The following is a 72,089-nucleotide window of genomic DNA, read 5'->3' as shown; positions in this document are numbered from 1 at the left end:
AGACTTTATTTCCTTGGGCTCCAAAATCACTGCAGATGGTGACCACAGCCGTGAAATTAAGACACTTGCTCTTTGGAAGAAAAATTATGACAAACCTAAACAGCATGTTAAAAAGCAGAGACATTACTTTGCCAACAAAAGTCCATCTAGTCAAACCTATGGTTTTTCCTGTAGTCATATATGGGTGTGAGAGTTGGACCATAAAGAAAGCTGAGCACTGAAGAATTGATGCTTTTGCACTGTGGTGTTGGAGAAGACTCTGGAGAGTCCCTTGGACTGCAGGGAAATCCAACCAGTCCATCCTAAAGGAAGTCAGTCCTTCCTGATGCAGAAGCTGAAACTCCAATACTTTGGCCACCTGATCCAAAGAACTGAATTGCTGGAAAAGACCCTGATGCTGGGAAAGACTTAAGGCAGGAGAAGAAGGGGATGACAGAGGATGAGACGGTTGGATGGCATCACTGATTCAATGGATATGAGTTTGAGCATAGTCTAGGAGATGGTGAAGGACAAGGAAGCCTGGCATGCTACAGTCTGCAGGGTCGCAAAGAGTTGGACACGACTGAGTGACTGAACAACAGCAAGCAGGGAACACCATTAATTCATATCAGTTCAGTTCAGTTCAGTCACTTTGTTGCGTCCAATTCTTTGTGACCCCATGGACTGCAGCACGCCAGACCTCCCTGTCCATCACCAACTCCAGGAGTTTACTCAGACTCATGTCTATCTAGTCAGTGATGCCATCCAATGATCTCATCCTCTGTTGTCACCTTCTCCTCCCGCCTTCAATCTTACCCAGCTTCAGGGTCTTTTCCAATGAGTCAGTTCTTTGCATCAGGTGGCCAAAGTAGTAGAGTTTCAGCTTAATACCTATCAGTCCCTCCAATGAATATTCAGGATTAATTTCCTTTAGGATGGACTGGTTGGATTTCCCTGCAGTCCAAGGGACTCTCAAGAGTCTTCTCCAACACCACAGTTCAAAATTACCAACTCTTCAATGCTCAGCTTTCTTTATAGTCCAACTCTGATATCCAAACATGACTACTGGAAAAACCATAGATAACCTTGACTAGACAGACCTTTGTTGGCAAAGTAATGTCTCTGCTTTTGAATATGCTATCTAGGTTGGTCTTAGCTCTTCTTCCAAGGAACAAGTGTCTTTCAATTTCATGGCTGCAGTCATTATCTGCAGTGATTTTGGAGCCCCCCAAAATAAAGTCTGACACTGTTTCCACTGTTTCCCCATCTATTTCCCATGAAGTGATGGGACCAGATGCCATGATCTTAGTTTTCTGAATGTTGAGCTTTAAGCCAACTTTTTCACTCTCCACTTTCAATTTCATCAAGAGGCTCTTCGTCTTCACTTTCTGCCATAAGGGTGATGTCATCTGCATATCTGAGGTTATTGATATTTCTCCCGGCAATCTTGATTCCAGCTTGTGTTTCTTCCAGCTCAGCGTTTCTCATGATGTACTCTGCATATAAGTTAAATAAGCAGGGTGATAATATACAGCCTTGACGTACTCCTTGTCCTATTTGGAACCAGTCTGTTGTTCCATGTCCAGTTCTGACTGTTGCTTCCTGACCTGCATACAGATTTCTCAAGAGGCAGGTCAGGTGGTCTGGTATTCCCAACTCTTAAAGAATTTTCCACCATTTATTGTGATCCACACAGTCAAAGGCTTTGGTGTAATCAATAAAACAGAAGTAGATGTTTTTCTGGAACTCTCTTGCCTTTTCAATGATCCAACAGATGTTGGCAATTTGATCTCTGGTTCCTCTGCCTTTTCTAAATCCAGCTTGAACATCTGGAAGTTCATGGTTCACATATTGCTGAAGCCTGGCTTGGAGAATGTTGAGCATTACTTTACTAGCATGTGAAATGAGTGCAATTGTGCAGTAGTTTGAACATTCTTTGGCATTGCCTTTCTTTGGGATTGGAATGAAAACTGACCTTTTCCAGTCCTGTGGCCACTGCTGAGTTTTCCAAATTTGCTGGCATATTGAATGCAGCACTTTCACAGCGTCATCTTTTAGGATTTGAAACAGTTCAACCAGAATTCCATCACCTCCACTAGCTTTGTTTGTAGTGATGCTTCCTAAGGCCCACTTGACTTCACATTTCAGGATGTCTGGCTCTAGGTGAGTGATCACACCATCATGATTGTCTGGGACATGAAAATCTTTTTTGTACAGTTCTTCTGAGTATTCTTGCCACCTCTTCTAAATATCTTCTGATTCTGTTAGTTTCATACCTTTTCTGTCCTTTATTGAGTCCATCTTTGCATGAAATGTTCCTTTGGTGTTTCAAACTTTCTTGAAAAGATCTCTAGTCTTTCCCATTCTATTGTTTTCCTTTATTTCTTTGCGTTGATCGCTGAGAAGGCTTTCTTATCTTTCCTTGCTATTCTTTGGAACTCTGCATTCAGATGGGTTTATCTTTCCTTTTGTCCTTTGCTGTTAGCTTCTCTGCTTTTCTCAGCTATTTGTGAGGCCTCCTCAGATAGCCATTTTGCCTTTTTTCATTTCTTTTCCTTGGGGATGGTCTTGATCACTGCCTCTTGTACAATGTCATTAATCTCCATCCACAGTTCTTCAGGGACTCTGTCTATCAGAGCCAATCCCTTGAATCTATTTGTCACTTCCACTGTATAATTGTAAGGGATTTGATGTAGGTCATACCTGAATGGTCTAGTGGTTTTCCCTAGACCTAGAGAACTATTACGGGAGTAAAAGTTACAGTACTTTGGGTTGATTGGACACGGATGTGATTGAATGGACAGGATATGAAATGAATACCAGACTTCTGGATTGGCCTGCTCAGTGGTAGGTATTAGTCAACAAGGCAAGAAGGAGCAACTACAGGGAGAAAGAAGTTTGTGAGTTTTGAACATTTGATCTTGACCTTCTGGAGCATGTATGTGGTTATGTCCAATAAACAGTAGAATGCATAGATCTGAAGCTCAACAGGAGACCTATACACTAATAGCAGTCATCAGTATATATTCCATTGTTGAAACTATGAGAATGGAATAGGTCACCTAAGAGTTACACATTCCTTTGATGGAACAAAAGGAAGAGACGATGGAACTTTAAGGAAAGGAGATATTTAAGTGATGGTGGTGGTTTATTCGCTAAGTTGTGTCTGACTCTTTGCGACCCCATGGACGGCATAGCCTGCCAGGCTTCTCTGTCCATGGGATTTCCCAGACAAGAATACTGGAGTGGGTAGCCATTGCCTTCTCCAGGGGATTTTTCCAACCCAGGGATGAAACCTGAGTCTTCAGCATTACAAGCAGATTCTTTATTGTCTGAGCCACCAAGGAAGACCATATTTAGGTGGTAGGTAGAAGAAAAGGAGACATGGAAAGAAGTTTGAGAAAAAATTTTTTAAAAAAGGCCTTTAATGAACATTCAAAAATTCACTGAAACTTACATAGCAAAAGATTCAAATATTGGCATAATAATGGATTCAAATAATTTCATCTTATTTGAAATTCACAATACCACCAAGATATAATATTTAAAGAAGATGTTACTATCAGAGTCCCTTTTTATAAGCAGCTTAGGCTAATTTAGATGACTAGCCTAAGATTTCACAGTTTTTAAATAGTAGAGCTGGAACTCTAACCCAAGTCTTTCCCAGATTGTAAGATCTTCATTCCTCCATGCTGACTTTAATTTGCTTATGATTCATAGATATACAGACTAGTGAGACCAGAAGTGGGGAAGTGACAAAGTCAGTACAATAGCGACCTCTCCCAATAGCCTCTGTTTCCATGTTTTTTATACAGTAGGTAATTAAGGCTCAGAGAAAGTTTTTTAAAAGACACTTTGGACTCAGAGGGAGAGGGAGAGGGTGGGATGATTTGGGAGAATGACATTCTAACATGTATACTATCATGTAAGAATTGAATCACCAGTCTATGTCTGATGCAGGTTGCAGCATGCTTGGGGCGGGTGCATGGGGATGACCCAGAGAGATGTTATGGGGAGGGAGGTGGGAGGGGGGTTCATGTTTGGGAATGCATGTAAGAATTAAAGATATTAAAATTTTAAAAATAAAAAAAATAAATGTAAAGTTTAATATATACTTACAAATGTCTTTTTCTCATCAATAACCCCAAATTTTTGAAAAAAATTAAAATAAATAAATAAATAAAAGACACTGTGGACTAAGGATGCTACCTGCCTTATCAGTAAACAAAGTATGTCACATTGGGACATCATGTTACAGTCTCCTCCCACCCCTACAGTGAGCCCTGAGGGAACTCTGAATAAAAACTGCAGGTACTGGCCCCTAGAAGGCTAAGGTGCATATCAAAGCAATGATTTCTTTTTCTTTTTTCTTAGTGTATGTATTTTATTGAAGCATAGTTGACATAATGTTTCAGGTACACAGCAAGGTGATTCAGTTATACATATGCACATATATTATTTTTGAGATTTTTTTCTATTATAATGTTATTTGACTATAATTTCCTGTCATGTCCAGGGAATTTTTCCCAACCCAGGAATCGAACCCAGGTTTTCCACATTGCAGGCGGATTCTTTATCATCTGAGCAACTTGGGAAGCCCTATAGTTCCCTGTGCTATAAAGTAAACTTTTGTTGCTTGTTGCATATCTATTTTTTAAAAATTAGAAATCTAGCATTCTATTCATACTAAGTCAAACAAGTGGAATCAAACTGTTATAAATTTTTTAGGTAAAACTTCATACTTTTTCTAACATATATATTACACATGCTATTTCATATATGTATACGAAAGCTTTTCTATTTAAGCTTAGTAAACAAAGCAATGTGCCCAGACTCTTGCATCTTTCTGTACATAGAAAAAATGCTAAATTCATTAACTTGAGATGTCTGGTTTTCTATAATTAACAATAATCTACCTGGCTTTTGATGCAAAAACTCCTAAACACCTTGGCTCTTCCCTGCCTCTTTGGAGAAATCCCTCAGAGCTATCTGAGAAGCTGTCTCCCAGTCTTGAAGTGTTCAGAATGCCTGATGCATAAAACATAATTCTCAACTTTCAGAGTGTATATTTTTTTAAGTTGACAACATCTTACCTTAAAACTCTACTTCTTACAAAACTGACCTAAAATCCCAATCCTTTAGCATTCACAAGCCAAAGGGCATTAATGGTTTGCTTAAATGTACTGTGCTGATCTTAGTCGTTCAGTCGTGTCTGACTCTTTGCACCCCCATGGACTGTAGCCCACCAGGCTCCTCTGTCCATGGGATTCTCCAGGCAAGAGTACTGGGGTAGGCTGCCATCCCCTCCTCCAGAGGATCTTTCCGACCCAGGAATGGAACCAAGGTCTCCTGCACTGCAGGCAGATTCTTTACCAGCTGAGCTACCAGGGAAGGCCTTGTATAAAGATACATGTGTTCAGAAGAGAAACTAACTAGCATCTTTTCTATGTTATAATCAGTTGAGTGTGAACTTTGGGACTTCTTAAGGCCTTGTTCTATCCCATATGATGTTTCAGATTTCATGCAAATATGCTGGTCATGGGAGATACCCTATGTAGTATTCACTAGCATGACATAAATGAGTGTTAGGCAATGGCACCCCACTCCAGTACTCTTGCCTGGAAAATCCCATGGGTGGAGGAGCCTGGTAGGCTGCAGTCCATGGGGTCGCTAAGAATCAGATACGCTAAGAATCACTTTCACTTTTCACTTTCATGCATTGGAGAAGGAAATGGCAACCCACTCCAGTGTTCTTGTCTGGAGAATCCCAGGGATGGGGGAGCCTGGTGGGCTGCCGTCTATGGGGTCGCGCAGAGCCGGACACGACTGAAGTGACTTAGCAGTAGCAGTAGCAGGGATAAGTAAACCATTTCCTTATAGAGGTATTAACACAGCATCATAATTGTGGGCCTGCAAAGGCTTAGAAATATTTTCACCATAAATCATCCTGTAAGTGAAATCTGTTCCCCAGAATTTGACCTGAAAGAACAGAACTTGGTCATCAAGTTTCAAATAGGTGGCAGATGGTGGGGAGGACATGGCAGCCATCTTCACTCGTGGGAGCAGGGGGGGCTTTCCAGTTAGAGGGGGAATTGACATCAGGTCGGTTCATTGGTTATCAGGGACACTAGCAGAACAGTACGCCTCCCCATCGCCCCTTTAATAAGCCATCATGGTGGTTAAAGTTAGAACAACCATTAGCTGGGGCCTGGGGCAAGCCTGTAGGAAGGTCTGCCAGGGGAAGGTTTAAGTGAAGCAGGCACTGGTCAAGCAGGGGATGTATCGAGAATAAGAGAACAGCCCATCTTGGGTGGCCTGATCCTACAGATGGAACGGTAAAACCGACGTTTTGGTACGAAAGTTGAAAAGCTTGGTTGGTATTTTCTCACTGTTGTCACTACGCTTCCTGCTACCAGTGGAAGGACCCTTAAAATTTTGACAGAGCTGTCAGGATCTGGCTGTAACACATTACAGATCTTTTAGTCATCAGATGATAACCCATCTCTACCGACAGTTTTTTGTTTGTTTGTTTTGTTAATTTATTTGACTTGAGTTGCAACACTCGAGATCTTCGCTGAGTCATGAAGGATCTTTCGTCGTGGCATACGGACTCTCTAGTTGCAGAGCACAGGCGTCAGTAGTTGAGGCACTTGGGTTTAGTTGTCCCACGGCATGTGGGATCTTAGTTCCCTGACCAGAGATGGAAACTGTGTCTCCTGCTGTGCAAGGCAGATTCTTACCACTGGACCACCAGGGAAGTCCCCTGGGAGTATTAACTGGTACAGCTTTGTCAGAATGAAACAGTAACTTTGAATGAATGATTTAGCTTCCTCCTCTTTCCCTCTCCTAAGGAAACATTAAGGCTGAGATATAAACAGATATGTACATATGCAAGAAGAGATCAGAGACATTTTAAATGTGAAACATTTGGGGTGTGGTTAAATAAATTATGAGTATCCTATGCAGCCTGATGTGAAGAGCTTACTCATTGGAAAAGACCCTGATGCTGGGAAAGACTGAAGGCAGGAGAAGGGGAAGACAGAAGATCAGAAGATGGTTGGATGGCATCACTGACTCAATGTACATGAGTTTGAGTAAACTCCGGGAGTTGGTGATGGACAGGGAGGCCTGGTGTGCTGCAGTCCATGGGGTCGCAAAGAGGCTGACACCACTGAGCGACTGAACAACATGCAGCCATGAAACGATGTAATACTATGCGGCCATATGCTTTAGGGAAACAAAGGAAAACATTCTATATGCTATCTAAAAATTGCTTATAACATGTAACGTGGTATCAATTATATTTTCCAAATATGTGTATATTCATGTTTGTGCATGCATAGAGAAACATTAGAAGACTAGAACACTCAAATATTAATAGTGACTACCTCTGAGTGGTAAGATTATAAGACAGTTTTTTTTTAGTTTTCCTTGTATTTTATAGATTATCCAAAATGTACATGTGTTACTTTCAATATTTGAAACAAATATATTTTCAAAAAGAAAAACCAAAAAGCAGTCTAGCTCTTCCTATTTTGTAGCTGATTTTGACAAAGAAGTTTTACCAAATTCCCCAAGGGCTGGAACGGAAGGCTATTTTAGTGATGCCAACTCTGCCAACTCAAAACATTACTCACAGCACTTAATCGAGAAGCAGAGAAAACAGTCACTTGCCAATCTGTCTGGGACACACTCACCAGGAGCTGCGGGGAGCATCCTCCCTACATCATTCTATGTCCTTATTTATTTATTTTTGACTCTGCTGGGGTTTTGGTGCTGGGAGTGGGCTTCTCACTGTGGTGGCTTCTCCTGTTGCAGAGCATGGGCTCTAGGGTGTGCAGGCTTAGTAGTTGTGGCTCACGGGCTTAATTGCCCAGTGGCATATGGAATCTTCCTGGACCAGGGATCAAACTTGTGTCCCCTGCACTGACAGGTGGATTCTTAACAACTGGGCCATCAGGGAAGTCTTTTCCTACATCATCTTTTGTTGGGAGTTTTTAAATTATGGTATCCCTGGGACCTCATGAGCAATGCAAAGCTCTCTGTCATCTCTTCCTGAATACTAGGTGGCCATGTGCAAATAGGATTACTGATGCCCTTCAGTCATATCTAAGATTTCCTGAGAGAGGCTGGCAAAATAGGCTGTATTTGGAGACAGACCATCATATCAGTCAGGAATTCAGACTCTGTCGTCAATGGACTTTAGTTAGGACCCTAACACTAAAATGTGCTAATTGTCTCAATTTCCTTATCTGTCACAATAATAACGTCTACCTATAATATACTCATTGGAAAAGACTCTGATGCTGGGAGGGACTGGGGGCAGGAGGAGAAGGGGACGACAGAGGATGAGAAGGCTGGATGGCATCACTGACAACTCCGGGAGTTGGTGATGGACAGGGAGGCCTGGCGTGCTGCAATTCATGGGGTGGCAATGAGTCGGACACGACTGAGCAACTGAACTGAACTGAACTGATAATATATTATCTACCTAAATAATGTTTCTATGATGATTAAAAATAATAATGCATGTTAAGTACTTAAAACAATATCTGGCCCATAGTAAATGATCAATCAAACAGGGTGTTGAGCATTAAAATAAACTGTTAGACGAGAGAACAAGGAGGCAGAGGAGCAGGTGGACATGGAATACATCTCTCTCGATGGATACATCAGGAACACACCTTCAGACAGAAGTGCGTGCAGAACACCAGCTGAGAGCGGACAGGAGGACCTGACCAGAGAAAAAGAATATATAGAGCACGCAAAACTCGGTAGGGGGAAGGAACTAGGGGGAAACAGGAGTGTTAGCAGGACTGGACCTGCCCTCGGTGGCTAGGGGAGCTGAGGCAGGCGTCCGATCCCCACATTGGGGGAATTGCATGAGTCAGAGGAGAAACGTTTAAGGATGAGAGTGAAACAGCTGATCTGTGGCAGCCTAAATGGAATGAGAATCAGGCAGTCCTTGCGGCAGCCATACATACCCCAAATGACACAGTGGCTGGGAGTTGGAGTTTAGGGATTGTGGAGCAATCCCAGGGCGAGGGCTGCTGGTGACTGTGGAGAGACGGATTGAGGGGAGGGGAGGGAGGAGATCGTGGTGGGAAATGCCTGGGAGGAAAGCCAGGCAGACATGGAAGCAAGGTGATACTGCTGAGTCATGCGTAGGGGGTGGAGCCATCATCATAGCCTCTCTCTCGCCACACACCAGAATCGGCAGCTGAACAGTAGAGAGGCTGGCCCGTCAAGCGCCTGACACACTGAACTACAGAGTAGGACCCCACCCAGGTTGATCCTTTAAGTGCCTGATGCACCGATGATCTATAGAGCAGGACCCCAGCCAGGGAGGCCCCTCTATATGCCTGATGCACCGAACAACAGAGAAGGACCCCAGGCAAGGGAGCCCTCTAAGTGCCTGAATGGATGAAGTTATGGAGAAAGATTGGCCAAAGAGGCCTTCTGATTGCCAGTTACAAGGGGCTCGAAAAAAGACTCTGATCAGGCCAGAACTCCTGCGGTGGAGGCAGTCTGTGTCCCTGCACACTTGGCGCCACCAGGGTCCCCGCAAGCCAGGCAGCTGTGCCACCTTCATGCTCAATGCTCACTGGGGCAGAGCTGCCGCAGGCAAAAAGTCTTGCGTCTATGTGCTCAGGGTAGGTTACCAAAGAAATCAAAAGGGAAATAAAAAAATTTCTAGAAACAAATGACAATGAAAACAAGACAAATCAAAGCCTATGGGACGCAGCAAAAGCAGTCCTAAGAGGGAAGTTTATAGCAATACAATCTTACAATACAAGAAACAAGAAAAACATAGTATAGACAACCTAATTTTACACCTAAAACAACTGGGAAAAAAAGAAGAACAACAACAACAAAAAAAAAACACACCAAAATTAGTAAAAGGAAAGAAATCATAAAGATCCAAGCAGAAATAAATGAAAAAGAAATGAAAGAAACAATAGTAAAGATTAATAAAACTAAAAGCTGGTTCTTTGAGAAGATAAACGAAATTGACAAACATTTAGCCAGACTCCAAGAAAAAAAGAGAGAAGAATAAAATCAACAAAATTACAAATTAAAAAGGAGAGGTTACAACAGACCATGAAGAAATACAAAGGATTATAAGAGACTATTATGAATAACTATATGGCAATACAATGGATAACCTGGAAGAAATGGACAGATTCTTAGACAAGTTCAATCTTCCATGACTCAACCAGGAAGAAACAGAAATTATGAACAACCCAATTACAAGCACTGAAATTGAAGCTATGATCAAAAATCTCCCCAAAAAACAAAAGCTCAGGACCAGATGGCTTCACAGGAGAATTCTATCACCCATTTAGAGAATAGCAAATGCCTCTCCTTCTAAAACTCTTTCAAAAAATTGCAGTGGAAAGAACACTTCCAAATTCATTCTACAAGGCCACCCTCACCCTGATACCAAAACCAGACAAAGACAACACAAAAAAAAGAAAACTACAGGCCAATATCACTGATGAACATAGATGCAAACATTCTCAGCAAACAGAATTCAACAACGCATCAAAAAGCTCATACACCATGATCAAGTTGGGTTTATTCCAGGAACGGAAGGATTCTTCAATATATGCAAATCAATTAATGTGATATACCATATAACAAATTGAAAAATAAAAACCATATGATCATCTCAATCGATGCAGAAAAAGCCTTTGACAAAATCCAGCCCCCATTTATGATGAAAACTCTTCAAAAAATGGGCATAGAAGGAACCTACCTCAACACAAGAAAGGCCATATATGATAAGCCTACAGCAAACACTATTCTTAATGGTGAAAAACTGAAAGCATTCCCCCTAAGATCAGGAATAAGACAAGGGTGTCCACTTTCACCACTATTATTCAACATAGTTCTGGAAGTCCTAGCTACAGCAATCAGAGAAGAAAAAGAAATAAAAGGAATCCAGATTGGAAACGAAGAAGTAAAGCTCTCACTGTTTGCAGATGACATGATACTGTACATGCTGCTACTGCTAAGTCGCTTCAGTCGTGTCCAACTCTGTGCGACCCTGTGGACTGCAGCCTACCAGGCTCCTCTGTCCATGGGATTTTCCAGGCAAGAGTACTGGAGTGGGGTGCCATTGCCTAAAGATAGTATCAGAAAATTACAAGAACTAATCAGTGAACTTAGCAAAGTTGCAGGATGCAAAATCAATACATAAAAATCACTTGCATTTCTATATACTAACAATGAAAAACCAGAAAGAGAAATTAAGGACTCAATCCCATTCACCATTGCAACAAAAAGAATTAAGAATCTAGGAATAAACTTACCTAAGGAGACAAAAGAACTGTACACAGAAAATTATAAGACACTGATGAAAGAAATCAAAGATGACATAAACAGATAGAGAGATAGTCCATGTTCCTGGGTAGGAAAAATCAATATTGTGAAAATAACTATACTACCAAATGCAACCTACAGATTTAATGTGATCCCTATCAAATTACCAATGGCATTTTTCACAGAGCTAGAACAAAAAATTTCACAATTCATATGGAAACACAAAAGACCCTAAATAGCCAAAGCAGTCTTGAGAAAGAAGAATGGAGCTGGAGGAATCAATTTTCCTGACTTCAGATTATACTACAAAGCTACAGTCATCAATACAGTATGGTGCTGGCACAAAAACAGAAATATAGACAAATGGAACAAGATAGAAAGCCCAGAAATAAACCCTTGCACCCATGGGTACCTTATTTTTGACAAAGGAGGTGAGAATATACAATGGGGCAAAGACAGCCTCTTCAATAAATGGTGCTGGGAAAGCTGGACAGCTACATGTAAAAGAATGAAATTAGAACACTTCCTAATACCATACACAAAGATAAACTCAAAATGGATTAAAGACCCAAAGGTAAGACCAGAAACTATAAAACTCTTAGAGGAAAACATAGGAACACTTGCTTTGACATAAATCAAAGCAAGATCCTTTTTGACACACCTCCTAGAGTAATGGAAATAAAAACAAAAGTAAACAAGTGGGACCTGATTAAACATAAAAGCTTTTGCACAGCAAAGGAAACTATAAGCAAGGTGAAAGGACAGCCCTCAGGATGGGAGAAAATAATAGCAAGTGAAACAACTGACAAAGGATTAATTTCCAAAATATACAAGCAGCTCATACAACTCAATGCCAGAAAAACAAGTCTTAGCTTATGGGTAGTAAAGACATGCTTCATCTATTTGCCACACTTTGCATTCTCAAATAACTTTTGTAAAATTACACAGATATTTGGACTTCTTTGGTGGTCTGGTGACCAAGACTCCACACTCCTGATGCAGGGGGCCCAGGTTCAATCCCTGGTCAGGAAACTAGATCCCACAGTTCTGTTCAGTTCAGTCGCTCAGTCGTGTCCGACTATTTGCGACCCCATGGAATCACAGCACGCCAGGCCTCCCTGTCCATCACCAACTCCCGGAGTTCACTCAGACTCACGTCCATCGAGTCAGTGATGCCATCCAGCCATCTCATCCTTGGTCGTCCCCTTCTCCTCCTGCCCCCAGTCTCTCCCAGCATCAGAGTCAACTCTTCACATGAGGTGGCCAAAGTACTGGAGTTTCAGCTTTAGCATCATTCCTTCCAAAGAAATCCCAGGGCTGATCTCCTTCAGAATGCACTGGTTGGATCTCCTTGCAGTCCAAGGGACTCTCAAGAGTCTTCTCCAACACCTCAGTTCAAAAGTATCAATTCTTCGGCACTCAGCCTTCTTCACAGTCCAACTCTCACATCCATACATGACCACAGGAAAAACCATAGCCTTGACTAGACGGACCTTAGTCAGCAAAGTAATGTCTCTGCTTTTGAATATACTATCTAGGTTGGTCATAACTTTTCTTCCAAGGAGTAAGCGTCTTTTAATTTCATGGCTGCAGTCACCATCTGCAGTGATTTTGGAGCCCCAAAAAATAAAGTCTGACACTGTTTCCACTGTTTCCCCATCTATGTCCCATGAAGTGATGGGACCGGATGCCATGATCTTCATTTTCTGAATGTTGAACTTTAAGCCAACTTTTTCACTCTCCTCTTTCACTTTCATCAAGAGGCTTTTTAGATCCTCTTCACTTTCTGCCATAAGGGTGGTGTCATCTGCATATCTGAGGTTATTGATATTTCTCCTGGCAATCTTGATTCCAGCTTGTGTTTCTTCCAATCCAGCGTTTCTCATGATGTACTCTGCATATAAGTTAAACAAGCAGGGTGACAATATACAGCCTTGACATACTCCTTTTCCTATTTGGAACCAGTCTGTTGTTCCATGTCCAGTTCTAACTGTTGCTTCCTGACCTGCATTCAGATTTCTCAAGAGGCAGGTCAGGTGGTCTGGTATTCCCATCTCTTGAAGAATTTTCCACAGTTTATTGTGATCCACACAGTCAAAGGCTTTGGCATAGTCAATAAAGCAGAAATAGATGTTTCTCTGGAACTCTCTTGCTTTTTCCATGATCCAGCAGATGTTGGCAATTTGATCTCTGGTTCCTCTGCCTTTTCTAAAACCAGCTTGAACATCATGGAGTTCACGGTTCATGTATTGCTGAAGCCTGGGTTAGAGAATTTTGAGCATTACTTTACTAGCGTGTGAGATGAGTACAACTGTGCGGTAGTTTGAGCATTCTTTGGCATTGCCTTTCTTTGGGATTGGAATGAAAACTGACCTTTTCCATTCCTGTGGCCACTGCTGAGATTTCCACAGCCTTTCTAACTCAGTGAAACCAAGCCATGCCTGCGGGGCAACCCAAGACCTGCGGGTCATGGTGGAGAGGTCTGACAGAACGTGGTCCACTGGAGAAGGGAATGGCAAGCCACTTCCGTATTCTTGCCTTGAGAACCCCACGAACAGTATGAAAAGGCAAAATGATAGGATACCAAAAGAGGAATTCCCCAGGTCATTAGGTGCCCAATATGCTACTGGATATCAGTGGAGAAATAACTTTGGAAAGAATGAAGGGATGAAGCCAAAGCAAAAACAACACCCAGTTGTGCATGCGACTGGTGATAGAAGCAAGGTCCGATGCTGTAAAGAGCAATATTGCATAGGAACCTGGAATGTTAGGTCCATGAATCAAGGCAAATTGGAAGTGGTTAAACAAGAGATGGCAAGGGTGAATGTTGACACTCTAGGAATCAGCGAACTAAAATGGACTGGAATGGGTGAATTGAACTCAGATGACCATTATATCTACTACTTCAGGCAGGAATCCCTCAGAAGAATTGGAGTAGCCATCATGGTCAACAAGAGAGTCCGAAATGCAGTACTTGGATGCAATCTCAAAAACGACAGAATGATCTCTGTTCATTTCCAAGGCAAACCATTCAATGTCACAGTTATCCAAGTCTATGCCACAACCAGTAATGCTGAAGAAGCTGAAGTTGAACGGTTTTATGAAGACCTTCAAGACCTTTTAGAACTAACACCCAAAAAAGATGTCCTTTTCATTATAGGGGACTGGAATGCAAAAGTAGGAAGTCAAGAAACACCTGGAGTAACAGGCAAATTTGGCCTTGGAATGCAGAATGAAGCAGGGCAAAGACTAATAGAGTTTTGCCAAGATCCCACAGGCTGCAGCTAAAGATTCTTCATATAACAATTAAAAGACCCAGCTGAATCAAAAAAATAAGTAAATAAACATTTTTTAAAAAATAGACAGAAATCTCTTTTTGCAATTCATCTGAGCATGTGTGAAAGTTCCCCCTCATGACCCTATATATTGTCTAGTTAAAACCAAGTTTTAGTGATTGGTAAGTCAAAGAATCTCCTGGGGGTTTGATGCAGGAGATAGGGTGCTCAGGGCTGGTGCACTGGGATGATCCTGAGGGATGGGATGGGGAGGGAGGTAGGAGGGGGTTTCAGGATGGGAACACATGTACAGCCATGGCTGGTTCATGTCAATGTAATATAAAGTAATTAGCTTCCCATTAAAATAAATTAATTAATTAAAAAAATTTTTTAAAGAAAAAAAATAAAGAACACAGGCCAAGCATTAAACAAAACAAAACAAAACAACCAAAGAATCTCCTGGCTAAGTGGTCTCTTGGGACAGGGGAATAAACTAGAGGTGGCAGAGTAAGGAAAGCCTGATCCTTTCAAGTTATGGCTTCAGAAACACTTTAAGTTATCAAGGGCTATGAAAAGAAGTAAGGTTATGCTTGTCCTGTTAAATAGGAGCACCTCTAGGATAAACACTTAGATGACATAAAAAATATATGCAGAAAAAGAACAAAAGTTCATGACAGATTGCTTTCAAGATCCACTATAAAACTAAAGTAATTCACTATTCGTGAAAGGATAAACATGCAGATCGAAGAAATAGATGCAAAAACCCAGAACTAGAGCTACACTTTGGCAATCAGTTGAGTTTTTGACAGTGGTGCGAAGTTATTCAACAGGGAAAGGAAAGTCTTTACAACAAATGGTGTTGGAACCACTGGATATACACATGAGAAAAAAAATTAAACCTCAATCTTTATCTCACATCATACATGAAGATTAACTCAAGATTAACTCATATATATCTAAGTATGAAAGATAAAGCTGTGAAACTCTAGAATAAAAGATAAACAATTTTGTGACCTTGGAGTGGGATTACTCAGAGAACAGAAAAAAAGAAGAAATTATTCAAAAACTGATCATTTGAACTTAATCAAAATTTAGAACTTATTACTACTTAAGAGATATCATTAAGCAAGTGAAAACACAGTTACGGACTAGAAAAAACTGTCCATATTTCTTTATATAGTAGACAAAGGACTTGTAAATAGGACATATAAAGAACTCCTATAATTCAGTAAAAGAAAGGCAAATAATTTTTTAAAATGGACTGAAGACTTGGACAGACCACTCATCAAAGAAGATAACTGGATTGAACAATGTACTCAATATCAGAAAAATGCACATAAAAACCATAGTAAGACACCACTACCCACCCACCAAAATGGCTAAAATTAAAAAGACTGACAATACCAAGCGGTGGGAAGAGTACTTGCAGAGCAAATGGAACTCTCAAGTATTTGCTGCTGATAATAAAAATATGGTACAACCACTTGGAAAACAACTTGATAGCTTCTTATATTGACCATCATACATTTGCCATATAATCAAGACTTCTACTCCTAGGCATTCACCCAAGGAAAATGGAAACATTCGTCTACGCAAAAACGTATCCATGAATATTTATAGAAGCCTTATTCATAATAGCCTCAAATTATAAAAAACTCAGTTATCTATCAACAGGTAAATGGATTAACAAATTATTATGTATCCATACAATGAAATGCATACTCAGGAGTAAAAAGAAATAAACTATATATGCATGCAACAACAGAATGAATCACAAGAAGTTATGCATGCATGAAAGAGCACATACTGTGTGATCAAATCTGTATAAAATTCTAGCAAATGCAAACTAGTCTATAGCAACAGAAAACAAATCAGTGGCTGCATGGGATGGAGGTAGAGGATAAAAATGACTACCAAGGGGCTAGGGAAGGTTTTGGAATGATGGAAAATTCTGTATCTCAGTGGCAGCTGTTACACTGGTTTCAAAACTCATTGAGCTGCATACTCTAAATGAATGCAGTTTATTACATGCAGATTATACCTCAGTAAAGAATGAGAGATCCTAGGCATGCCAGGTGCAATGTTAGGGCCTTGTGGAACACACAGAAGAGTAGATTTTACAGCTTCCCAGACTTCAGAATAGAACATGAAATGTGCATCAGTTCAGTTCAGTTCAGTTGCTCAGTCGTGTCCGACTTTTTGCGACCCCATGAATCGCAGCACGCCAGGCTTCCCTGTTCATCACCAACTCCCGGTGTTCAGTAAAGATAGAAATCCTTTCCTTTGCCATCTTTCCTGTCTTACTCGCCCAACAAATATTTTTTTAAAGTCAAATTGCATGCCAGGCATTTGGCTCAAAGTTAAAAGTTTCCAAAGGCAGGTAAACAATCTTTATGAGGTCCCTGAACTCCCAGAGCCTCCAGTGTTGGGTTGGGAGTGGGGAGACAGCAATGCCTACTATAATCTAGAACCATGATTTCTGTCAGGGGAGGGGGAGTGCATAGGATGTCAGTGACTTGCATTTGTTTGGTTAGTGATGAGTGATGACTTCCTGGAGCAAGTAACATCCAAACTCATATTGAAAGAGTGAATTGTTGTTAATCAAAACAATGCTAGCTGTCACCCCACAAATGCTCCCTTTCAGCATCAACAGCGACATCTAATACGTTTGTGTATATATTTTGGGTTAACACTTCCCCAACTAACCAGTTTTTCAAAAATGGTTTTGAAATGGGGGTAATTTATACATGCTTTTAGTTTAAAACCAAAGATGTACATGTGTGTTAACAAAAATCTTAATACTTTCATGGCTAAAGTCCTAACCCAACTTTGCACACTATAGCTTGGTATACTACTACACATTATAAGTAAGTGTTAGTCGCTCAATTGTGCCTGACTCCTTGCAACCCCATGGACTGCAGCCCACCAGTCTCCTCTGTCCATGAGATTTTCCAGGCCAGGCAAGGATACTGGAGTGGGTTGCCATTTCCTTCTCCAGGGGATCTTCCCAACCCAGGGATCGAACCTGGGTCTCTTGCACTGCAGGCAGATTCTTTACTGACTGAGCTACAAGGGAAGCCCAATGCATTGTGTTGTACATTATAGCTTGTTACAACTGCACATATAAATGCATGATTAATTCACAGTGTTTCAGGTGTACAGTCAAGCGGTGCAGTTATACATATGCATATACGGAGATATATATCTATTCTTTTTATTTTCTTGGCCACACCACATGGAATGTGGGATACTTAGTTCCCTGACCAGGGACTGAACCTGTCCCTCTGTATTGGAGGTGCAGAATCTTAACCACTGGACTGCCAATGAAGTCTTTCAAATACATATATATACATATACATATACATATATATATATATATCTATAAAACACACACACATATATATTCAGTTCAGTTCAGTTCAGTCTGTCAGTTGTGTCTGACACTTTGAAACCCCACGGACTGCAGCACACCAGGCCTCCATGTCCATCACCAACTCCCAGAGTTTACTCAAATTCGAAGTCCATTGACTTGGTGATGCCTTCCAACCATCTCATTTTCTGTCATCCCCTTCTCCTCCTGCCCCTAATCCCTCCCAGCATCAGGATCTTTTCCAATGAGTCAACCCTTCACATGAAGTGGCCAAAGTATTGGAGTTTCAGCTTCAGTATCAGTCCTTCCAATGAACACCCAGGACTAATCTCCTTTAGAATGGACCAGTTGGATCTCCTTGCAGTCCAAGGGATTCTCAAGAGTCTTCTCCAACACCACAGTCCAAAAGCATCAATTCTTCGGTGCTCAGCTTTCCTCACAGTCCAACTCTCACATCCATACATGCCCACAAGAAAAACCATAGCTTTGACTAGACAGACCTTTGTTGGCAAAGTAATGTCTCTGCTTTTGAATATGCTGTCTAGGTTGGTCAACTATTCTTTCAAGGAGTAAGTGTCTTTTAATTTCATGGCTGCAGTCACCATCTACCGTGATTTTGGAGCCCCCAAAAATAAAGTCAGCCACTGTTTCCACTGTTTCCCCATCCACTTGCCATGAAGTGATGGGACCAGATGCCATGATCTTAGTTTTCTGAATGTTGAGCTTTAGGCCAACTTTTTCCAGTCTCCTCTTTCACTTTCATCAAGAAGCTCTTCAGTTCCTCTTTGCTTTCTGCCGTAAGGGTGGTGTCATCTGCATGCTGCTAAGTCACTTCAGTCGTGTCCGACTCTGTGGAACCCCAGAGATGGCAGCCCACAAGGCTCCCCCATTCCTGGGATTCTCCAGGCAAGAACACTGGAATGGGTTGCCATTTCCTTCTCCAATGTATGGAAGTGAAAAGTCAAAGTGAAGTCGCTCAGTCGTGTCCGACTGTTCACAACCCCAGGGACTGCAGCCTACCAGGCTCCCCTGTCCATGGGATTTTCCAGGCAAGAGTACTGGAGTGGGGTGCCATTGCCCATCTGCATATCTGAGGTTATTGATGTACTCGTTTTCCTATTTGGAACCAGTCTGTTGTTCCATGTCCAGTTCTGACTGTTGCTTCCTGACCTGCATATAGGTTTCTAAAGAGGCAGGTCAGGTGGTCTGGTATTCCCATCTCTTGAAGAATTTTCCACAGTTCATTGTGATCCACACAGTCAAAGGCTTTGGCATAGTCAATAAAGCAGAAATAGATGTTTCTCTGGAACTCTCTTGCTTTTTTTGATGATCCAGCAGATGTTGGCAATTTGATCTCTGGTTCCTCTGCCTTTTCTAAATTCAGCTTGAACATCTGGAAGCTCATGGTTCACGTATTGCTGAAGCCTGGCTTGGAGAATTTTGAGCATTACTTTACTAGCGTGTGAGATGAGTGCAGTTGTGCGGTAGTTTGAGCATTCTTTGGCATTGCCTTTCTTTGGGATTGGAATGAAAACTGACCTTTTCCAGTCCTGTGGCCACTGCTGAGTTTTCCTAATTTGCTGGGATATTGAGTGCAGCACTTTCACAGCATCATCTTTCAGGATTTGAAATAGCTCCACTGGAATTCCATCACCTCCACTAGCTTTGTTCGTAGTGATGCTTCCTAAGGCCCACTTGACTTCACATTCCAGGATGTCTGGCTCTAGGTGAGTGATCACACCATCATGATTATCTGGGTCATGAAGCTCCTTTTTGTACAGTTCTTCTGTGTATACTTGCCACCTCTTCTTAATATCTTCTGCTTCTGTTAGGTCCATACATTTATGTCTTTTATTGAGCCCATCTTCGCATGAAATGTTCCCTTGGTATCTCTAATTTTCTTGAAGATATCTCTAGTCTGTCCCATTCTATTGTTTTCCTCTATTTTTATTGATCACTGAGGAAGGCTTTCTTATCTCTCCTTGCTATTCTTTGGAACTCTGCATTCAGATGCTTATATCTTTACTATTCTCTTTTGCTTTTCGCTTCTCTTCTTTTCACGGCTATTTGTAAGGCTTCCTCAGACAGCCATTTTGCTTCTTTGCATTTGTTTTTCTTAGGGATGGTCTTGATCCCTGTCTCCTGTACAATGTCACGAACCTCCATCCATAGTTCATCAGGCACTCTGCCTATCAGATCTAGTCCCTTAATCTATTTCTCACTTCCGCTGTATAATCATAAGGGATTTGATTTAGGTCATACCTGAATGGTCTAGTGGTTTTCCCTCCTTTCTTCAATTTAAGTCTGAATTTGGCAATAAGGAGTTCATGATCTGAGCCACAGTCAGCTCCTGGTTTTGTTTTTGCTGACTGTATAGAGCTTCTCTATCATACATATTCTTTTTTCAGGTTTTTTCCATTGTAGATTATTACAAAATATTGAATTTAGTTCCCTGTGCTACATAGTAGGTCCCTGTTGTTTATCTCTTTTATATATAGTACTGTGCATTGCTAATCCCAAATTCCAAGTTTATCCCTCTCCTTCATAGTTTACAGGTTAAACTTCATTTTGTGTAGTTTAATTATAGCTTTATACATTATTTACAGTGACATAATCTGATACAATTAATTACACTGTAAAGTCAGACTTAAAAAGAGAGAAAGCAATAGTCTGCATATAAAACATGACAACAGGAACCTTATTGAATCTATTCCCTCCTCTAAAAGAGAGTAGTGGGTGTTTCTTACTGAAGAGGGTTAACCCTATGCTAGGGTGTCTGGAGGTTTGTAATATTGTACAGGAAACAGGGATCAAGACCATCCCCATGGAAAAGAAATGCAAAAAAGCAAAATGGTTGTCTGAGGAAGCCTTACAAATAGCCGTGAAAAGAAGAGAAGTGAAAAGCAAAGGAGAAAAGGAAAGATATAAGCATCTGAATGCAGAGTTCCAAAGAATAGCAAGGAGAGATAAGAAAGCCTTCCTCAGTGATCAATACAAAAAAATAGAGGAAAACAATAGAATGGGAAAGACTAGAGATATCTTCAAGAAAATTAGAGATAGCAAGGGAACATTTCATGCAAAGATGGGGTCGATAAAGGACAGAAATGGTATGGACCTAACAGAAGCAGAAGATATTAAGAAGAGGTGGCAAGCATACACAGAAGAACTGTACAAAAAAGAGCTTCATGACCCAGATAATCATGATGGTGTGATCACTCACCTAGAGCCAGACATCCTGGAATGTGAAGTCAAGTGGGCCTTAGGAAGCATCACTACGAACAAAGCTAGTGGAGGTGATGGAATTCCAGTGGAGCTATTTCAAATCCTGAAAGATGATGCTGTGAAAGTGCTGCACTCAATATCCCAGCAAATTAGGAAAACTCAGCAGTGGCCACAGGACTGGAAAAGGTCAGTTTTCATTCCAATCCCAAAGAATGGCACTGCCAAAGAATGCTCAAACTACTGCACAACTGCACTCATCTCACACGCTAGTAAAGTAATGCTCAAAATTTTCCAAGCCAGGCTTCAGCAATACATGAACCATGAACTTCCAGATGTTCAAGCTGAATTTAGAAAAGGCAGAGGAACCAGAGATCAAATTGCCAACATCTGCTGGATCATCAAAAAAAGCAAGAGAGTTCCAGAGAAACATCTATTTCTGCTTTATTGACTATGCCAAAGCCTTTGACTGTGTGGATCACAATGAACTGTGGAAAATTCTTCAAGAGATGGGAATACCAGACCACCTGACCTGCCTCTTTAGAAATCTATATGCAGGTCAGGAAGCAACAGTCAGAACTGGACATGGAACAACAGACTGGTTCCAAATAGGAAAAGGAGTACGTCAAGGCTGTATATTTTCACCCTGTTTATTTAACTTATATGCAGATTACATCATGAGAAATGCTGGGCTGGAAGAAACACAAGCTTGAATCAAGATTGCTGGAAGAAGTATCAGTAACCTCAGATATGCAGATGACACCACCCTTATGGCAGAAAGTGAAGAAGAACTAAAGAGCCTCTTGATGAAAGTGAAAGAGGAGAGTGAAAAAGTTGGCTTAAAGCTCAACATTCAGAAGACTAAGATCATGGCATCTGGTCCCATCACTGCATGGCAAATAGATGGGGAAACAGTGTCAGACTTTATTTTGGGGGGCTCCAAATCATAGCAGATGGTGATTGCAGCCATGAAATTAAAAGATGCTTACTCCTTGGAAGGAAAGTTATGACCAACCCAGATAGCATATTCAAAAGCAGAGACATTATTTTGCCAACAAAGGTCTGTCTAGTCAAGGCTATGGTTTTTCCAGTGGTCATGTATGGATGTGAGAGTTGGACTGTGAAGAAAGCTGAGCACCGAAGAATTGATGCTTTTGGTTTTTTTGTTTGTTTGTTTGTTTGTTTTTTATTTCTTTTTTTTCTTAGAATTGATGCTTTTGAAGTGTGGTGTTGGAGAAGACTCTTGAGAGTCCCTTGGACTGCAAGGAGATCCAACCAGTTCATTCTAAAGGAGATTAGTCCTGGGTGTTCATTGGAAGGACTGATACTGAAGCTGAAACTCCAATACTTTGGCCACCTCATGTGAAGAGTTGACTTATTGGAAAAACTCTGATGCTGGGAGGGATTGGGGACAGGAGGAGAAGGGAACGACAGAGGATGAGATGGCTGGATGGCATCACTGACTCGATGGATGTGAGTGTGAGAGAACTCCGGGAGTTGGTGATGGACAGGGAGGTGTATTGCGATTCATGGGGTCACAAAGTGTCGGATAAGACTGAGCAACTGAACTGAGGGTGTCTGAAAAACTGAAAGACTGTTTTGCGGTTGTCACAGTGATTGGGAGAGCTATTTTCATTCAGAAGTTAAAGCCAGGGATGCCAAATGCCCTTCAGTACTCCTGACAATCCCCCACATACAAAATTACTGTGCCCTCCATGCTAACAGTGTCCGCACTGAGAAAGGCCATTAGAAGATCTCCGATGGCCATTCCAGATCTAAAAGTCTGTTAGTGAATTCTAGTCACTCATTTGAACTAGTATTGGTTTACTATTCTAAATGTCAAATACAATAAGCAGACAATATCAACCAACTAGGCATCTGTGATGATTGATTTTATGTATCTATTTGGCCCGGCAATGGTACTAACATTAACAGTCAAACATTATTCTAAATTAAACCTGTGATGGTTTGGGGGTGAGAAAGTGAAAGTGAAGTCACTCAGTTGTGTCAGACTCTTTGCGATCCCATGGACTGTAGCCCACCAGGCTCCTCCATCCATGGGGTTTTCCAGGCAAGAGTACTGGAGTGGGTTGCCATTTCCTTTGGATGAGATTGACATTTAAACCAGTGAATTGAAAAAAAAAAAAAAAACTTTTTCTTTTACATTAGAGTATAACTGGAGAAGGCAATGGCACCACACTCCAGTACACTTGCCTGGAAAATCCCATGGATGGAGGAGCCTCGTGGGCTGCCATCTATGGGGTCGCACAGAGTTGGACACGACTGAAGCAACTTAGCAGCAACAGCAGAGTATAACTGATTAACAATTCTGTGATAGTTTCAGGTGGAGAGTGAAGGGGCTCAGCCATACATATACATGTATGTGTTCTTCCCCAAACACCCCTCTCAGAGAGATGGCTGGATGGCATCACCAACTCGATGGATGTGAGTTTGAGAGAACTCTGGGTGTTGGTGATGGACAGGGAGGCCTTGCGTGCTGCGATCCATGAGGTCGCAAAGAGTCGGACACGACTGAGCAACTGAACTGAACTGAGCATTTTACTAAGCATGTTTTCCTCTGTACTTTTAAATTCAAGTACACTGTGAGGGCTTCCCTGATAGCTCAGTTGGTAAAGAATCTGCCTGCAATGCAGAAGACCCCAGTTGGATTCCTGGGTCAGGAAGATCTGCTGAAGGGATAGACTACCCACTCCAGTATTCTTGGGCTTCCCTTGTGGCTCAGCTGGTAAAGAATCAGCCTGCAGTGTGAGAGACCTGGGTTTGATTCCTGGGTTGGGAAGATCCCCTGGAGGAGGGAAAGGCTACCCACTCCAGTCTTGTGGCCTGGAGAATTCCATGGGCTATATAGTCCATAGTGTCGCAAAGAGTCAGACACTACTGAGCGACTTTCACTTTCACACTTTGAGGAGTGTGTGTGTGTGTGTTAGTTACTCAGTTGTGTCTGACTTTTGGTAACCCCATGGACTGTATGTAGCACATCAGGCTCCTCTGTCCATGGATTTCTCCAGGCCACAATACTGGAGTGGGTTGCCATTTCCTTCTCCAGGGGATCTTCCTGACGCAGGGATCGAACCTGGGTCTCCTGCATTGCAGTCAAATACTTTACTATCTGAGGTACTATAATCCATGTTTCTAATTATTTACACTTAACTGATGAAAATCTCTTTCCACAGTTGTCACTCTGAGCCTTCTGAATGCTTTAGCTCTACCAAGTCTCTGTTCTAAGAATCTGAAGTCACTTTTTGCTCTCTCAAAGAAATGAAATAAAGTAAAAACCCAAGTTGGGGTAAATCTGAAATGTATAACTTTTTAGTTTAGTTCTTACTCCCCTTCTAGAGGTACATTTATTTTTACTTATCACATTTTCATTAGGAAAAAACTGCCTTGGACCTAAAACCTATTGAAGGTTTTTAAAACCTATTGACATATTTTTAAATATAGATCTTCAAAGGCAGCAAGTCATTTTTGCATCAAGCTTATTTACATTAAGTATATTTCTTTTCTTGCCTTGGTTATATATACTTATGATGGACTAATATCAAGTTGAGTGAATCCAAGTGTATTAGAGGTTGGTTTTCTTTTCCCCTTTAAGTGCCTCAGGTAGTACTGCAAAGTCCATATAATTTAATCTATGTAATTACCTTTTCAACACACAAAAAAAATTCCGTGGTGTTGCCTTATTCCAACAAAACTAGCCCTATCTGATCCAACAGATGAATATTCCTGAGACACATACAACAACAATCCAATATCGACACAAGAAATAGGAAAAGCAACTACTCACAAAGAAATTAGAAATGCAACTTTGCACCTCTAAGGTGCTAACTCACATTTTTAATTTAAACATGAGATCTCAGGACTTTTGATTTAGTTCTTACTCCTCTTCTAGAGGCACATTGAGAGAAGGACATGAAGGACACATTTAGTCAGGGCGCTGACTTTAACTTATAGATAGTAGTGAATTTCTTAAGGCTGATTAATAGTCTTTTAAACAATTTAAAGATTATAAATATTTAAAAAAAATTCCTGTTTCTCTGGCTTTGATAGCTAAACTTTAATTTCAGAATTGTTCATTTATCTCTATTATTCCAGACTCTACAATAGTAACAGTTAATTAACCTGGCAATGATTGTCATCTGTTTTTCAGAGAACTAAGCATACAATCGGAGAAGGCAATGGCACCCGACTCCAATACTCTTGCCGGGAAAATCCCATGGGTGGAGGAGCCTGGTAGGCTGCAGTCCATGGGGTCACGAACAGTCGGACACGACTGAGTGACTTCACTTTGACTTTTCACTTTCATGCATTGGAGAAGGAAATGGCAACCCACTCCAGTGTTCTTCCCTGGAGAATCCCAGGGATGGGGGAGCCTGGTGGGCTGCCGTCTATGGGGTGGCACAGAGTCGGACACGACTGAAGTGACTTAGCAGCAGCAGCAGCAGCAACAAGCATACAGTATGAACCATGTACCAGACAAAAGTTGGTCTTCAAACAGCTAGGTACTTAATGCTTAAAATTATCAAGTTAGATACAGAGATGCTTTTTAAGGGAATAAAGGAGAATTAAGCAATTTTTAAAAATTCATTTATTTGATTGCTTTTCAAATTAAAATAAACTTTTTCCTCAATCCCAAAGTAATGCATGCTTATTAACAAAAATACAGAGAAGCAGAAAGAAAGAAATAAAGGATATACTCAGGTCCACCTCGCTCAGTCTGACTCTTTGCGACCCCACCAGGCTCCTCTGTCCATGGGATTTTCCAGGCAATAGTCCTGGAGTGGATTGCCATTTCCTTCTCCAGGGGATCTTCCCAACCCAGGGATCGAACCCGGGTCCCCCGCATTGTAAACAGACGCTTTACCATCTGATCCACCAGGAATATCCACCTAGAGATAAACATGTTGACAATTCAGTGCAAAGCCATCTGGTGCAGAGATGAACTCAGATCCCAGCGTAAGGCCATATACTTTCAAATTTGGCTCCACCATTTACATCTGTGAGCTAGTGATTTAATTTCTCTGTCTCTTCTTCATCTGTAAAATAGAGGTGCAAGGATGTGGTGAAGATTATGAGACAAATCAGGCAAGGTCCTAAGCATATAGCAAAACTTCAGTGAACATTAACTCTTTGTTCAACTTTCTAGATCCTTTTTGTCTTAGTATTTTCATCTAAGGACAATGCTGAGTTTGATTAACATTTGAAAAGAGCACTGAGTGTCTCAGAAGATAGTCACTGAAGATAGTTATAATCAGATAATGTCTCAGAAGATCAGGTCAGTTCAGTTGCTCAGTTGTGTCCGACTGTTTGCGACCCCATGGACTGCAGCACACCAGGCTTCCCTCTCCATCACCAACTCCTGGAACCTACTCAAACTCATGTCCATCGCATTGGTGATGCCATCCAATCATCTCATCCTCTATCTTTCCCTTCTTCTGCCGTTGATCTTTTGCAGCATTGGGGTATTTTCCAATGAGTAGTTCTTTGCATTAGGTAGCCAAAGTATTGGAGTTTCAGCTTCAGCATCAGACCTTCCAATAAATATTCAGGACTGATTTCCTTTAGGATGGACTGGATGGATCTCCTTGCAGTCCAAGGGACTCTCAAGAGTCTTCTCCAACACTTCAAAAGCATCAATTCCTTGGCACTCAGCTTTCTTTATAGTCCAACTCTCACATCCATGCATGACTACTGGAAAAACCATAGCTTTGACTAGATGGACATTTGTCAGTAAAGTAATGTCTCTGCTTTTTAATATGCTGGCTAGGTTTGTCATAGCTTTTCTTCCAAAAAGCTAGTGTCTTTTAGTTTCATGGCTGCAGTCACCATCTGCAGTGATTTTGGAGCCCAAAAAAACAAAGTCTCTCACTATTTCCATTCTTTCCTCATCTATTTGCCATGAAGTGATGGGATAGGAAGACTTGATCTTAGTTTTCTGAATGTTGAGCTTTAAGCCAACTTTTTCACTCTCCTCTTTCACTTTCATCAAGAGGCTCTTTAGTTCTTCTTCACTTTCTGCCATAAGGGTGGTGTCATCTGCATATCTGAGGTTATTGATACTTCTCCCGGCAATCTTGATTCCAGCTTGTGCTTCTTCCAGCCCAGCGTTTCTCATGATGTATTCTGCATATAAGTTAAATAAACAGGGTGAAAATATACAGCCTTGACGTACTCCTTTTCCTATTTGGAACCATTCTGTTGTTCCATGTCCAGTTCTGACTGTTGCTTCCTGACCTGCATATAGGTTTCTAAAGAGGCAGGTCAGGTGGTCTGGCATTCCCATCTCTTGAAGAATTTTCCACAGTTCTTTGTGATCCACACAGTCAAAGGTTTTGGTGTAGTCAATAAAGCAAAAGTAGATGTTTTTCTGGAACTCTCTTGCTTTTTCCATGATCCCGTGGATGTTGGCAATTTGATTTCTGGTCCCTGTGCCTTTTCTAAATCCAGCTTGAACATCTGGAAGTTCACAGTTCACGTACTGTTGAAGCCTGGCTTGGAGAATTTTCAGCATTACTTTTTCTAGCATGTAAGATGAGTGCAATTGTGCAGTAGTTTGAACACTCTTTGGCATTGCTTTTCTTTGGGATTATAATCAAAATGTATTTTCCTTCTTGCTGCTGTTTAGTCTCTAAGTCGTGTCCTTCTCTTTGGCAGCCTGCCAGGCTTCTCTGTCCATGGGATTTTCCAGCAAGAATACTGGAGTGGGTTGCCATTTCCTTCTCCAGGGAATCTTCCTGAGCCAGGGATCAAACCTGCGTCTCTTGTATCTCCTGCATGGGCAGGTGGGTTCTTTACTGCTGCACCACTAACAAAGCCCAATTTCATCCTATCTTTTTTAAACGTTTATTTTAGAAGGAGGACATTGCGGATAAAATCTTATTATTCCTAAAATCAAGGCTGGTGATTTTAAAGCCCAAGCAAGCTCTTCTTCCAAAAAACAAAATATATTTATCATTCAACAACTTTCCATGCAGTGACAAATGTTTCAGTCTCCCCTACACAGATTGTCTCATTTAATGCTCACACAAAACTCTCTTGACAGCATAAAACATTAGAATTAACTCTATTTTTTTAGCTAACTCTTCCCTTAGATAAAGGACAGATTATTATCGTTCCCACGGGCTCTTGAAGACCATATTTAGATTTCGAGAGAAGTAAAATCACACGTCTCTCTGCTCAACACTGAAAGTTAAAAATTCCACGTGCTTCTCCTATTTTTTCTTATCTTATTTAGAGATACCACCACCCAGGAATTCAGGCATACTATTAACCTGAGTCATTCTATGCCCCTCTCTCCATCCCTCACATTCAATGAATTACCGAGTCCAGTTGATTATGTCTCTTCAATGCCTTTGGAAACAACTCTTTACCTTCTATCTTCTTGGGCACTGACTTCAGGTCTGCAGTGTTGCAGTGGCCTTGGAGTTCATCTCCCTGCCTCCAGTCATACCCACTGATGTCTGCCAAAGGGAAAACTCTTCTTTGACCACCCGTTACTTACAGACTAATGGCAGAAGGCTTTTCATAATCTGGCCCCTTCCCAACTAACAAGACACCCATTTCTAAATGATATGTCCAAGTATTAACGTTATGCTGTAAAATATACTTCTCCAGTGACAAAAACACGAATGCCTACTCTTTAGAGCACTGTCTTCTTGTTATCAAGGAAACCAGAAAGTTGAACTAATGATTATAAGGTAGTATTTGGTAAGCAAAGTCACTGCATAATCATGACAGAGTTTTTATTCAGGCTATCACTGATCCCAATAAACTTTCATTTATTCACAATCGACTGTGTTTTTCCTATGATTGGAATACAGTATTTGCATCTATTGAGTTGTCTTTGCCTCCCGGACTCTGTTAGAAAAAGACTGATAAAAATGTATTTTCCAAGATAACTGCCACCTCTTTATGAAGACTTCTCCCATGTCCGCTCAGTTAATATTATATATTTCCCTACCCATCCTATTCTAGTTCTGTACTCAGTGTTGGGAATTTCTAATATAGGACTCATTCGTATTTTCATCACTATAATAATTCATGAAGGTTATTTTCTTCTTGAAAGCTGAATGTTCGTGATAAAAAGGACTAGCACATGGGTCAGCCAGATGTGGGTTTGAATTCTGATTCTCCCGCTCGCTTTTTGAGTGGCCTTTCTCTAATACCTTAACCTCTCCAGCTACTCTTCCCTCATCCATAAGAAGCAGATAATATGGTACTGGCTTCACAGAGTTATTGAGAGAATTAAAGGGCAAACTGCATGGAAAACACTTTCCACAGTACTGGGTGCACTCAATAAAGAAAACACTCGGTAAAGTGATCACCTTTTTATTCGGCATGGCAGTGAGGAGCCCTGTGTGCAGGATGGGAACAATTAGACAGTCTTGCTTTTACTCTTGGTGGTTTGTTGATTTTGGAAAGCAAGAGCACTTTCTCTTTTGAAATATTTTGTCCATTGTTGAGTGAAGAGACTTTCTCAGACAGCTGGAAACATGCATTTGGTTTATCTGTCTCCTTACCAGACTGTCAGTTACGAGAGGAGAAGCATAATGTTTTAGTTAATTTTGAATCCCCAGGACCTAGAAAGTGCCTGGCACATAGCAAGGGCTTAAAAACTATGTTTACTAAGTGAATAGCTAAATTTCTAGAAACTGTTCATAAGACATTTCTGAGTTTATCATCTAGACCAGTGGTTCTGAGAGTGTGGTTCTTGAATCGGCAGCTCAGGCATATCCTTCAGTTTGTTGGAAATGTACACAAAAGGGCCCTTTCCCAACATAGTGCATCAGAGGTTCCGGGGTGGAGTCTGTTAAACTGTGATTTAACAAGATATTCAGCTGACTCAAAAGCCTCCTATAGTTTGGGAACCACTGATCCAGATAACTAGGCTTCCCTGGTGGCTCAGTGGTAAAGAATCCACCTGCCAATGCAGGAGATGAGGGTCTGATCCCTGGGTCGGGTAGATCCTCTGAAGAAAGAAATGGCAACCCACGCCAGTATTATTGCCTGGAGAATCCCACGGACAGAGGAACCTGGAGGGCTACAGTTCATGGGGTCACAAAGAATCAGACACGACTTAACAACTAAATAACAACAACAACGATCCAGGTAATTAACACCATGTTATAAATCTCAAAAACATTATACTGAGCCAAAGAAGTCAGAGACAGGACTTCGCTGGTGGTTCAATGGTTAAGAATCCACATGCCAGTGCAGGGGACAAGGGTTCAATCCCTGGTCTGGGAAGATTCCACAGTCTTGGAGCAACTAAGCCTGTGTGCCACAGCTACCAACTCTGCTGTGCTCTAGAGCCCAGGAGCTGCGACTTCTGAAGCCCTTTTGCCCTAGAGCCAGTGATCTGCAACAGGAGAAGCCCCTGCAGTGAGCAGTCCACACGCTGTAACTACAGAGTCGCCCCCACTCGCTGCAACTAGAGAAAAGTCTGCCCAGCAACAAAGACCCGGTACTGTCACATATAAATAAATAAAATAAAAAGCAGAGACAAAAGAATTGTTCCTTAAAACTAATAGAAGGCGCACAAATCCAGAATAGTGTTTTCCCTGGAAGATGGGGTGGGGGTTTGAACAGAAAGAGGCAGGAGGAAAGCAGACTGCGTCGGTGTATGCTTATGTTAAAACCCATCAATCTGTGTACTGAAGATCTGTGAATTTTGCTGCATTTAAATGCAATACCAACAATCAAGATGAAATAAATTAATGCCCTTTGAGTTCTTTCTGTGTGAGTCGTATCAGCAGGAGATCTATTTTCACACTGCAGTCTTAAGCTGGTCTGCAAGGCTCCACATGATCTGACCCCTACCTGCTTTCTCTAACCTTACCTGTCAGCACTCCTCCCGCCACTGTTGCAGTCCTTTTCCAGCAGCGACCTTTCAGTTTCGCGATAGTATACATTCCTATCCTGCCCCAGGCCTTCGCACGTGTTGCTACCACTCCCTGGAATGTTTCTTGCTCTTTCTTTTCACCTGGTTAACTCCCATTCTCCTTTGGTTCTCACTCCCTGTTTTGCAGGGAAATCTTACCAAATCCTACTTAATTGTGTGTCCACGGAACCTTCTGTAGGGCTGCTGTGTACATTTGTGCAGGTTATTCATCTAAAGAATGGTTCCCAGATGAGGTAATGGTGGCTGAAATCTACTTAAGTTCACGTACACTGCCTTGCGCAAAGATCAAGGCTGTGTCACCTGGCCGAAGGGCTGCCTTTTTCTAATTCATCGAAGGCACAGTCTGCTTGTCAAGCTGGGTTGTTTCTGCCTATGGAGGTACCTCTTAAAAAATAGCACAAAGACACTATACAGCCTAACAGCAGTCCTGGTTTTGTACTTTCTCTTCATAGTACTTCACAGTTGTAGTTTTACCTTTATCTGAGGTAAATGGTTGGTTAATGTTTATTTCCCCCACTACACAGTAAGCTCTATGACACTAGGAACTGTCTAGTTTTATTATCAAGTATTTCTAGCACCTAGAACAGTGCCTGGCACACAGTGGTGGTGGTGGTAGTTTAGTCATTAAGTCATGTCCGACTCTCACAATCACATGGACTGTAGCCTACCAGGCTCCTCTGTCCATGGGATTCTCCAGGCAAGCATACTGGAGTGGGTTGCCATTTCCTCCCCCAGGGGATCTTCCTGACCCAGGAATTGAACCTGGGTCTCCTGCGTTGCAGGCAGATTCTTTATGGACTGAGCTATGAGGGAGCACTCAGCAAATATTTCTGAAATGCATGAGACATTTTTCACTGCAGGAAGACTAGGTAGATCCTCTTATTTTCCCTCTTTCCCTCCCCTACTCTTCCCCAATTACCACATTGCTTTGCACATAAATGACATTCAGTAAATTCCTCCTGATTGACTTTAAAATGTTCAAAGAAGCCATATGATGTTCTTTTCCAAGAAAAGTGGATCTGCAAGCATCTGATTACACACTGCCTGAGCGATGATGAACAGCTGCTATTTATGAAGCAGAAGAGACAAAAAAATGTTGAATGAATGAGAAATAGACTTCAATTGAACTGGTAAGGATTTAATTTAGCTTTTGAAATTCATTTCCTGATATGAAGCTTACAAAATACTAAAAGGCAACACAAAGGAGACTGTGAAAAAATTTCATTCTTTATAAATAGATTATCTTGGAACATTTTCCAAAATAGATCAAGTACTTATTTGAAGGTTAACAGGTATTTCTGACCTGAGTTCTCAACAGTCTGATATGAGACAGATATTTTTTTTTAATAAGGTTTTTCATAGGGGATAATTTTACAGAAAAGTTGGAAAGTTTTTCTCATTAACATCTTATATTACCATGGTAAACTTACCAAAATTAAGAAATTGGAACATATAATTGTTAACAAAACTTCAAACTTTATTTGAATTTCCTGTTTCTCCAGTTATCTCCTCTTTCTGACCCAAGTGAGACAGCCTTCTGATATTCTTCAGTGGTGTGTAAAAGATTGTGTGTTCTAGATATCAAGCTCTGTAAGTAGAAATACACATACCTAGAGTTGCCTGGGGTCCTTCATCTTGAGGCAGAAGTACTTTCCAATCAACCAGACTTGATTAGGATCCACAGCTCTATCACTTGGAAGAGATGTGTGCTTGGGGGCAACTTGCTTAATTACACTGAACCATGCTTTCCACGGAGAAGGCAATGGCACCCCACTCCAGTACTCTTGCCTGGAAAATCCCATGGACGGAGGAGCCTGGTAGGCTGCAGTCCATGGGGTCGCTAACAGTCGGAGACGACGGAGCAACTTCACTTTCACCTTTCACTTTCATGCACTGGAGAAGGAAATGGCAACCCACTCCAGTGTTCTTGCCCGGAGAATCCCAGGGACGGGGGAGCAGCAGTAGCAGCAGCATGCTTTCCACGGGGTTTCCCTGCAATTAGAGAGATTCTGAGAGATTCTCAGAGAGAATTCTGCCTGCAACTTAGGAGACTCAGAGAGAGAGATTCTGCCTGCAACTTAGGAGACTCAGGTTTGATCCCTAAGTTGGGAAGATCCCCTGGAGAAGGGAATGGCTACCTACTCCATTATTCTTGCCTGGAGAATTTCATGGACTGAGTAAACTGGTGAGCTTCAGTGCATGGGATTGCGAAGAATCAGACATGAATGAGCAACTAACACACACGTGCTCTACACACCTGTTTTGTTTTTGGCCACTGCACGGCTTCCTGGATCTTTGTTCCCCAACCACGGACTGAATCCAAGGCCTTCAGCAGATTGGAGTCCTAACCACCAGATCACCAGGGAATTACCTCCACATTTGTAAAATGTACATAGTAAGACCGCTCCAATTGTGATGGTTTCTGAAATCTTTCACAGTAAGAGAATTCAGTATTGAAAAACTTGATTTTTAATAGGTAGTCTTTTGCATTTATTAAACTAATATCATAAGAATAGCACTCTAAATAGCATACCTGTGATATTTTACATGTTGAATTAGAAGAGGGTTCAGAGGAGCCTGACTAAAGACTCTTTAACTAAACATTAGTCAGGCTCCTCTGAGCCCTGTCCTCAACTTGACCTTATCCTAGAACTTGCCTAATTCAGTTTTCACAAGAATTTTGCTAAGTTGGTTTGGAAAGAATTTTGCAGATTTGATATCTTATAACCCTGGTGTAAACCCTGGTGTAAAGCTCAACATTCAGAAAACTAAGATCATGGCATCTGGTCCCATCACTTCATGGCAAATAGATGGGGAAACAGTGGAAACAGTGTCAGACTTTATTTTGGGGGGCTCCAAAAAATTTCATGGGGCAGACATGAAATTAAAGACACTTACTCCTTGGGAGGAAAGTTATGACCAACCTAGACAGCATATTCAAAAGCAGAGACATTACTTTGCAAACAAAGGTCCGTCTAGTCAAGTCTATGGTTTTTCCAGTGGTCATGTATGGATGTAAGAGTTGGACTATGAAGAAAGCTGAGCGCCGAAGAATTGATGTTTTTGAACTGTGGTGTTGGAGAAGACTCTTGAGAGTCCCTTGGACTGCAAGGAGATCCAACCAGTCCATCCTAAAGGAGATCAGTCATGGGTGTTCATTGGAAGGACTGATGCTGAAGCTGAAACTCCAATACCTTGGCCACCTCGTGCGAAGAGTTGACTGATTGGAAAAGACCCTGATGCTGGGAGGGATTGGGGGCAGGAGGAGAAGGGGATGACAGAGGATGAGATGGCTGGATGGCATCACCGACTCAATGGACATGAGTTCAGGTAAACTCCGGGAGTTGATGATGGACAGACAGGGTGGCCTGGCGTGCTGAGATTCATGGGGTCGCAAAGAGTCGGACACAACTGAGAGACTGAACTGAACTGAACTGAACTGAACCCTGGCGAGTTGGATTAGAAAGAATCCTCCTACTCTTGATGTCTTCTTTAGCAAATTTCCACCTACCAACTTCCCTGAAGGGGAGGAAAGACTTTCCCTCTAACCTTCTAGGTTTGATAGCTATGCCTAAGAAACAAACTACAACCAAGCAAGTTATCAAAATAAAAGGTACATAAATCTATTAATTTTTAATAACACATGCACAGGGGCATCTTGGGGGGAAAATTGAATATCTAAAAAAGCAGTGATCTTTGAGAGTTTATACCAATCTCAGTAGGGGAAGGGGAAGGGGGAGGTATGCCACTTGGGCAAGAGTAATGTTTTAGAAAGATGAATGTGCTCAGAATAGAGGGGAGCTAATGACAGTGTGCTGCAAAATTTCTCTGGGTGTGGTGTTGAGTCCTGACTTCTAGTCTCTTCTTCGGTGATTAGAGTCAATCTTCCCCGATTGCCGAAATTCCTAGGGAGGGAATTGATGACAGTTCAGTTCCTTTTGGAGGACTATCTTTAGGCACAAAAGTGAAGCTCAGAGAAGTCTGTTTTTCAAAATGTCTTCACCTCAGAATTATTACTTCCCTGGTGGTCCAGTGGCTAAGACTCCAAGCTCCCAATGCCGGGGACTGGGGTTCAATCCCTGTTTGGAGAATGAGATACCATATGCCCCAACTAGTTCACAGGTACCACGAAGACTGAAGGTCCTGCATGTTGAGACTAAGACCCAGCGCAGCCAAATAAATAAATAAATAAATATATATATATATATATGTTAAAAAATTAATATACCAAAGCAACATATTGCAAGTGACATGCCTAACTCCTTCACACCCCACTCTTCTCTTTGGTTATAAAGCCCTACCTACCCTTGCTGTATTCAGAGCTAGCCCTATCTCTCTCTCCTACTGTGACAGTCTTGACATTTATCATGATAGTACTGAATAAAGTTCCTGTTTTAACAAGTGTCAGAATAATTTTTTAACATTAGCAACAATGAGTATTAACTAATTTCTATTTATTATCTCTGATTAATTGTACAAAACTTTAAAACTATCCCTCCAAGTTTTAACAAAACTCTATAAAAAATATTTTTGTTATGGGTCTCATGAATGCTGAAAGACATCTTCCTTCCATATGTGTCCTTTATCCAAATGAAAGGGACAGAGTAAAGGGATAAAGTAGGTGATTAAATAGCTAGTCCCACTAGGGGATTGTAAGTAGGAAAAAATATGGGAGACCCCACAAATTAATGATTACTCAGGAAAGCTCATTTACTTAACCACAAAACCAAGCAGGCTTGCTTAGCAACAAAACCATGCACTAGAAGCACAGGACACGACCCAAAACAATAAAACAATGGTGGCATGAGACCAAACTCCTGCCCAGTGAGCTCAATAGGTTAGTGATCCTTAGGACATACTTTGCGCACATAAAAAACAACAACTCTGAACATAGCTTGACCATGTAAGGACATGAAAACTTCCCTGGCCGACCTGGAGGAGGAACTGATGATGGAAGCATGAGGTCTACTCAAGAAGAACAAAGGTCTCCTCCTCCTCCCCTCTCTTCCTCTGACTATAAAAATGTAACCCACTAAGTACTCAGGACACAGCACCCCCTCACCCACTTGCTTGTAAACATCACAAGCACCCTATTCTAACAAATCGTTTACCTATCACTTTGCCTCTCACTAAATTCTTCCTGTGCTGAGACATAAACGACTGTGGTACTAAGCTCTTTGGAGCCCCCTGAAAGGACACCATCGAGTTTCACAGTCATTCAGCACTTTTTAAATTTTATGAGTAGAAGTTGATGCCCACTTCCCAGCTCCTACTGATTTCAGATACAAAGAGTAATTTGGATTGGAATTGCTTTAGTTGATTACCCTTTTATTTGTAGGACTGTATTTCACAAACATCCTTCTCAACAGAGAAGTGGGGGATGTTTGTCTCTGCCCATGAACATGTCAAACAAGACACATCTTACTTTCTCAGTGGAGACTCCATACTAGTCTCATCTCTCTCTCGCCCACTAACTGATTAGTAGCGCCTGGCACTTTAGGAGTTCAACAAATAAGTGCAATTACTATACTAAATCCAAACTTTTTTTTTCAGCTTCCCTATTTTTTCTCAAATCTTCATTATAAAAACATCTAAATTCTGCCCTGCCTCTACCTTACTTTTCTTATTCTCAAGAGTTCTCTCCTTGTCTCCAAAAGTGACTTGCAATCTACAATATGTTAAGGCATCTAGCTCAAGGACACTAGAATTTTAGGGATGGGGCATTCTTCTACTGTTGTATCCAACAGGTGATGTAATGAGCTCTAGAACACACAAAAAAGTAGATATTATCCAGTAGTGCTCAAGAAATGATAGGTCCATTCTTTTTACAGATGAGGACAATGACGTCCAGAAATATAAGTAGTCACAGCTAAGTTCCCAAAGAGGCAGGTAAGATGGAGCTGCCTTTTATTTCTTATCATAGTTCTCCTTTTCTGGGCTACTCCTTTGGTTATGTGGCTTAACGGCCCCTCTAACAAATCTCCGAGGCTCACCAATGCACTTAGCACCTGTCAAGAGCCGACATAACACAAACATTTTAGTAAAATATCACAGTTTTTGTTGACTTCCCCTATAATTTTATTGTCAAAATCATGCCAAAAAAATATTGTCCGTCATTTAAGTCTCACAGTCTCATACATACTTGGAGGTGAACATTGCTTTTCAGGCCTTGGCATTGTTCAGGGCCGTTAACATTCTTTAACAGGTAAAGGAAGCATTTTGGGATGTAATTCAAGGGAGTCTAGAATTATACTTTTAGGGTATTCCTACTTAAGCCCTATCCAATATTGGAACTAACTGGACGAGGATAATAATCCCTTGCGATCAATATTTACTAGAATAAATATTCATCAAGAAATCAGGACCCACTCAGGGGACTACGATTGGGTAGCGCCTTGAGATCCATCCTTTGCCACGGAAACCGGTGGAAGACTACCTGGTTGGAAAACAAGATTTCCAAGAGGAGGGGCCTGGAGGAGGCGGGCCCGAACAACCAAGCGCGAGCACACGCCCCGGCGCATGCGCACCTGTTAGCGGGCACCTTCCATTCGCTAGGCAGGGGAGGCAGGCGCGAGGCTTGCTACAGTTTTTGAATTTCTGTTCTCAACCGCAAGTGAGGTGGCGACCAGTTCCGCGCATAAGGTGACAGCGTTACTCCTCGAGTTCAAGATGAAGAACACTCGGCACAGACGTCCGAACCGTAAGGCGACTTGTCGTCTGGTCCCCCCCGTCCCCCGGGACCCGAGTCGGCCCGTCCATTCCACAGACTTTCGAGTCCTCGCAGCGGGGTCGGGGGATCGAAGGATTGGGCCAATTGCGGCTGAACCGTCTCTGGAAGGAGGAAGGGGGTGAGGGGGCACCCCCTCTTCAGAGTTCCGCCTCTCCCTTTACAAGGCGGTCGCGGGGAAGAGGGACGTTGGAAATAACTGCCCTCGGAAGCCGACGGATCCCACACCCGCTCCGTGCAAACTGCCGGGAGGGCGGCGGGAAGAGGGCAAGACGGGAGCGGGGACAGGGAAGGACCCGGGAAGCCGCGCGGGAGGGCGCGCGCGCGCGCGCCCCTTTTTCAGCAGTGTGGCGGGGTCGCACGCACGCCCGCCTCGGCGGCTGGGCGCGGTTTGCGACAGTGGGGGGAGCGGCGGCGGTGGCGGCGGCGGCAGCTTTGCGGCAAGCTCCGGCCGGGCTTGCTTGACGGCGGTGTGGCGGAGGCCCCGCCCCCGGCGGCAGGAACCTGTAGGGAGGCGGAGGAATATGTCCGAGAGGGAAGTGTCGACAGTGCCGGCGGGAACAGACATGCCTGCGGCCAAGAAGCAGAAGCTGAGCAGCGACGAGAATAGCAACCCGGACCTCTCTGGAGACGAGAATGTGAGCGCAGCCCCCCAGGGCAGTCCGGACGGGACTTGGCCGTCAAAGTTTTCAATTCTTTTTAAACTGTAGGCGCGGGGGCGGGCGGGCGGCTGTGGTAAGGTGGGGTGGGGGGAGGGAGAGGTGTCACCGCTCTGCTGAGGAAAACGCGGGCGTGGAGGAGAAAATCAAACTCGTCTCTGAGGGGATTTTTTTTTGAGCTGGGGCGCCGAGAACGAAAGGAAACTTCGCGAAGGAGAATGTGGTTGGGGCCAGAGCGTGGTGGCGGAGGGTCGGAGGGGGTCTGCCCTGAGAGCGTTTTGCGTGGAGTGGGAGAGTTTGGGCCTTTGGGGGCAAAGTGCTGGTCTGAGATTCCAGTAGTTTAAAAGGCAAGTCAGAGGTGTTTTTTTTCTAAGACAGTTGGAAGGAGGGGCCAGCGTGTGTTACGGACTTTTAAAAAAGAGATTTAGGGACCGTGTCCTTAGACCCTTCCAGGCGGTGCACAATGGGAAGAGCAGATCTCGGACGTCAGGGATTTCGGTGACTCTCTTAAAGGGGCTTTTGTGTTTGCTCCTGTCTCGTCTGTGGGGAAGGGGTGCGCCTGACAGTCGGCCTCACTTCTGGAGGAGAACTCCGAGAGTCGTCTCCAGAGTTGGAGGGGGAGCGACTCTTGAGGAAGGGATGAGAAGGGACAGTTAGTCTTTCGTCGGTTTTCTCTAGGATAACGGGGACAACCTAGAAGACACTAGGCAACTGTGGTAAAGGTAGATGGCTTTAGGTGTAGGCTCGTGGTCTCACATGTGTAAAGGTGCTCTGAAATCAGATTTTTTTAACTTTTTAAAAATAGTCACAACTCTAGTCCGTCCCAACAGTTGACCCCACTGTGTTTAGGTGAGACGCCAGTGATAACCGAATTGACGTTAATTTGCCATTTCATGTTTTAAGTTTATATCCAGTAAGTTCAGGAAAAAATGTCTGGACGGTTCATTCAAAGGTGATACTCTAAAATGTGAATCCTCCGAGGGAATGGCTTCTGAAGTGTTACAGAAGGGTGGTGTAAGTTCTTTTTCTCAGTTTGCCTAGTTTTAAGAATAAATGGTGTATCTTACACACCGACTGAAGCACATGTATGGCATGGTATCAAGACCAAACTGAACAGATGGGAAAGAATTCTTTTTGCAGATAGAGGAAAGATATTTGGGGGGTTGTCAGTTTGTGGGATTTGGACTTGAACTATCTGAAAGGCTTAGTAGGTGGTGTTACTTTTAATCTTTTTATTTTCTTGTTTGTGCTTTCCAGTCTTCTTATATATTGGGATCTAACATTTTTGACCCTCTTCACTCCAGCGGTTGGAATCTGTTTTACTTCCACCTTCTCTTAAATTTCTCTTGGCAGATTAGATTAGTGACTAGGAGCACAAACTGGATCCAAGTGTTAGGTTAAAATTCGCCACTCTACTCTTTACCGGTTGCTTGATCTAGGTATTTTACCTAGTTTCCTTGGATTCTTATCTTAAAAATGGGGATAATAGTATTTACCTCATGTTTGTGAGGATTAAATGAGATAATATAGGTAAAGTGCTGAACCCAATGCCCCGTTCATAAATACCATGCAAGTGTTATTTAATTATTATTCCTTATTTTGTAATCTAGACTTGTGTTTCTGGCCCTTCCAGATATTTATCAGGCAGAAATGTAAAGATGTCAATACCCAATTTAGACTGAGGAAAATTTCAGGGAACTAAATAAATTGAAAAGTTATTTTCTTTTTACAGACCCCTAAGAGGAATGTATACTTTGATGCATACTGAAGCTATTCAGAGCTACTTGGTTGGACTAAGCCTTTGTTTTGGTTCCTTCCTTTAGATGGCTACTTTTAACCTTTTCTTTGCCCTGGACACTTTAATGAATCCTGTGAAACTTCAGAGTAATATTTTCAAATGTATAAAATACAATATATAAGATCACAAACAAAATCAATGATAAAATTATAAGGAAGTTATAAAATTGTTTAAAACAAATTTCAGGTTTAATAAAGTACTTCTTTATTACATTAAGTAACTAGACATCACAATGACTGATAGTACTGATGGGTATAGACAGCTTTTGAGATCTGCAACAACTATAATGGAATATAAAAATTCATGATTTCCATTGCTGAGGAGGTTACAGCTACAGTAACATTAGCACATATACTGCCTGTATTATAGTAGAAGGAAGTAATAGATTTCGGTTAAAAATGTGAAAATTAAGATGCAATCTTAAATTTATTTATGAATTTATTCAACTGCATAAGTTCACAGGCCCTCTGAATTCCATTCAGGGACCCAGATCTAGGACATAAGTTAAGAGAAGCAGTAAAGGAAGGGAGTAGAGAACTCTGTGTAAAAAATGAATTCAGAAAAAGCTAATAAGGGCAGTGATTTAACTCTTGAGGGAGCCAGATAATGATGGGAAGGCCAAAGGCAAATGGAAGAAAGAATCTGGTATTTGTAAGTTGGAGTAATGGTAATCTGAGCAGTTGATACTGTTAAAGTGAATCAAAGAACTGATAGGATGTTAAACTTTTTTAAAGTTTAGATAAAATTGACCAATAACATTATGTTATTAGTTCTAGGTGCACAACATAATAATTCAGTATTTGCATTGCAGAATGATCAGCACAGTAAGTGTAGTTAATATCGGACCTATTTTAAGTTCATTGTATATGTACCTGCCATTTTATTAACTTTTTCATATAAGTGCAGCATAATTGGCTTCTGAAAGAATACTGATTGTTGCCTGGTAGTAAGATCAGAAGGCTGAATCTGAAGACTTGACTTTGCTTTAAGGAACCTGTGGCAAGATCAAGGGACAAACTACTATCCCCATTTCCTTGTTGAGCAGATGAAGGTGGTAGTGCCATGTCTGTTACACAGTACCATTCTGTACTTTGAGGAGGAGGAGTCAAGGTGGATATCATCTTGTGCACATACTAGATGCTCAGGAAAGGTTTGAATTTACAAATAAAATGAAAGCGTTGTGAGTGTATTGCATTTCCATTTGATTCTGTCTTGATTTGACTATTTGAGGAGATGGGTAAATTAAATGGGTAAAAGGTGTGTGTGTGTAATGTTCCCCAGTTATTTACTATGTTTTGTGTGGCTTCTTGATTAGCAGTTGAATTTTTAGCCAGAGTGGAAAGAAGCTGGTGAATAAATGTCTAAGTATTGTATTGTTTCATTTCTCTAGTGTTAAAAGATAATTTTCAGAAACATTTTACTCATGTAAGGGAACTGGTCAATTTAAGTCACACAGTACAAACTATACAGATGAAAGGAATGTAGAGATGAAATTGCAAATGGAGACAAAAACTTCTCTTCAGAATGAAAGGGAAGACATTTTGAACCTCTGCCTTTGGCTGTCCACAGTGTAAGAGGTGTAAGATTGTTCAAAGGCAGTGAAGCAGACTAGAATCTGATAACATGGAAGGAAAGTGTGCAGTAGACATAAGTTTCCCAGTGAAACACAAAATTGTTTTCTACACTAAATTTTAACTGTGTAAATTCAACTGAAAGGTAGGAAGAAATAAAGATTAAAAAGCAGTGATTTTGACCTAGAAACTGAACTCTATAAATACAGTTTTGTATTTTCTGTATCTAAAAGCTGATTGTGTTTACATTAAGTTACAGTCTAGATATTGAGCACTACTGTGTGCCATCTATCCACTCCATTGCTTTTTTCCCATTGTAGTGTTAGAATAAGTTGTGTACTTTTTAAAAGCATTTCGTTTTGGTATGAACCATTGGAAGTTTTGGAAACCACCCCTAAAAACTACCATATAATACCATACAGTTTTTAAGCAAATTAATGTGAATTTTTAATGTACTTTTTTGATATTCTAGTGGATTTTTAACTTTCTGTAATATCGTAAAACTAACTTTAGAAAGCAATAATTTAAAAATAGCTCCTAGGGCAATGGTTTCTAGTCTGTATTCTCATAGATGTTAGTGGGCACTCCATGAAAAAAGCTTCCTCTGGAATGAATTTAGTAACTACTGCCCTAAGGTGATACAGGTTTAAATAAATCTCTTTATGCCAAAGAACACTTTGGAATGTGTAATTGGAAGAGGTAGTGAAATCCTCTTCTGAGAGTAGAGGACCATTAATATATCTTGTAGACTGGAGACAGGATGTAAATTAGGTGAATTTGGAAAGATGTTACTTTACAGTGAGCTTCAGGAGGTCTGAATCATGAGTATTTTAGAGCCATGAGTCAGATTTCACTGGTAAATAGCACGTAATATGTAGAACCTAAAAAAGTTTCTAAATGGTTTTAAGTGTTATAAATAAGTAGAGTTTGAGTGATAATCAGGATTTTCATCTAAAATAGGAAGTACTAACACACTGGCCTCAAACAGCCACCCACTGCCATGCTCCAGACTGAGCAGCAAGTAGTCAAATAAACTATGAGGACATGTAGGTCAGTCAGATTTAGGAGTCACAGCTCTGGTTTTCAATCCCAGCAACCCTAACCAGCAAGACACCACCTTAGGCTCTCTAAGCAACACGTATCTAACAGTACGTTGTATGAAGAGCAGTAAAGATGAAGTGAGGCAATGTAGTGTCATGGCTGGCACAAACCAGTGCCTTATTAATTTAAAGCAGTATTATTCTTACCATTAGCATCATCAGGATTCGATTTTTGTTTATATTTTTGCTGAAATAGCAAATATCCACAAATGCTAATGCATTTGCAGGAGTACATTTTTTCATTTCTTGCAGGATTTATTAATTACTTCTTTTATGTTGGTCAGCAGCTCTCCAGTTTGAAGTCATTTCCTAAGTACAGTATTGCTGTTTCATATAGTTTTTTCTGATTTGCTGCTTATAGGATGATGCTGTCAGTATAGAAAGCGGTACCAACACAGAACGCCCTGATACACCTACAAATACGCCAAATGCACCTGGAAGGAAGAGTTGGGGGAAGGGAAAATGGAAATCAAAGAAATGCAAATATTCTTTCAAATGTGTAAATAGTCTCAAGGTAAGTGGAGAAAGACACAATCTATGGGCTAAATGCAGGGTTCCAGAATTGCAGGTTTCTCAATGGCAAACATTTTATGCTCAAGGTTCTCTGTCAAGTTAAAAATATTTTAAAGTTATAATAGTTGGAAGTCAGTCTTTAAAAATTGGTCTTATTTGTAATTGTTTTCAAGGAAAAAGGTATAAATTAAGATTTGTTTTGCATACTTAATATTTGGGAGAAATAATAGGTTCGTGTTATTTAGATTACTGTCTTTCTCAATAGTCTTTTTATTTTTAAAAAATGTTTACTGATATTTAAGTGTTTTATATATTCATTTCCTGTTTTTTTAATTTGGGGATTTTTTCCTATACTGAGCAAAAATATACCTTATAGTGTCTTGTGCATATGTTAGATTCTTTTTAAAATACCTAAATATCCTTTTAAAGTCTTTGAAAAGCATAAGAAGCTATGGAAATTATTGGAAATTATTTCCATATGAAAATTATTTTCCTATCTAGGTAGCAAAATCCATTGCTGTGTATGTCAAATTATACTGTCTTAAAAGGAGAGAAATTAATCTCAGTGTTTTTGTGTGTGTGTTTTTCTTCTAAAGCAAAGTGTCCCTTTGTAGTTTCATGTTAATATTTAGGTGTATTAACTTGTTTTTATGTAGTATATTTGGAAAGTGGTTTGAACTGTATTGTTTTTATTAAATATTTCCAAAGCCTAAAACTGTGGCTTTTTAAAGGATAAGAAATGAATGTTATCAGACTTTAAAGTGCCTTAAAGTAAATATGAAGGTTACTGTTAAACATCAGGAAATTGCCAGTAAAATCCTAAGGCTGAAAAATAACTTTATGAACAAAACTTAATACTTTTAGCAGAGGGAACTCTGCTCAGTATTCTGTGGTGACCTAGATGGCAAAAGAGTTTGAAAAAGAACGGGCGTGTGTGTGGCTGAATCACTTTGCTGTGCACCTGAAACTGACACAACATTGTTAATCAGCTCTACTCCAATTAAAAACAAAAAACTGGATGCTTGTTTTTTATGCACTTCCTTATAACCTCCTGATAACTGTGGAGTTACAGCCCACTGCCTCCCTGGCCCCCACTTTGAAGTGTTCTTGTTCATTATAAAACTTCTTAGGTGGTTTTTCTTTTAGGATCCAAATTCAAAGTAATTTTAAATTGTTTCTATAGAACTAATGGAGAGCAGTGATTTGAATGGAATCAATTTTCTTCACTTCACAAGGGAAGAATTCAACCAGAAAACGTTTAATGAGTACTGGAGAAAACTGTATTAACTCAGGTTATTTGTTATTTCAGAAAAATAAATTGTGTCCTGAGAGATTAAATGCATTTGTCACAATTATCCATTATATTTTGATTCAAAAGCATGGCATTTCGGTTTAAGAAGATAGAGAGCAACTATTAAAGTATTTTCATTGATGAGTACTTGTTACCTAAGCTCTAAGTCTTTAATTGTTACATAGTTTTATCATGCACCAGTATTTTAAAATGTGAAAACTGGACTAACATATCTTTTAAGTGTCAAAAGTCAGTTTACGTATGATAACATAAAATTGCAGCTTGCATTTTGTGGAGGGGAAGGTTTTTAATGGGAATGATCAGTTTACTACGTTTTTTGTTTTTAAAATATATTGATTTTTCTTATTTCTTGGTTATTTTATAGGAAGATCATAATCAACCGTTGTTTGGAGTTCAGTTTAACTGGCACAGTAAAGAAGGAGATCCATTAGTGTTTGCAACTGTAGGAAGCAACAGAGTGAGTGTTAAGGGGCTGTTTGGCATTTGGCTCATCAGTCTCTGGTATTAGTGTAACACTGAAGTGTAATGATTTTGAAGTAAACTTTGTATAGCCAATTTGACAGTATCATTTCTTTATGTAAAAATGGAACATTCTAGAAATTGTCAAAAATTAAAACTAATATTCATGACTGAAAATACATCTTTTTTCATATATACTCACAAAATTGTTCATGAAACAAGTCTCTATTTATATTTTGTCTTTATAAATATTGTTCTAAGTGGCTGAAAAAATTGACTTTGCTTTTTCCAAGTGACTGTGATAGTTGTTTGTCAACTTGGAGTAACAGGTCTGTGATTTCTTAAAAATAATAAATGTAATTAGTTGCTCTCTATAAATGCAAAGCATAAATCCAATGGATTTGTATAATAGTTACTGAAAATATTTTAATTATACACAGTAAACATTTGTTTTGAATTTTTTTTATTTAAGGAAGCCAGAGTATCTTGAACTGAGAGAATGCATGGAAAAAAACCGTAGTGGACATGTTTTGATGTAAACTGTTATTTAACTTTTTAGTTGAACCTGGGACTGAAAAAGTGGATTGCAAAGACTTACTTCCATTCACTTCTAAATGAATGGGGAAAAGGAAGATTCCTAGGGCCTACCAGGGAGTCTCAGGAGTCTGTTAAATTAAAATCATTTTGGAAAAGTTGTCCTCCTAATAATAAGTCTTTTAATTAACTTACATTCTGGTTATTCATTAATAATATACTAGGAGTTGTGAGGAATAACAGAAACATATTGGTGTATTTGGAAAAAGAAAGATGGGGGAAATTGACTAACTGGTATGGGTTGACAGTAAAGTCACTTTCTTTACCTTTAGCCCAAGAGGGGAAGGGAAGGAGGTGAATCTGGGAGCTATTCTGTAACTTTAATTGAGTGAAATTCAATCTTATGCTTCTTTAGTAATTGTGCTAAGCTTGTTAGAGAAATGAAAGACCATGATTTTGAACGCACTGTTTCCTATATTTATGTGTTTAGTGTTAGTATTCTGTTTTCAATCAAAACTAACCTGGGAGTCGTCAGCTGAGTATTTTCCAAATGTCAGCATATTTCCAAGCTTTTTTTTTTTCCTGAAAGTTTGAAAATCTTACAAACATGCATGCATCTATTTTTACTGGGCTAAATCCTTTCTATTCCTATTTTCTGAAAAGTAAAATTTGGCTTTAAATAATTTCCTGGACGTCTTCAAAGAAGTTTATATATATATGTAATCATATTATTTGGCTCTGCTGAGTGTTTGTTGCTGTGTGGGCTTTTCTCTAGTTACGGCAAGCATAGATTACGCCCTAGTTGAGGTACACAGGATTCTTCTGAGGTGGCTTCTCGTTGCGGAGCACAGGCTCTGGAACGTTGGGGCTTCCGTAGCTGTGACACATGGGCTCAGCATTGCGGCTCCTAGGCTGTAGAGCATAGGCTCAGTAGTTGTGGTGCACAGGCATAGTTAGTTGCCCTGCATTCAGAAAACATGCTTTTATTGGTCATTAAAGTTCTGAAAATTTGAAACTCAATAAAGTTGATAACCTGGATAACAGCCCTTTTTTTATGTTTAGCCAAATGTCTGTTGTGATATGTACCTCGAAAACAATGATTCAGAGAGAACATGATGCAGTTCAGAGAAAAAATTAAGGTGTTTTTTTTTTCCCGAAAATTGGGAATATAATCCATTAATTGATTTGAATTCACTTTTAAGACATCACTGTAAGCATACTTCACTAACTTCACCATCAATTATTATTAACTGTCATGTTGGTATAATTAGAATTAATACAACTTGTGCTTCAGAATGCCTATTGTAATGTTCCAGGCTTTCTAACAAAAAGAATCCCTAGTCTTACTTAAAGTGACATTGAATTATGTTATTGAATTATAAGAAAGATCATGGCATCTGGTCCCATCACTTCATGGGAAATAGATGGGGAAACAGTGGAAACAATGTCAGACTTCATTTTTGGGGGCTCCAAAATCACTGCAGATGGTGATTGTAGCAGTGAAATTAAAAGACACTTACTCCTTGGAAGAAAAGTTATGACCAACCTAGATAGCATATTCAAAAGCAGAGACATTACTTTGCCAACAAAGGTCCATCTAGTCAAGGCTATGGTTTTTCCAGTAGTCATGTATGGATGTGAGAGTTGGACTGTGAAGAAGGCTGAGCGCCGAAGAATTGATGCTTTTGAACTGTGGTGTTGGAGAAGACTCTTGAGAGTCCCTTGGACTGCAAGGAGATCCAACCAGTCCATTCTGAAGGAGATCAGTCCTGGGTGTTCTTTGAAAGAAATGATGCTAAAGCTGAAGCTCCAGTACTTTGGCCACCTCATGCGAAGAGTTGACTCATTGGAAAAGACTCTGATGCTGGGAGGGATTGGGGGCAGGAAGAGAAGGGGACGACAGGATGAGATGGCTGGATGACATTACTGACTCGATGGCCATGAGTTTGAGTGAACTCCAGGAGATGGTGATGAACAGGGAGGCCTCAGTTCAGTTCAGTTCTGTCGCTCAGTCGTGTCCAACTCTTTGCGACCCCATGAATTGCAGCACGCCAGGCCTCCCTGTCTATCACCAACTCCCGGAGTTCACTCAAACTCATGGCCATCTAGTTGGTGATGTCATCCAGCCATCTCCTCCTCTGTTGTCCCCTTTTCCTCCTGCCCCCAATCCCTCCCAGCATCAGAGTCTTTTCCAATGAGTCAACTCTTCGCATGAGGTGGCCAAAGTACTGGAGTTTCAGCTTTAGCATCATTTCTTTCAAAGAACACCCAGGACTGATCTCCTTCAGAATGGACTGGTTGGATCTCCTTGCAGTCCAAGGGACTCTCAAGAGTCTTCTCCAACACCACAGTTCAAAAGCATCAATTCTTCGGCGCTCAGCCTTCTTCACAGTCCAACTCTCACATCCATACATGACTACTGGAAAAACCATAGCCTTGACTAGACGGACCTTAGTCGGCAAAGTAAAGTCTCTGCTTTTGAATATGCTGTCTAGGTTGATCATAGCTTTCCTTTCAAGGAGTAAGCGTCTTTTAATTTCATGGCTGCACTCACCATCTGCAGTGATTTTGAAGCCCAAAGAAATAAAGTCTGACACTGTTTCCACTGTTTCCCCATCTATTTCCCATGAAGTGATGGGGCCGGATGCCATGATCTTCGTTTTCTGAATGTTGAGCTTTAAGCCAACTTTTGGTGTGCTGCAATTCATCGGGTCACAAAGAGTCGGACACGACTGAGCGACTGAACTGAACTGAACTGCTATTCGGAGCTCTTTTTTTTTTTTTTTTAAGAAAAATAAAGCAAAATACTTTCTAAAGACATAACTTAGTTAATGTCCATATAAAGAATATGTTTTTAGAATATTAATGTAGAGATTATCTTATTAATAGGTATTTTAAAGGATTTTTATAGAGTTCTTATAGACGTATTGAAATTAGTAACAGTATTGCTAACGTGACTAAACTGTAATAAAAATGGAAAGAGCGTTTTAAAAATGTAGTATTACAGGGACTTCCCTAGCGATCCAGTGGTTGAGACTTTACCTTTTAATGCAGAGGGTGCAAATTCTGTCCCTGGTTGGGGAGCTAAGATCCCACATGCTTTGGGGCCAAAAAACCAAAACATAAAACAAGTAATATTGTAAAAAAGTTCAGTAAAGACAATGGTCCACATCAAAAAGTGTTTTAAAAAGTTTTGGTATTACAGAGTAAGCCCTCTGTATCCTCGGGGTTCCACATCCACAGATTCAGCCAACTATGGATTGAGAATATTCAGAAAAGAAAATTCCAGAAAGTTCCAAAAAAGCAAAACTTGAATTTGCTTTGTGCTGGCACCTTTATTTGCATAGCATTTGCGTTGTATTAGGAGAAGGCAGTGGCAACCCACTCCAGTACTTTTGCTTGGAAAATCCCATGGACGGAGGAGCCTGGTGGGCTGCAGTCCATGGGGTGGCTAAGAGTTGGACACGACTGAGTGACTTCACTTTTCACTTTCATGCATTGGAGAAGGAAATGGCAACCCACTCCAGTGTTCTTGCCTGGAGAATCCCAGGGACGGGGAAGCCTGGTGGCCTGCCGTCTATGGGGTCGCACAGAGTCGGACACAACTGAAGCAACTTAGCGGCAGCAGCAGCAGCAGTGGTCTAAAGATAAAGTATACTGGAGCATGTGTGAGGTTATATGCAAATACTATGCTATTTTATATGAGGAGCTTGAGCATTCTCAGATTCTGGTATCTGTGGGTGTCCTGGAACCTATCCCCTTGCAGATACTGAGGGACAACTGTACATAATCGAGTAAAGTGGATATGTTATTGATTTTAGAAAATGATAAATGGAAAGGGCCACTGTACAGCAGAAAGTTAATATTTGATGAGCAATGTTCATGAGGCAAATTTTAGATTTTCTTTTATGTAATTAATGAATGCTCTAAAACTACCCAAAGACTTTAAAGAGGATAAGCCACAGGAATTCCCTGGAGGTCCAGTGGTTGGAACTGTGCACTTTCACTGCTATGGGCCTAAGTTCAGTCCCTGATCAGGTAACTGGGATCTTGCAAGCCATATGGCACAAGTGAAAAAAAAAAGGATAAACCACAGTTTTAGGAAGTAGTTATACTTTACTGTGGGAGAAGGCAATGGCACCCCACTCCAGTACTCTTGCCTGGAAAACCCCTGGACGGAGGAGCCTGGAAGGCTGCAGTCCATGGGGTCGCTGGGGTCAGACACGACTGAACAACTTCACTTTGACTTTTCACTTTCATGCATTGGAGAAGGAAATGGCAACCCACTCCAGTACTCTTGCCTGGAGAATCCCAGAGACGGGGGAGCCTGGTGGGCTGCTGTCTGTGGGGTCGCACAGAGTCGGACACAACTGAAGTGACTTAGCGGCAGCATACTTTACTGTGAGGTACTCAACTCTATTTACTTTAGAATTGGTCCAGTTATATGAATAAGTTGAAAACATTGGAAATAGAAACCATTGTTATTACTACAGTGTTTAATATACTCTGGAAATTATGTAATGCATTAGAGCTTATAATGGTTTCCTTAAATTTAAAGGAGTTCTCCTTTTTTAATAGTTTTCTGTGTTATTTAAGTTATTTTAAAAAAGTTTTTTTTGACTGTACTGCACAGTAAAATAAAGTATGTTCAAAAGGTGAAGAGTGTGTTTCTGTATTTGAGATAAACTTTGCTGTATTTTTGTTTTCATTAGGTTACCTTATATGAATGTCATTCACAAGGAGAGATCCGGTTGTTGCAGTCTTATGTGGATGCTGATGTATCCTTTCCTGGGTTTTTGGTATTATTGGCTAAAGAAATTGACTTTGAATAAGTACCTCAAAACTTTTGTACCTTACTTTGTTAACTTTATCTAATGCTGTTCCTTCACTGTTACTCAAGAGATTCTTGGTATCTAGTTTTCCTGATCCCGGGAAGCCACTGTCAGGGTGGATATGAGGGCGGACAGTACAGGTGGCTAGAGATGAGAGCTGGAAATTCAATAATAGAAAGTTATAGCAGAAAGTAGTTAAAACTTGCTGTTTCTTTGACCTTGCTTAGATTTTTATCATTTCAGGGCAGGGATATTGGTGAATTTCGGTTGATCAGAAACTGTGCCTGACAGTCATATCAAGTATTTGGTCAGCAGAGCCTACAGGGAAAAAAAATAAGCATGTTTGTTTAGGAAATGAAATATTGTAAAACATGGGTTTATAAAGAAAAGAAAGCTTTAAAAAACCAAAGGATACAACAGTCAAAGCTTGGTGATAAGATTTCTTCCAGATCCATTTGGAAAACCTAGCAAGTAAGAAAAAGAACATTTTAGTCTTCCCTTAGGTGGTAAGGAAGGAGGTGACCTTTGGCATTATTGGGAAAGTCTCACACAGGAAAAGGTGGAAAACTGAATAGTTAGCTGATTTTTATCTAGAGGTACATAGAGTTGTTGAGATAGAGCCAGGGTCAGCAAATTACAGCCTGTGGAACTGGTCACCTGGTTTTGTTTTTGTTTTTTTTAGTTTCAATTATTTATTCTTAATACCAGAAACATTTTGTATTAGGAAATAGCCGATTAACAATGTTGTGATAGTTTCAGGTGAACAGTGAAGAGACTCAGCCATGCACATTCACGTATCCATTCTCCCCCAAACTCTCACTCTCATCCAGGCTGGCACATAATGTTGAGCAGAGTTCCATGTGCTATACAAGGGTTTTTGTTGGTTATGCATTTTAAATACAGCAGTGAGTACATGATCTTCCCAAAGTCCTTGACTATCCATTCCCCCGGAAACCTGTTTTTATAGATAAATTTGGGGGATACAACCTATGCCTATTCATTTACATATTGGCTGTGGCTGCTTTCAGAAGACAGGTAAACAGTTGTGCAAACAGCAAAATAGTAATCAAAATTGAGTGGAAGGATTGGGTTTGTTTGATCACTTGGTATAGATTTTAGACCTAAAATCTTCATTGTTTCAACCCTGATGGTATAAAGAAAAACGGGAACTTCTTTGTCAAGAGCTTCAGCAGTTCTTTGGACATTATTGTGGTCATTGATGTGTTTCCTTTTCAAAAGCAAATTATATTTCTTAACTGGGATTTCTTAGGCTGATGAAAACTTTTACACTTGTGCGTGGACATATGATAGTAACACAAGCCATCCTCTGCTGGCTGTTGCTGGATCTAGAGGCATAATTAGGATAATTAATCCCATAACAATGCAGTGCATAAAGGTGGGTTTTCTTGTTAAATTGTCGATCTGCTTCTTTTGTATGCACACCTGTAAAAACTTGCCATGTTGAATTTAAAACGGAGTCAGTTTCTGTGCAGTTTTTAATTTGGTTTGTACTTTGCCTGTTGCTTCCTTTAGACAAGTCTTTTGAGACCTTTGTCATATTTGGGTCATGCAAATTAAGGAATAAATGGGAAAATTTTATCATTTGCACTGTTTGCTATTAAAATCATTTCTGTTCTTTTGCTTTATCCTGAGAAGCTCTAAATGAACAATAACTAAAGAGTGAGCTCATTTTTCAAGAACCCCTAAATAGGAGTATGGAGTCAAGGATACTTTGTAAAGAATTAAAAAGTGAAGCCTTGGAAGTTGATACTAAAAGAAATTTTACAAATCACTTTAACTCTGGGGGCACATTAGAATCACCTGAGAATCTTTTAAATCCTTGCTGTGGCTCAGAATATCTGCAAATGGGACTTCAGTGTCATTTATTTTTCCTTCAAGCTGGGTGATTTTAATATGCAGCCAAGGTTGAGAACCACTACTTCAAGTGAAATTATTTTTCCATTCTTTGAAGATTAGTGAAAATGAATTTATTGATTTTTATATGAAAGTTGAAGTGTCTTAAATTTATTATAGCACTATGTTGGCCATGGAAATGCTATCAATGAGCTGAAATTCCACCCAAGAGATCCAAATCTTCTCCTGTCAGTAAGTAAAGGTAAGAGAAACAAATGTTTCCTTGTATAGTTGTATTTATTTGGGAGTGAGTTGGGTTTTTTGTTTGTTTAGTTTTGTTTGACTTCGGGACAAACTAATCTAAGGGAAATTTCCAAATTTAAAACAAAGTAAGTTTTAGAAAAATTTTGGGCTACATTAGCATCCCCAAACCAAGAACTGGAGAATGGGACCATGAAGTACACTGTTCTGTAAGATGTAGATAAGATAATTGACACTGAGGATTAGATGTATGTTACCCTTATTTACCATATTGCATTATGATTATTCTAGAACTTTATCCTCAATTGAATTATCATACTAAACTGTACTAATTTTAATGGCAGGTCACTGAAGTTGCAACATTTTTAGTAGTTTGAAGGTAGTCTAGCAAATTTCTGATGCTTTCCAACCATGTAATAAGAAATAGTGTATCTGAAAATCCATGATGCTTTTTTTTGCCTCTCTCTATAATGCTTCTATTTTATAAAAGATTCCCTACAGGATTCCTTAAAATGCTAAGTTATCCAGTGTAAGCTCTTCTAAATGTTTTCCTTCCTTACAAAGAGAAAGCATTGTCTTGCTCTGTATGCCGATGTTGGCATTGTAAATTTATTTTGGGTTCAGACAGGCCTCTGAATCATTCTTAAATTTCTGAGCTCTCTAAAGTGATTTGAGTTGTTCTTATTTCTACATTCTGTTTTTTATTGCCCTTTCTCTTTTCATTTCTACATTATTATTCTAGTCAAATGTATTCTTTTCTTAACAGCTATCACACCTATAACCTAACCCCCATATTAAAAGATATCCTCAAATTAAAACTCTTACATGAAAAATATTTCAATGTGATTTTTCAACTATCAAGGCTTGTTTGGAAATAGACACCTAAGAAGAGAGCTGACAACTTTTTCTCTTCTGTTAATAACAGTAACTGGGCTCAGATATTCTTTTACAGGTAACATAGACCATAATGCCTTACTTGTTCTTAATGTCACAGTTTCCTAATCTTGCTCTTCCCCCATTGTGTTAGAGCATTTTTCAAACAGCTTTTCAAAATGAACAGGAATTTTTCTGCAAGTAAAACTCTCAAGAAAGGGAAAGACAACTTATAGGAAAAAAAAAGATATGCAAAGTGTGTATCTAATAAGGGACTTAAATCAAGAGGTCATATAGTTCAGTAATAAAAAGACAACCAAATTAAAAGCAAACAAAGGCTTTAAAAGTAGACATCTTTTGAAAGAATAGGCAAGAATGTCCAATAAGCACATGGAAAAGCACTCATTGTTAATCACTGCTGCTGCTCCTAAGTCGCTTCAGTCGTGTCTGACGCTGTGTGACCCCATAAACGGCAGCCCACCAGGCTACCCCGTCCCTGGGATTCTCCAGGCAAGAACACTGGAGTGGGTATTGTTAATCATTAGGGAAATGCAAATCAAAAATACAGTGAGATAACCACTTCATACCTACTAGGATGATTGCAGTGAAAAAGACAGTAAAATAGGGAACCCCTTCATCCATTGCTGGTAGGAATGTAAAATGTGTAAGCACATTGAAAAACAATCTGGCAGTTCCTTAAAAAGCTAAACATAGAATTACACTCCTAGGTACGTGTATCTTCAAGAGAAATGTAAATGTCTGCACAAAAACTTGGATGCAGATTGAAATCATTGCTACAAAAAGAAATCATTTTTGTAGCAATGTTTATTTCCACTACTAACAATATGTTGTATAATATGTTAATATTACACAGTATAGACATTGTTATATTTCAAACTCTGCTTGGTATTTATGAATATTGCTTTCTATTTATTTTGTTGCTGATGTTCAGTGGAAAATGAGATTGCTCAGATTACAGTTATAGAATTTTTGAAAGGTCCATAATACTCTAAATAATGTCCCAATATGTGTATGTTTCAATCATATTTTTAGATTTACTGTAGAGATCTTATAAATCTACTTTGTCCTCTTCAATTTGTAAATGTGGGTATGGTAGAGGGAAAAACTAGTACCCTTGAAAGTTTGAACTCATACCTAGTTAAATCTACAAGTAATATAAATATTTTAAGTTCCTATACGATATGGATTCCTTCTTAGTCATTACTGTGAATGAGTTAAGTCCAAACTTTGGTAGTTTTTTCTTTAAAGAGATATTAAAAGTCCACAGTAAATGAATGATAAAAGTTTATGTTAATTTTTTTATGTCTGTACTAGATCATGCTTTACGATTATGGAATATCCAAACGGACACTCTGGTGGCAATATTTGGAGGTGTAGAAGGGCACAGAGATGAAGTTCTAAGTGCTGTAAGTTGAAAGCTACAGGGCAGTGACCTTCAGGTTACAAAGCTGTGAACAATCCCTATAAGAAAGCACGTAGTTTGTTTCATGTAGCTTGGCAGGCAGTTATTTCATTTACTGTGACAGATAAGGTTTTAACTTAAAGATGAAGAAATAAAGCAAGTAGGCTCTTTGTGTTTTATCTGTACTCTTGCACGTGTTTTACCAGCACCTGGATTCTCATGAAAGAATTCTGTGAACTTGTTCTTTTCCTTTTTTAATCTAAAATCACCAAGTTACCTTTTGTTGTTTCTCAGTTATTAAAGGAAAAGGTTAACCTACTTGGCAATTAAGAAATTTTTTCACCTTTTATTTGAAGTTGAAATATAAGTTACTCATTTCTAGGAGGTATTGTTCACACTGACTTTTAGATAACTTCCCTTTGATGGCATGGTGTTGTCTTTATGCTTTGTATTACAATCTGTTGATCTGTTTTAGTGATATTAAGTGTTTTTAGTTAAGTTTCAGATTTTGTGTTGTTTAGGTTTATTTACCTTCTGTGTGTAGCTTACTTATTTAGTAGTCTTACAGCTCTTCAGCTTTTTTTTTAACTATTTTTAAAGGGCATTATATTTTGAAGCATGTGATATTTTAATTGGAGGTACTAAATATTCCTATATGCTTTTGTGAGAATCATACCTACCTTAAAGGATTTTCTAGAACTTGCAGAATTCTATCTGGCTTTATGTATGAAGAAACAAAGACTACTGTCCTTACTTAAAAACTGAATGAGAGCTCCTGGCTCTAGAGGTGTCTTGTTGCTATTGACAGTGAGGTTATTAGGAAAAGTAGCAGCTGCCAGACTTCTGAATTCAATAAACACCAAACCTGAAGCTCTCAGGCTTTTGTAAAACTGTGTTCATGATTGATTCAAAGGTTGGATTAACATAGAATATCTAGATTAGTGAGGAAAGTACTCTCCTTAAACAAAACTCTCTACTGTTATTTCTTAAAATGAAAGCAGGGGTTAGTTTGTATCTCTTTTGTACCAATAGGAATTCACTGCTAGAAGGATTGTGTGAGATTGTCATTGACACATGTACCATGTGCTAAAGTAACTATCTCTGAGCCTCAGTGTCTGATCTGTAAGATGAGGTGAAAAAAGGTTGTTACAATAGATGATCTGTTAGGAGCTCATTAAAAATTAGTAAACAGCAAATGAGGAAATGTTGCTTCCTTTTTAAGACATATTTTTCTTTGTTCATTTAAAAAGTGAACTTTAAAACCAAGGTACCCGACTTATCTAAGTGTTTTGGCTTAGATGTACAAGTAAATTTCAGTTGTTTAAAGGACTCCTAATTTCACATGCAGATACCAGTTTCATTGCTTCATCTGGGTTGGACAAAGAAAAATAACAACCATTCAGGTTTTTATGTCACAGAATAATTGTTTTACCTCAGCATTAGGTTCACCTTCAAAATCAAACAAAGGAAATATTTGGCTAAAGGTAATTGATAGAACTAAATTAAAAGAGTTTACTTCTTACCTGCCATATTGCATAAGCTCATATATTGTGGTGATAACAAGTCAGTTAAAACTAAATCTTGAAAGTGGTAAAAACTTTGTGACCTATGGCCTATATATATGAAACACAAAATGTTAGTGTTGTGGTTTGAAATACAATTTTCATAGTACTGGACATGAGATGAAAATCAGCATAATTTGGGGAAATAATTTACATATTTAATTTAAGCTTTTCTTTTTTATATACAGGATTATGATCTTTTGGGTGAAAAAATAATGTCTTGTGGTATGGATCACTCTCTTAAACTTTGGAGGATCAATTCAAAGAGAATGATGAATGCTATTAAGGACTCTTATGATTATAACCCAAATAAAACTAACAGGTAACAGCTATAGTATTTAAAACAATATGCTATCTTATGCCTTTGAATAGTGTTTTACTTTTTCAAAAATTGTTATATAAGTCTCCAGTATTGAGTTGAGAACCCCCTCTTTTAATAACTTTAAGGTATAATTTATATGCCATAAAACTCATTGAATTTAAATGAAAGCCTTTATTTTTATCTAATTATGTTTGTGGCTCATTTTTCAAAATCACTTTCAGTTATATTTTTATCTTAATTTAGTAGCCCATTTCACATATTTTATTTAGGTACGCATGTGCTAATGTTTATTAGCACTGCTTGTCAACACTGTAAATTCTAATTGAAGACAGTAAGTCATAATTTTTTCAGTGGGGTTCTTAGCTTTAATTCATGATAGACACTCTCCTTTAAATGATACTCACTTCACTAAACAGAAAATTCAAAAGCAGGAGGTTTGTTCTAAGGGACTACATGTGGGAACTTTTCAGTTTTCTTATTTTTGAAAAACCTCAGTTCTTAATTAATTTACTATCTTTTTCAGAATCTTATCAAGCTATTTACTCTTTCACTGTGACTGTCCTATGTTTGTAAATGTTAACTTTGTTTGCTCTTTTCATTTTAGCAGTTAATTCCCTGGTTATCGACCCACATTATGAGTAGATTGTTAGTTGAATTTGTAACCATAAGTAAATATTTTAATACAATGACCGTCATCACATCTCAGGCCTCTTAAGAATTGGCACAGCTTTTAAATTCTGTTTTAAAACACCAGGGGTTAGTACAATATTAAATTTATGTTTTTGTATTTTCTAGAGCTTTGGAATAAATAGAAGTTGTATTTTATAGCGTACAGAAAGTAACTGAATTATGCTGGTGGTCTTGAAAGAGGTTTAACCATAGATTATAATACATATTTGGCTAAAAAGCAATTAAGCTATAGCAGTTAAGAATTTATATCAAGTCATTAATAACATTTTAATGTTTTAATAAAGAAAAGATCTGGGAGTTTCCTGAGCCCCGAGGGGTTAGGATTCCAGGCTTTCACTGCTGTGGCCCTAGTTCAGTCCCTGGCTGTGGAACTGAGATCCTGTGAGCCACCAAAAAAAGGTGAAAAAAAGATCCCACAAATTGGGAAATGTATTTGAAATGATTGAGCTCAATATCTTTTTTATGTATGAGGGAAAAGCCAAAGAGAAGACTTGTGCCCAAGATACAACTAATTCATGATATATGATACTTCTTCAGTTACTTCACTTTAAAAACTAAATCACTTACTAGATTAGAAATGTTAGGTATACATTTAATTAACTGAAGAATTGGTAGCAACTTCTCTAGCTTATGGTTTTGTCACAAACATCTTTAAGGAAAAATTGTGCCATATTTTACTTTTCTAAATACAGGAAAAGTTCTAACTAATAAATGTCAAATTCCTGTCAGATCGTCTTCAGAAATTGTTGTTCTAGGCAGGATTCTCACTAACTTTATCTTTACCAGACTTTGAAATGTGTCATTGTTTCTGGAAGATGACTATCTTTTGAAATAAGGTAGGTGTGTTAGCTTTCATAGACCATTGTTAATATGAAAGGATTGAGTTGGTAGCTTAGCATTTTCTGTGAAAAAATTTCAGCTCTAAGCAGATGTCTTTTGTTATTGGTTAGGATAGCCAGAATTGAAGTAATTGATTTTGGTCTATATATAGTAAGGCGGGAAGTTGCAGTTTTTATAAATGAAATTTGATAGGATGAATACAAAATTCAGTTGCGAGCTAATAATGGAGTAAAATGTAGAAACAAAAACAGAAGGGGATTTTAGTTCCCAATAAACAGATCAGAAGGTGTTTAGTTTTACAGGAACACAGACGAACTAATACTCATCTGTTTTTCTTTTCAGAGTTTTATAAATCCTAAAAAAATTTAGCTTCTGCTACACATTTTTCTCTAACTTTTGATATTTCCATTTCAGGCCATTTATTTCTCAGAAAATTCATTTTCCTGACTTTTCTACCAGAGACATACATAGAAATTATGTCGATTGTGTGCGATGGTTAGGTGATTTGATACTTTCCAAGGTATGGTAACTGCTGTTAAGCTGAATTTCCATTGTTTGTGTGAGTTGGAATTCTGCAGGGAGCACAGTTTTTGATGCAGTTGATAAATTGTGTAACAGATGGGAAATTGCTTTTTTTTTTTTTTAAGTCTCATGATACTTTGAAAATTCAGAAACTTATTTTGGCATAAAACATTCTGATGAACTATAATTTGTGCTCTAGTAAGAAAAAAAATGTTAACTTGCAAGATGATATTCTCTGATATCTAGTGTTACTGTAAAATTACCAATATCTAAAGCCAGTAGTAGGGTTTTTTGGGGGGTTTTGTTTTTAATGTTCGTGTCTATTTTAGTGAACTTACATGTACAAAAACAAATAGATAAAGTTGGCTCATGGGCTCTAGTTTGCCAGCCCCTGCTCTAGTATGTTGATATATATTTTTTCTACTGATAATTTAGGGAAGTTGGTGGTGATGTCATCTGAACTAAAAGTTTAGGATTGTCAGATTTGAACAAATTGCTATCCAGTTTCTTCTTGGTATAGGTTTCAGGGCATTTCACTGTTTCTTGGGTAGAGCCTGATTATTTATTTTTTCCTTAACCAATGAAGGTATAGTTTTACTTTTTTATTTTTTAACCTTTGATTTTGAGATTAAATTCACAGGAAGTTTCAAAGTCAGTTTAGAGAGGTTTCACATTGCCCTTCACCCAGTTTGTCCCATTGGTTATACCTTATATATACAGTATCAAATCCAGGAAACTGACATTGTAAGTGTATGTGTAGCTGTATGTTATTTTATCGAATGTGATTTTGTCATTTCAAGAATGTTTCTGTATGGGACCTTTTAAGGTTATTTTTCACTCAGTGTAATGCCATCCAAGCTGTATATGTCAGTAGGTCTCCCTTTTAGTTGCTAAATAGTACCCATGGTGTGGATGTACCACAGTTTTTTTAACCTTATTCATCTATTGTAGGACATTTTGGTCCTTTCCAGTTTTTGGCCTGTTACAAATAAAGCTGCTATTGAACAGTCGTGTGTAGGTTTTTGTGTGGACTTACGTAAGTTTTCACTTCTCTGGGATAAATGCCTAGAAGGGCAATTGCTGGGTCATGGTTACATTTGTTTAGTTTTTTAAGAACCTGCCAAACTATTTTCCAGAGTGGCCGTGCCATTTTACATTCCCACCAGCAATATATGAAAGATGCAGTGTCTTCGAATCTTCGCCAGCATTTGGTATTGTCACTATTTTTTATTCTAGCTGTTCTGATAGGTGTGTAGTGATAACATCATCATGGTCTTAATTTACATTTCCCTGATGGTTAGTGGTGTTGATCATCTTTTTTATGTGCTTATTTACCATCCATATATCCTTTCAACGATGTCTCTCTGTATCTTCTGCTCATTTCCTAATTGGATTTGTTTTGTTTTTTTACTGTTGAGTTTTGAAAGTTCTTCATATGTTCTAAGTCCTATGTCAGATAAGTAGTCTGCAAATTTTCTCTTCCAGTCTGTAGCTTGTCTTTTCATTCTCTGAACAAGGTCTTTTGCAGAGCAAATATTTTCAATTTTGATAAAGTTTAATTTATTGATTTTTTTTTAATTTTTTTTTTTATGGATAATGCTTTTGCTATTATTTTGAAACGCTCTTCACTAAGCCCTGGATCCCCTGTGTTTCAAAAGTTTTTTATAATGTTTTGTATTAAATTTATGGTCCATTTTAAGTTAGTTTTTGTATGACATTTAGGTAAAAAGTTCATTTTTTGCCTATAGTTTACCCAACTGGGTAAGTGCCATTTGTTGAAAGCCTATCTTTCTTCTGAATTGATTTTGCGCTTTTTTCGAAATTGTTTGGCCATGCTTGTAGGAGGCTGTTCTGGTTATTCTGTTCTGTTCCCTCTACCAGCACTACATACGCAGGCTAGATTACTCTAGCTCCTTAATAAGTCTTGGAATTGGTAGAGTAATTTCTTCCACTTTATTCTTTTTCAAAATTATTTTCATCTAGTTCCTTTGCCTTTCTGTATAAGGTCTAGAATTATCTTGTCTACATTTACTGAAAATCTTGCTGGAATTTCTTTGGGGGTAAGGAACATTTTAATTGGAATTGTGTTAAACCTGTGCATCAGTTTGGTGGATAATTAATATCTACTCTGCTTAGTTTTCTTGTCCTTGACTGGTATGTCTGTTCATTTATTTAGACCTTTGATTTTTTGTCAGCATTTTGTAGGTTTTTTAAAATATAACTTTTTATTTTGATTTTGGCTGTGGTGGGTTTGGCTGCATAGGCTTTCCTCTCGCTGTGGCGCATGGGGGCTGCTCTCGAGTGGTGGTGCATGGGCTTCTCATTGCAGTGGCTTCTCTTGGTGCAGAACACAGGCTCAATAATTGCAGTGCATGGGCTCTGTGGCAGGTGGGATTTTCCTCGATCAGGGATCGAAGCCATGTCTCCTGCATTGGCAGATGGATTCTTCACCACTGAGCCACCAGGGAATCCCCAGCATTTTGTAGTTTTGAGCATGCAAGTCCTCTACCTACTTTGTTAGATGTATACCTTAAGTATTTCTCTTTTTTGAGTGACTATAATAAATGGTATTTCTGATTTCCATCTCTTTGTGTTCATTGCTAATATATAGAAATAAATTTATTTTTGTCTATTAATCTTGAATCCTATCTATTTTAACTACTTATAATTCAAGAAGGGTGGTTTGTGGGGTGTTTTTTTTTTTTGCTGATTACTTGGGATTTTCTACGTAAATCATTTCATCTCTAAATAAGGACAGTTTTTGTATCCTTCCTTTCTGAACTGAATTTTTAAAGAACTTTCCATTTTTTGTCTCATTTCACTGACAAGTTTCTGGTGCTACATTGAATATAGCAGTGTTAACTCATTAATGACTGGGGGATTTTTGCAGAAACTAACTCCTGTGGCCAGTGATGTTTATTTTGACCAGTCAAAAATTAGTTCTGTTATTTCACGAAACTGTACAGGTGCCTGTAGTCAGTTACACCTGGCATACCTATAATTCCTCCAATTTTTGTGAAATGTTGTCTTCAATCCACTTTTCTGTAGAAGTACAGGAGCAGTCTCCAGCACTATTGCATTTTCACTTTGTATCAGAATCACTAAGATTTTTTTGTTGGTCTGATATTCACATCATCTGAATTAACTAAATTCTGAAGAACTATTGTCTTCTGAGACACTAGTATATATGTCACTTAGACATAGAACATATCCGCATAAAATTCACTGAAAAATTCTTCCTCAAAATTTTGTGATGTGTCACTTCTGAAAATTTTATGTTTATAATATACACAGAGTTGGAAAAAAATGTAAGTGATAATGACAGTCATAAGTTGTATGATGAACCCTTGGTGCAGTTTAAGCTCTGACAACTTAACACGGTGATATTGATTGTATCACTCTAAAAACATTGATACATCTCCAGTCAATAGCATTCAGGTAACAAAAGATATATTAATATGTCTCTGGTCAGTAATGTGTTAAGAGCAGACTTCCTAGGCTTGTTTCTGATGTTAAAGGGGGAAAGAATTCAGTCTTTTGCAATTATACGTATCAGCTGTATGATTCTTTTTTAGTACTTAATTTTGGACTGTGTCAGGTCTTAGTAGCGGCACTCCGGACCTTCGTCACCTCATTCAGGATCCTTCCTTGTACACATGGGCTCTCTGGTTGTGGTGCACGGGCATAGTTGCCCTGCGGCATGTGGGATTTTAGTTCACCTGCTAGGGGTTAAACCAATGTCCCCTGTATTGCCAAACACTCTGGACCACCATGGAAGTCCTAGCTGGGTGATTTTTGTAGATGTTCTGTATCCAATTGAGAGTTGTTCTTTTACCTAAATTTTTCAAAGTTTTATCATGAATAGGTGTTGAAGTTTGTCAAGTACTTTTTCAGCATCAATTGATATGATCATTGTTTTTTTTTATTTTAGCCTGTTAATGCAATGGACTGCACTGATTGTTTTTGAATATTGAATCACTGGAATAAGTTTACTTGGTCATGCTGTATAATTCTTTTTATATGTTGCTGAATTCTGTTTGCTAATATTTTGTTTTAAGAAGTTTAAATGTGTATTAATGAGATATAATATTGATCTAAAGTTTTGTTATTTGTCTTTGTCTGGTTTTGATATCAATAATACTGGCATTTGGGCTGAAAAATTTTTGAGGAGGAATTTAAAAATTAAAAACTTGATTTCCTTAAAAGTGAAAAGGTTGTTTGAATGAAGTTTCATATTGGGTGAGTTGTGATAAGGTAAAGTCACTCAGTCGTATCCGACTCCTTGTGACCCCATGGGCTGTAGCCTACCAGGCTCCTCTGTCCATGGGATTTTCCAGGCAATAGTACTGGAGTGGATTGCCATTTCCTTCTCCAAGGGATCTTCCCGACCCAGGGATCAAATCCGGGTCTCCCACATTGTAGATAGACGCTTAACCGTCTGAGCCACCAGGAAAGTGGTAGTTTGTGCTATTTCAGGAATTGATCCATGCCATCTAATATAAAATTTATGTGTGGAGAGCTGTTTGAGTATTCACTTATTATCTTTTTGATATCTGCAAGGTCTTTAGTGATAGCCCCTGTTTCATTCCTGAAATCAGTAATTTATATCTTCTTCTCTTTTGTCAGTCTTTTTAGGAGTTTGTCAGAATTATTTTGTTACCTTCTGTCTCCTTTTCTTAGTTTCCTGTGAGTGTATTTTGTTTTTCTGTTTGCTAGTTTTGGGAGCTTTGATTATTTAGTCAAGACTTTTCTAATGTAAGCTTTTGGTGCTGTAAATTTCCCAGTCAGCACTGCTTTAGCTGCTTCTCACAAAAATTTTGATACGCAGTGTGCTATTTAGTTTTTGGTAGTGGTTTAGTCACTAAGTCATGTCTGACTCTTTGCGACCCCATGGACTGTATGTAGCCTACCAGGGTCCTCTGTCCATAGGATTTTCCAGGTAAGAGTACTGGAGTGGGTTGCCATTTTCTTCTTCAGGGGATCTGATCTTCCCAACCCAGGGATCGAACCTGGGTCTCCTACAGTGCAGGCAGATTTTTTACTGACTAAGCTACTAGGGAAGCCCATTTAGTTTTTAAGTGTTAGAAAATTTTCATTATCTTTCTCTTATTGATTCTAGTTTGATTCCATTTCGGTCAGTCAGTATATATTCTTTATGATTTTGATTCTTTAAAATTTTTCAGATTTGTTTTATGAGCCTGTTTTGGGTATGTTCCATGGGAGCTTGAAAAGAACGTGTATTCTATTGTTGGGTGGAGTGTTCTGTAAATGTCAGCTAGATCCTATTGGTTGTTGCTGCTGCTGCTGCTAAGTCGCTTCAGTTGTGTAAGACTCTGCGACCCCATAGATGGCAGCCCACCAGGCTTCCCCATCCCTGGGAGTCTCCAGGCAAGAACAGTGGAGTAGGTTGCCGTTTCCTTCTCCAAGATCCTATTGGTTGAATGTGGTTGAATTTTTCTGTGTCTTTGTTGATGTCTGTCTGCTCTTAAGTGCTGAAGTCTTCAACTATAATCATGAATTTTTCCCTTTCTCCTTCAGTTCTGTGACATATTGCAGCTCTGTTGGTTAGCATATACACATTTAGTATTGCTTTTTCTTGGTAGCTTGACCCTTTTGTCATTGTGGAAGGTCCATCTCTATCTCTGGTAGATTTTTTTGCTTTGATGTCTCCTTTTATCTTATAGTATAGTATATCTATATAGTATCTTATAGTATAGTATAGCTGTTCTTTCTTTCCTTTAATTAATGCTTACATGGTATAACTATTTCAAACCCTTTACCTTTAATCTACGTGTATTCTTACATTTGAAGGGAGTTTCATACAACATACAGTTGGGTCATACTGTTTTTTAATCCACTTTGAGAAACTGTTTTAGCTTGTAAATTTAGACTGTTTATATTTGAGCCTTAACTTTTCAATTGTTACACTGTCTGGCTTTTTTTTTTTTTTTTTGCATTTCTCTGGGTTTTCTCCCCTAAGTTCCTGTAGGTTATATGCACATATTTTAAAATTCCAATTTGATTTCTCTGTACTACCTCTGAGTGTATTTCTTTGTGTAGTTTGTATTTCTTTGTGTAGTTTGTTTTGTTCTTATATTTGCTCTGGGAGTTGCGATATATGTGTGTGATCATCAGTATATCAGCATTTTACCACTTCAAATGCAGTATAGGAAGCTTATCTCCCAGTTTGTCCTGCACTTATAATTGTTTTAAATATTTCCTTTACAATTGAAAACTTCAATAAATAATATTACAATTTTGCTTGACCCGTCAAGCAGAATTTAAAAACTTGAGGGAAAGGAGAATTTTGTGTTTACTCATTTTGCTTTTTCTGTTGTTCATTCCTCCTTTCTAATATTCCAGGATTCCTTCTTTTATCATTTCCCTTCTGTTCATAGAACATTCTATAGCTATTGATTTAGAATGTTGACAGATTCTTTTAGTTTTTTTTAGTTTAGGGATGTCCTCATTTCCCGTTTATTCCTGAAGGGTATATTCACTGAATAGAGCATTTTGTGTTCACAATTCTTTCTTTAAACATTTGAACAGTGTTGTTCCCCCTCTTTCTGGTCTCTGTCATTTGTAATGAGACATCTGCCACCATTGGAATTGGTTTTTCCTTATAGCTAAGGTATTCTTTCTGACTTAACTGCTTTGGGGATTTTTTTTTTTTTCTCCTTTATTTTTAGTTTTCAGAAGTTTGACTGTGCTCTGCTTGATATTGATGTCTTTGAGGGATTCATTTACTGTCTTGAATCTGTAGGTCTTTAGGGGACATAATTTGTCCCAAATATGGGGATTTTTTTCAGCCATCACTCAAATTCTTTTGTATCCCCTCTTTCTCCCCGCTCTCCTGTAATGGTACTTTAGATTTTTCATTTGGTCCCTGAGACTCTGTCATTTAATAAGTCTGTTTTTCTTTGTTCAGTTGGTAACTTCTTTGTTCAAGTCTTGTTCAAATTGGGTAATTTTTATGTTCTAACTTTGAATTTACTACTCTCATCTCTCTTCTGCTGGTGAGCCCTTCAGTTGTTCTTTATTTTAATTATAGTATTTTTAGTTCTAAAATTTCCACATGGTTCGTTTCTTTGCTGAGACTGTATTCTAAGTGTGTTTGTAATTTCTTACTGAACCATTTTTTTTCCAGATTTTGAACTTTTAATTTTGTATTTGCGTGAAGCATTTTTATGATAAGTTCAGTTCAGTTGCTCAGTCATGTCCGACTTTGCTTTAAAATCCTTGTCAGACAGTCGTAACATCTTTGTCATCTCATTGTTTGTGTCTCTTGTCATCATTTCTCATTAAAGTTGAGATTTTACATTTCTTGGTATGACAAATGAATTTTGATGGAGATATGGATATTTTGGATACTGTTAGGAAACTTGAGCTGTTATTTAGCTCTCTTACAGCAGGCTTCCTTTGATACATTTTCAGCTGTAAAGTGAATGCTGCTTCATGATTGGCAGGTGGCAGGGGACGTTCCCCACTTGGTTGACTTGGTGGTGATGTCTCTTTTCTATGGGGCAGGAGTTCAGGCTTTTTACGGGGACTCTGCTGACAACACCCTAGCAGGGAGGGGTTTGGAGCCCTCATGACTGCTCCCTGGTTGTTCTCCGCTGACACTGTGGTAGGTGGTTGTGAACGCCCTGGCTCTCTGCTCAATTTAGTCAGTCAGTTCAGTTGCTCAGTCGTATCCGACTCTTTGCGGCCCCATGGACTGCAGGACGCCAGACCTCCTTGCCCATCCCCAATTCTCAGAGCTTGCTCAAACTCATGTCCATTGAGTCAGTGATGCCATCCAACCATCTCATCCTCTGTCGCCCACTTCTCTTGACTCTTTGCTATGCCGCCTCTAAAACAACCCCAGGCAGAGAGGAGGAGGAGTCACGTCATTACTATGAAGGGTAGGGAGGAGTCAGCAGGGTATTCTGTACTTGAAGTGTTTAGTTACCACCTGTGAGAAGGGATCCCCACTGGGACTTTGCTGGTTCATGTGTGGGCGGGTCCACAGTTTTTTCTGTGGTATTGTTTACCTGAAGATTTTCTCTCATGCTGGGTTGCCACTTCCTGGTCCTTTGGAGAGAGTAGGCTTTGGGGGGCTTTGTTTTGTCTTTAGCTTTGTTGAGTCACTGCCTTCTCTAGCATGCAGTCTGGGATACAGAAAGGAGGCAAAAGAAAACCAAGGAACTCAGTGCCCCTCATGTCCCAGGGTCCTTCACCAGTCTGCCTCCTCCCTGCCCTTCAGACTTCTAAGTTGTATTCAGTGAGATGAACAGGGAAAAGTACCTCTACTTCATTGGTTGCTGGAAGCAGATGTAAAAAGGCAGTAAGTCTAAAATTTCTGCTCTTAGAACTTAATCAGATGATAGGAAAAGATTTCTGCATTTTAGATAAGAGGCTGAACTGAGTATTGTGGTCTCAAATCTGGCTCCACATCAGAACTACTGGGAGGACATTGTAAAAACAGATTCCTAAGCTTCATCCCCATGTATTCGACATCTGGCACAGGGACCTGCGGGTTTGTAATTGTTAGAAACTCTCTGGATGACTTTCAAGTACAGCCATCCATTAGTGTGGGTAGACTCTTTTTACCTCCCTATGCTTTAGCTCTCTGTGAGGGGACTTTACTGACTAAGGGTCCTTTGCCAGTACAGTCAGTAAGAAGCACTTGAAGAGCTATGTTACAATTCTGCTGCTTTGGCCTCCTCTCTCAGAAATTGTGATTCAGTGGAGTTGGGGCCAAGATGTGTTTTTAAAGAAAGCTCTACAGGCTGTCAGTCCAACTGTGCACTTAAAAGAGTCACCAGACTGGGTGCTCTCTAAGGGACTTTACAGTGAAGAACTTGTATAATGGATCTGTAACCCTGGGATTTTATATAATCTAAAAAAGGCAGAGAAGAAGAAAACATGTTCTTCACTCTCTAATCTCCCTATGACTGCGCTGTTAAACCATTGAAATGCCAGTGAACCCCACAGGGCTACCATATGTGGTTGTGTGGAATGTGTTCTGTAAAATACCAGTAAGCACCCTTCACCTCCACCAGGATTTCTCAGTCCTGGGTCTGAGATAATGAGGTCAGACAGTTCTTTTTTGTGGGAGGAGCCATTCTCTACTCTGCAGTTTTCAGCATTCTCTGGCCTCTCTTAACTGGAAGCCAGAGACATTGCCAAAGATCCCTTAACTGGCAAACCACTAGCCTACACAGGAATATAGATAGTGCCCTCTGTGTTGCGTTTTCTTCTCCCATTGTATTCTTCACCGCTTGTTCCTAAAGTAGAATGTATGTAAAGATTTCACTGTTGCAGCACAGACAAGGTGTAACTCAGCCTATTTCACTCCCGTCCCCTTACCAGTGTCGGGATACTGAATAACTGCTTTTATTGCCTTCTGTATAATCTGATCTGTAAGGCCCTTCTATGAATTCATTAGCTTTCCTACATCTATTGAGTACCTACCATGTAGTACAGATACTGCAGACGAAGGATTAATAGTTAACTGTATAAAGGGAACCACAGGAGATTGGAACCGCAGGAAATTAGAAGTGAAATAGGGAAAGATGGAATTAGCAGGGGCCATATTGAAGAACTGTGTATTCTAATAACTTTATTTTTGCTGTAAAATACTTAAGTCTCTGTATGCTGAAGTATCTAAGGCTGAAACTTGGTTTGGAAGAGAAGTTGTGACTTCAAAAATGAATATTCTAGATAGTGTAATGTTTTTGTATTGTTAAAATCTTGATAATCTGTAAGTGTAGATACTGATTCTGCAAATACAAATAAATATGTATATCATTGGACTCAGTTGAGGGATAACCAGGTTTAAAGAGCTGTGAATTCTGAAATGATAGTTGAGAAAAAGCTTTGTTTATAGTGTTTAAAATTCAGTTCTACAATTAACATTTCTTTTTTATCTCGTGTCTTTTTTTTAAGTCTTGTGAAAATGCCATTGTATGCTGGAAACCTGGCAAAATGGAAGATGATATAGATAAAATTAAACCCAGTGAGTCTAATGTGACTATTCTTGGGCGATTTGATTACAGCCAGTGTGACATTTGGTACATGAGGTTTTCTATGGATTTCTGGCAAAAGGTAGCAACATACTTTACATTTTGAAATTATTTGACTTAAAATCATGCAGTTTTAGTTTTATCTGAGTGCATCTGTGTTCTCTTTCCTCTTTAAATGTAATCTACCTTGATTTTTTGTATTATTTGCTTTGGCCTGTGATGTTATTTATTCTACCCTTGTGGCTCCACACACCATCTGCAATGCTTATTATAGATGAAATTGACAGGTGTCAATGTGGCAGTTAGATGTTTACTTTCCATAACATCTGTTACTAAGATTTAATGTTTTGGTGATTAGAATGTTCATCTTCTTATATAGAAAACCAACATGGAAGATAGAGACAAAATATTAGTTATCCAAAATTTTACAGAAGTTTGGTATTAGAATTTTATGGTAACACATTACTTGGCTATTTCTTTCTATATGAAAGCTTTGGAAAATTTCTGTGACTTTTATTATAGTTCTTTAAGGCAGAATGAAGAATATATGCTAATTGTGTATATTGTATAGTTCTTCAGAAATTTGTAAAATGGCTTAATTTATTCAGGACACCTTTGTGAAGCATTAGTTGCTCTTATCTTCATTTACAAATCATAAGTATAAGATGCAAAGAAATAACCAAGAGCATTGCCATAGGGTGGAGCTGAGATTTTTCTGCAATAAGAAAGCTATCTTAGGATCGCTTGAAATCTTTAGGTTTTTGTTTTGTTTTTGATGGGTTTTTAAAATATGTTTATACAGATGCTTGCACTGGGCAATCAGGTTGGCAAACTTTATGTTTGGGATTTAGAAGTAGAAGATCCTCATAAAGCCAAGTAAGTATTTAGAAATTCCTCCTCAGAATAATTTCTGAGTCAGAATAATTTCTGACTTTTCCTCCAGAGTGTGGTCACTATGGAGTAAGTAAGTGATACTTACAGTGCCATCCTTAACATCATTTGTAACGTTTACATTTTCAGCATATTGTAAAGTGTTTCTTTTTTATTCTAATAATAATTGTTTTTCCTGAGTACTTTGGTAGTAAGTGACATTCACTGTTTTTAAGTTTGATACTGACAGCATTGTGTGTGTGATATTTAACCTGTTGTCATGTTTTTTTTCCTAGATGTACAACGCTGACTCATCACAAGTGCGGTGCTGCTATTCGACAAACCAGTTTCAGCAGGGACAGCAGCATTCTTATAGCTGTTTGTGATGATGCCAGCATTTGGCGCTGGGACCGACTGCGATAAAGTACTTTTCCCAATCAAAATTAGCGTGTGTTTTCTGTGTACAATAGAACTAATGTATCCTGCTAGTAAGGGCACATAGAGCATTTAGAGTTGTCTGTCAGCATTCAGTCAGGCTGAGCTGAATGTAGTGATGTTTACACTGTTTACACTCTTTGTACTGTCTCCTGCTCAGACTCTACTGCTTTTAATAAAAATTTATTTTTGTAAAGCTGTGTGTTACTTTAGTTTGTTTTATTCATTGTGATGCAGTGTTGAAAGTAATAAAATTACACCTTATCTTTTTTCAGTGATGATTATTGTTTTATTTGCCTAACAGAAAAAGCTGTAAAACATAGTGATTAAGTATAAGCTCTGGAACTAAACTGAATTTTAATCTTGGCTCTGGCGTTAACTGACCTTGGATAATTAAAAGGATCACGTGATTTAATACATGTGAAGCAATTTGAACAGAATTTGACTCACCAAACTCTTACCTTTATTGGAAATTGTATTTCCTATGGTTTTATATTTCTTAATGATTTCTTCTATACTAACATTGTAATAAGCAGTCTATAAGAGTTATATAATGTTTTATCTTTACAGTTAGGAAACATTGCCATTTGATTTTACAGCTTGGTCATTAGGAATCTTAGTGGAAATATTATCATCAGAGCAAGGGAGGAGAGGACACAGCAGCTTAAATGCAGTGGGTTGAAAAAGGAAGGAAATGGAGAGTGTGTTTGTATAGTGAGTTCTTGTCCCCTTTTCTAGAAGAGTATTGGTTAAAATAAACAAGCAAATTGGTATCATAGGGTTGAAATAAAGCAAGAATAGAATTAAAAATATAAAGGCCAGAAAAATCCTCCAAAGAGGACCAAGATGACATACATTTAACCAGAAGCATTTAACCAGAAGCATTTAACCAGAAGCAGAAGAAAACCTGAGCAATCATACAGATAAGGTAGAAGGTGAAATGAAGGGAACCAGGGCAAAATACAAAAGAATGAATTTTGTCCAGCCCAGTACAGAAGTCCTGTACAGTCCAGTACAGAAGTATTTGTCTACATCTCTGATTATTTCCTTAGGCTCATTTGTCAGAATTAACAGGTGAAAGGGCATTTTTGTTAAGGACCAAATTCTTTTGCTCCAATAGTGTAGGTTTCTAAACTCATGAACCTTTTCTATAAATACATTTCTATGAGTATACCACTATTTAATATCTTCTGGACATGATAATTGCTTTTTACTATTTGCTGTTACATTTATTAACAGCCCAGTGCAGAAGTCTTTGTCGACATCTCTGATTATTTCCTTAGGCTCACTTGTGAGAATTAATACATGAAAGGGCATTTTTAAGGAACCAAATTCATTTGCTCCAACAGCGTAGGTTAGTGCTTCCTGAGGTTTTTGTTTTTAGCTCCTTTGTATATCTCTGTAGATGAGAGGTCAGCTAACTTTTTTTCTGACCTCTCTAACAGCCAGATGTAAATATTTTAGTACAGTCTCCATGACGTGTACTCGGCTCTGCTGCTGTAGCATGAATGCAGCCTTAGACATTACATAAACGAATGAGGCTCGCTGGTGCCAGAAACACTAGTTAACAGAAACAGGCAGTGGGCCATATTCAGCTCACAAGCCATTCATTGTTATGGATGTTAGCTATTAAAACAAACTTCAACAAGGCCCCTAAGATTGCTAAAAATTTAGGTTAACTAGCTTGCAATCAAAGATCACCAGACAGAAAATGAAACAAGCTGCTGTGACAGTTTAAACAATTTGCAATATGCTGAGACCTCTAAAGATTTCAGAATTATCAGAATACAGTCACATTTAAAATCAAATTGTTTGTGTCCTCTCATTTTCCATCAGTT

At 39.3% G+C, this 72,089-nt stretch overlaps 1 protein-coding gene and 1 long non-coding RNA gene across 3 annotated transcripts; one reads left to right on the top strand and one right to left on the bottom strand.

The window, feature by feature from the left end:
- Positions 1–32,204: 32,204 nt before the first annotated feature.
- On the bottom strand, positions 32,205–38,215 carry LOC138426382 (uncharacterized). The gene is made up of 2 exons (XR_011251626.1): positions 37,615–38,215; positions 32,205–33,079 (listed from the first exon to the last, which is right to left on the bottom strand). It is a non-coding gene; the product is annotated as an uncharacterized lncRNA (long non-coding RNA).
- On the top strand, positions 37,605–70,447 carry EED (embryonic ectoderm development). 2 transcript variants are annotated; one of them, XM_069564848.1, is made up of 13 exons: positions 37,623–38,452; positions 43,304–43,456; positions 45,132–45,224; positions 50,473–50,538; positions 51,863–51,988; positions 52,627–52,708; positions 54,916–55,007; positions 56,754–56,887; positions 58,832–58,937; positions 60,076–60,150; positions 68,870–69,028; positions 69,749–69,822; positions 70,113–70,447. In XM_069564848.1, exons 1-13 carry the CDS (start codon positions 38,339–38,341, stop codon positions 70,237–70,239), a joined length of 1,401 nt encoding a protein of 466 aa, XP_069420949.1. In that variant the 5' UTR covers positions 37,623–38,338; the 3' UTR covers positions 70,240–70,447. The 2 variants fall into 2 exon arrangements, with proteins under 2 accessions (XP_069420947.1, XP_069420949.1); XM_069564846.1 differs by lacking the exon at positions 60,076–60,150 and having other exon boundaries at positions 37,605–38,452.
- Positions 70,448–72,089: the final 1,642 nt, after the last annotated feature.

Source organism: Ovis canadensis, chromosome 21, assembly GCF_042477335.2.
Source record: "Ovis canadensis isolate MfBH-ARS-UI-01 breed Bighorn chromosome 21, ARS-UI_OviCan_v2, whole genome shotgun sequence".
In the NCBI taxonomy this organism is placed as follows: domain Eukaryota; kingdom Metazoa; phylum Chordata; class Mammalia; order Artiodactyla; family Bovidae; genus Ovis; species Ovis canadensis.
This window is presented reverse-complemented; position numbering and strand designations above follow the sequence as displayed.

Bases quoted from the DNA above. Each gene is read 5' to 3' on its own strand.
- EED (XM_069564848.1), top strand. From the start codon at position 38,339: ATGTCCGAGAGGGAAGTGTCGACAGTGCCGGCGGGAACAGACATGCCT. The intron at 52,709-54,915 runs GTAAGAGAAACA...TGTCTGTACTAG, and splicing joins TCTCCTGTCAGTAAGTAAAG to ATCATGCTTTACGATTATGG. The intron at 60,151-68,869 runs GTATTGTCACTA...CTTTTTTTTAAG, and splicing joins CGAATCTTCGCCAGCATTTG to TCTTGTGAAAATGCCATTGT.